Source organism: Gordionus sp. m RMFG-2023, chromosome 2 (assembly GCF_954871325.1).
Source record: "Gordionus sp. m RMFG-2023 chromosome 2, tfGorSpeb1-WG-v2, whole genome shotgun sequence".
Taxonomy (NCBI): Eukaryota; Metazoa; Nematomorpha; class Gordioida; order Chordodea; family Parachordodidae; genus Gordionus; species Gordionus sp. m RMFG-2023.
This window is the reverse complement of record NC_088776.1, coordinates 47,961,207-48,024,687: the sequence shown is the minus strand read 5'-3', so window position 1 is coordinate 48,024,687 and position 63,481 is coordinate 47,961,207. Positions and strand designations below refer to the sequence as shown.

The following is a 63,481-nucleotide window of genomic DNA, read 5'->3' as shown; positions in this document are numbered from 1 at the left end:
TGATAAAAGCGTTTTCGCCCTCTGGTTGTGGATACAACAGAGCTACGCTAGGTTTTCCTCAAAAATCCATCAAACTGGATAGTTAATTTAGGGGAGGAAAAAAAAAAATGAGGAGCCCTTCACACGTTTGTGGGCAAGCCGCACGTACTTGTACGCGCAACAGTCCGGGAACTGTCGCTTAAACGTCTATAGGCTAATCAACAAAAGAGATGGGCAAAAACAAAAGCCTATACCCATGAACTGCCTAAATAATTTAATTACTTTAAGGGTGGGTGGTGGCCAATTTTAAGTTTAACATCTAATGTAAGCCTTGGTAGTTACTAACAAATAATTGAGAATGTGTTCATATCAATTGAGATTAGAATTTATTCATGAAAATAAGGAAAAGCTAAAATGGGTTTACCACAAATTGTTTAAAAGGTGAAAAATCCAGTGAATAGGCAAAAACTAGTCAGTAATCGGTTTATGACTATCCAGCAAACGAACACCACACAACAAACGGTTATTTTTCCTTTTTCCAGAGAAACAAAATACTCTATGGAGTGATAGATAGATTATATAGCGAAAAAGGTCTTTGATAATGATAAAGATATGAGAGAAAGGAAACTATGACGCAGAAATAGGAGCCAGCTCCGTAAGTTTTAGGAAATTGAAAAGTAATTGTTGGCCAGGATTAACAAAGGCATTTTGGCTTGATTGTTATATGATAGTCTATCATTCACGGAAAACTCTACCAGCAAAACATATTTACAAACCTCGCCACCCCCCTGTCGACTGGTTTCTCCATAAATGAAGTAACAAGCGAACAAAGACTAATGAAAAAAAAACACTAAGAGAAAGCAAAAGCTCCAGGGCCAGATAATATCACAGCAGAAAAACCAAAAAATAAATAGCATCTATAACAATATCGCTACCTATTTGCCCTCATTTAATAGAAATATGGGAGAGCGGAACTACTGCAGTGGGATGAAATCAAAAATCCTACCTAAGTAACTACCCAAAAACTAAGACCACAAGAAAATTAAGACTTATTGAGCTATAGCCATCACATCCTATAGCATGGAAAAAGCATAACACCCACACCAAAAATACATAAGTATATACAGACCAAGAAAAGAAAATACTGGATCCAAAATTAATTTAGAAAAATAATCATGCAGAAAAACTAAGTACAAAACCCCTTCTGCTTTACATTTGTGAATTATAACAGAGCTATTGATAATGTTAACCATGCAGTTTTTTCAGAAAATAAGATAAATAAAAGCTGAAGTCAGTGAAGTAAGTAATTCACAGAATAGGTGAAAGACAAAAAATCAAGAGGTAAAATTTAGAGATGAAGAAATTAAATAACCTGAAAAATACAGAAAATAAATTATGGGAGGTTTAGGTAATTCGATTTAATTTTTAGTAGTTTTTTTATAGATTTTTTGTTTTTATTTAGCCTTAGGAATTGCTTCAAATTTAAGTTTAGATCCATTATGTCCTTCAAGGCTCTGTAGAACCATAATGTCTTATATTTGCAATATGTTTTCCCATTAAAGGAGTATAACCAATTAATGGCATCAATAACAAGGCTATTGTTACTATGATTTCTTAAAATATGGGCAAAGAAAGTAAGACGTTTCTTTTTTAAAGATACGTGAACCTGGGTATGGTTAGACTTCTTCCAAAGATTTTCATTTGAGATAATATTTGGATAGAAGATTCCATTTATTATTCTAAGGCATTTATTTACAAACGTTTGTAATTTCCTAGTTTCGGTCTTGGTAATCTCCCATGTATCACCGCCATAAAAGAGAATCGGGATGATGGTTGAGTTAAAAATACAGAGTCTTGTGAAAACGGATATCTCTCTAGCTTTCCACAGTTTAAAAAATTTATAAAAAGCCGCCCTAGCATTTTGTAAACGAATTTTTAGTTCTTCTTTACAACTACCTTTATTGTCAATGGTTACACCTAGATATTTAAAAGAATCTACCACCTTAACCAACTTTCCCCCCACCACCAAATTATTCAGAAGAGGCGCCTGGGACGAGGGCATTATCACTGTTTTATCAAAGTTAATGTCCAAGCCAACCTTAAGACTAAAGGAGTTTAATATAGCGATCAAATTTTGGGTTTCTTCCAAACTTTTTGTTATCAAAACTATGTCGTCAGCATAAGATATCACCCTATTTTCCAAGAAAAAAGACTGACTGGAACTTAATTCTAAGAGATTCGCAGTAGCCAGCGTATCTACTATGATTTTATTCATAAGTATATTAAACAAAAGCGGGGAAAGAACACATCCTTGTTTTACCCCTTTTTTTGTCCTAAAAGATGGAGAAACCTTATTATAAATTTTTAAGGAGGCAAAAAGACTACTATAATGTGTTTTAAGGATCCTTATAATATTAGAGTCAATGCCATATTCGGTTAAAATCTTCCAAAGCTCATCATGGTTAACATTATCAAAAGCACGTTTAAAGTCGATAAAAATAAAGTAAAAAGGTAATTTATACTTCTGACATTTCTGCATTATAATCTTTAAAGCTAATATTGGTTCGTTTATATTTCTACCTGGACGGTAAGCACAAATATACTTAGACAAAAGGTTTGGTGTAGAGGAAAGAATGCGATTTTTTAAAAGAACCATAAAAACTTTTGATGCAATAGACGTGAGAGCGATGGCTCTATAATCCTTGAATTTAGATGGATTTGGAATTTTCGGGAAGTTGCAAAAGATAGTCTTATTCCAATCCGCTGGCATCATCCCAGTCAACCATATCTTGTTAAACAAAGGAAGTAAGAACCGAGAGATCGTTAAGGGAGCTGCTTTCAGATGTTCTCCCGTAATGTTATCTGTACCCGGAGATTTATTATTCCTAAGCTTCTTAATGGCAGCCACAATTTCCGCCGATGAAAAGTTTGCATCCAATTGTCCCCCATTTTGACTAGTGGATGGGATTAAGGTAGGCCTCCTAGAATCAAAGACTCCCATATAGTGGTCAAGCCATAACGCTATCTGTTCGTCAGGGTCAGTAATTAACCTATTATTATCCAGTCTTATAGTTGGAAGTGTCTTGAACACTTTGGCTTTACAAAAATAATTTAGTTTCTTGTAGGCGTCGAAAGTTCTATTTTCCCTCATATCCCTGTCTATCTCAAAAGCCTTTTTAGCAATAAAGATCCTTCTATCTCTCCTTAGGAGTCTATGAATTGAGGTCCATAAGTGACCATCGCGCTCACCTCGTAACTTGAGTTGAGCTATCATGCGAGTGGTGTCATCGGATAGCCATTCCTGTCTCGGTGGAGAAATGTTGATGTTAGGGAGATGATTGTAGGCATCAAACAAGTTGTTTTTGAAAGACGCCCAACATTCTTCGACAGATTGAGACTCCGACGAGGATAAGAAAGTTGCCTCTCTATCATTTAAGAATAGATCAAGCTGTAGTTTGACTGCAGGGCGTTGCAGGTGAGTTGCATTTCTCTTCCAGGACAGGTATCTCGGCTGGGGTTGAAGAGAAGGACGCCGAGAGTTTCCCCATAAATTTTTCACAGTGATAGTGGCTCTGATTAATTTATGATCAGAAATATTAATATTTGGCATTACTTTTACATCGATAAACCAACTATGGATGTTCGAGATGATAAAATCGATCTGAGACTTAATATTATTTCTACTGAAGGTTAGGGTGTTTAATTCACTGTGCGAAAAGAAAGTATTTTCGACCTTGAGGTTTATACTCCTGCACATCTCCAATAACTTTCTACTGTCATCACTGTTTAATTGAGAGAGAGTTGCATTCCCAATTACCCCATCTCTAATAAAGGAGTCATCTTTTCCGATCCTAGTATTTAAATCCCCAAGAATTATCAAATTTCGACTCCTAGGAAGAGAGTTTACAATGTTTTCGAGGTCATCGAGGAATGCGAGCCGTTCGTTTCTTCTAGGCGGGGCATAGACATTAACTAAGATTGTTTGCCTGAAGCAGGTGTTCAGGTATAGTAAACAGCATCTCTCCGAAATGGGCACAAATTTATCCACGTATTTGCATAATCTTTTGCTGATAAAGAAAGCAACTCCCGACCAATTATTGGAAGTGGTGCCAGAACTATACATTTCAAAGTTATTAAAGGTAGCCATATTATTATCTTTTGAGTGGGTCTCCTGTATCGCGATCACATCCATTTTTTCGTCGACCATGAGCCTTAGAAAAATGGTTAATTTATTCATTAAACCATTTATATTAAGCGAGGACATGATAAAATTTCCTTTCAAACCACTCGGGCGCTATCAGATAAAAGGATATATGTATACAAAAATATATGTATAATATGATTTATTACAAGTGGTCATACTATAGATATTTCTTACAGTTTTTGTTTAAAAGAAAAAGGAAGAAAAATTGACAAGGATGTTTGTAGGCTTTAGACCAACCCGGAAGAGAAAGAGTAGAAACAAAGTGAGGTAATTCAAAAGCAATGCCAAAAAGGGGAAGAAAGTGAACTTGGGTTTGTCGATTTTAAAAGGATATTGTCTTAATTACCTAAAAGGAAGGGAATAGTGTAAAGGAAATTTCTAGGGAAATTCCGATAGAAGGAAAAACATATGTTAGGAAAGGAATAGTGTAAAGGAAATTTCATGAAATTCCGATGAAAGGAAAACATATGTTACCTAAAGGAGAGCCAATCGAAAAATAATAAAAATGAATAAATAAAATTATTTTCCTAGGACTAATTTAATATAAAAAGACCAAAAATGTTGGAAGATGAGGTCACCTAAAAACTTAAAGAGAAAGATAAAAACGAAAAAGATAAAGATTGTTCAATACAGAAAAACAAATAAAATTTAAAACTGTATAGAAAAAAAATTTACCTCCATATCTCTGTGCACATTTGGAAAACGAGTTGACATGGACATTTATAGAAAAGATTTAAAATTTGAAGGGAAAATAAAATATAGCCAAGCGTATAAAAATAAAAGTAAAACTTTACAAAAATTCTTTTTATTTAATAGAAGACTATGGAAAAGGAAAAGATTAATAAAAATATATAGGTAAAACAATAATAAGGGGGGGAAAAAATCAGGGCGGGATAACCTTATAACTTTACAATAACCAAAATTAAAGATTATATTAAGCTCTAAAATATATAAATACAAAAATATTAATAACAAGTTGTATAAGACATTGTCGAGAAGCAAGAAAGAGAAAAATTTAAATGTTAAGAAAAGAGAGATCGATGGCGCCCAATATTTGGAAAATTATAAGAAAGAGAAAAATTTGAATGTTAAGAAAAGAGAGATCGATGGCGCCCAATATTTGGAAAACTATTATTTTAAGAGAAACAAAGAATTAATATAACAAAGGCGCCTGGAAAGTTAAAAATATGAAATATTGAAAATAAAATTTAAACAAATTTATGAATAGGCAGAAAAAGTAAAAATAGAAACATATTTGGGAGGGAATCATAAAATATTAGCGAGTGAAAGAAAGGGAAGCAAAAATTAATAAAGTCAAGGACTACATTAAAACTAGTAAGTAAGTCGATGTCAAGGACTACAATTGAAGCATGTAATATGGCGATCAACTAGTAATATGTCCATTTTCATAAATTTGATAGCTTTTTACAAGTTATATCTTAAATTCAAATACAAATTATTTGATATTCAATGGCATAAAATACTTTATTCTAAAAATTGTAATTATAAATTGGCATAAGATACTTTATTTTAGAGATTGCATTTATAAATTACTATTACAAAAATTTAAGACCATAAGGGGCTGCTAAAATTTGATGGCACAGATTACTTTATTCTATAAATTGTATTTATAAATTCCGTTAACAAAAATTAAAAACTATTTAGGGGTTTCGGAATAAGCAAGATATAAAAGTCAAAATTAATTAATGTTTGTTAAACTAAATATCTGTGAGGTTGGAAAATTTTGAAGTAATGTTCTTATATGCTAGAGATCCAGAAATAAGTAAGGGAGCTAAGTTTAAAAATTATCATAAAAGGCTATTTACCTTTGTTCATAAGTTTAAAATTATCATAAAGGAAATTATCATAAAAGGCTATTTACCTTTGTTCATAAGTTTAAAATTATCATAAAGGCTATTTACCTTGTTCATAACAATAGCAATTCTTATTAACTAGAGATCCAGGAATTTATAAGAGAGCTAAGTTTGAAATTATCAAAATCCTAAATTAGCTAGAGATTAATTAACCTTGAAATATTATCAAAAATCTTAATTTACTAACGATTTATTAACGTAACTTGAAATATCAAAAACTTAATTAGCTAAAGATTTATTTTCCTAAAATCGCCCATAAAACAAGAAAACTTTACGAGTATTTTTTTAATCTTTTCATTAACTAAAATATTACGAATAAGATTTACAAAAATACCTTTTTATTTAGCTTATATTTATTTATTAACTTAGAATCCAACTAAAATATTACGAATAAAATTTACAAGAATACCTTTTTATTTAGCTTATACTTATTTATTAACTTAGAATTCCAAATATATCAGCTATTGATCAAAAATCTTAATTAGCTAAAGATTAATTAACCTAAAATCGCTCATAAAAACAAGAAAAACTTTCAAGTATTTATTTATTTTTTTTTTTTTTTAACTAAAATATTACAAATAAGATTTACAAAATAATTCCTTTTTTATTAACTAATACTTATTTATTTACTTAAATATCTCAAAATATATCAGCTATTGGTAAACGCACTGTAGATCAATAATTAACCAACTAAGATAAATTAAAAGTAAAATTAAAATAAGTAGAAAAAATATAAATATCTCAAAATATATCAGCTATTGATAAAGACACTGTAGATCAATAATTAACCAACTAAGATAAATTGAAAGTAAAATTAAAATAAGCAGAAAAAATATAATTGAGAGGTCAACTGTCGATTAGAAAATGTATGTGAACAATATACATGTGAAGAATATAAAAGGAAGAGGAAAATTATTTATTTTTTTTTATTTTTTTTTTATAAAGAAAATAGTAACCTCCATATTGGTGTAATTTGTTTGAAACCAAGTAAAAAGGAAAATTTTGAAAACTACAATAAGAGGAAAAAATATTTGAAACCAAGAGACTGAAATCGACGAAAAAGGAAAATTCTGAAAAATTACAACTAATGCAAATATTTTGTGAGAGAAAAAATAAAATACACTAACAAAGAAAAGAAAGGAAGCACTGGGTGGGAATTTTATTTTATTTTTTTTTTTAAAAAGAATAAAAAGAAAAAAACAATCTATAATTAAACTAATTTTGAGTCGTTTTTGAAATAAAAGCGAAAAATTAATTTCTATAATAAAAACAAAACTTTTCAATGCTATATTTAACTACAAAGTATAAAGGATATACTCAGAAGCGAAAAGGAAAAGTATAAATATATTATGAGCGATAGACAAGATAACGAAAATAAATCATATAAATTCATCAAAAGCTAAAGAAAATTTTTTTTTTTATTTTAATAAGAACACGCTTCAAAAATTTAATGGAAATTTTGAAGGAACAAAAACATACGGCAAAGTAAATCAAAACTTATAAAAAGGCAAGACATTTCTTTGGCAAAAATTAAAACAAGGCAGCTCCCCTTGCGAATAATTTATTTATAAGACAAGTCTAGGAGGAAAAATTAAAAAACGATTAACAGTGGTTAACAGTTATTGTCAAGGGGAAAGTTTAAACAAATTATATATAAGTGATAATGTTATGTTAGACAAATCTACATAAGTTTGACAAATCTGTATATAAAATACTATACTTATACATAAATAGAATTAATATGTAAGATGTAATAAAATATATATAATAAAATATATATAATAAAATATTACTATACTGGATATATAAATGCCTAATATATAAAGTAAAGACATAATCTTAAGAAATATATATGGAGTATGTAGACTAATATGAAAGATGTAATATAATATAATGATTCACATGTAAATTTATATATAATGTAATACAAATTTAAGTGTTGAAAAATCCAAAACTCACATTAAACAGAAAAACAAATAAACTATAATATGTAACCTAAAATGTAATATGTTTATACTAAAAGATTTATACTAAAAGTTTAATACACGTACATTAAGGTATAATATAATAATACTACATAACGTAAAAAATAATAAACATAAACAAGGAAATATATATAATGAAATACTTATATAGTGTTGATAAGTCAAAAAGCTCTAGATTAAATTTACCAAATATGTCAGTGTATTTAGTGTTGATAAGTCAAAGAAATATATATATAATACAGTACTTATTTATAGTGTTGATAAGTCAAAGACTCTAAAATTAAATTTACCAGATATGCTAGACCTACATAATATAGGCTGCAATATGTATACTGATAAATTGTATTTTATTTTACGAAAATGACTAGAGGAGAAACCGCTAAAAAAAAAAAAAATATACAAAAATCTCCGATACTATAAGGTGATAAGACAAAATAGGTAATAATATAAAGTTTATTAAGAAACTACTGTATCATTCTAAAAGGATGACTGAAAAACTTCTAGGATTAAAATTACCGCAAAATCTAATGTATTTTTTAATAAAAGACCAGCATAATTTAGGTTGCGAATATATTTACTGATAAAAATCACTCTCTTAAATGCAGATGTCTGAAAGAAAAACGGAAGAAACTGATGAAACATTCTTAAAGAAAGACAAGCATGATGAAACATTCTTAAAGAAAGACAAGCATAATTAATGGATACTGATAAATGAACTAACTTTTATGAAATTGACTGAAAAAAACCGCTAAAAAGAAATATACAAAAAATAATTTCAACAAAGAAACCAAATCCAAGGTAAAAAGGGATAATGTATAAATCTATAACCATTTATCACATAGATTTCAACTTATAGAAATTAATGTCAAAAAGTTTAAGGAATTAAGAGAATCATTTATTTAGAAAGGACCTAGATTTATTAAGTAATTATGTAAACTAAAACGTGTTTAAACCAAAAATTCAAATTAAGAGAAACAAAAATGATTAACTACTTCTGTATTTGTAATATCAGACAAAAATCTGAGTATTTATATAACCAGACAAAAACTGATACATCATGTAAATAAATGTGGAGAAAATTGTCCTATAAAATATCCAAATTAGCTAAATATTTAGACAAAGTACTAATAAATGTAGGACATTGGATATTAAGTTCCAAATACTAACTTTCAAACATAAGAGTTACTATTTGAGAGGGGATATCAATTAAATTAGTATCTATTTAAGAGGGGATATAATATAATCCTCAAAAATAAAGTTACTAATAACTTTATAAGAATTAACAGTGTTTAAGTTTATGGTGCTAATATGTGTAAAAGGATAAATTTAAGTTTATGGTGCTGAAATTTCCAATGTATCAAAATATACATAGGCCAAGAAAAAGGGCCACCCACAGACTAAAAACAATTAAAATATAAGAGAATCATTAATTAGGAAGGGGCCTAGATTAATCTGTAAACTAATTACGTTTAAACCAAAAATTCAAATTAAGAGAAACAAAAAAAAAAAATATTTAACTACTTCTGTATTAATAATACCAGACAAAACTGAGCCTTAACTACTTCTATAATAATAAATACCAGGCAAAATCTGAGTATTTAAGTATTCTGAGTGTTTATATTACCAGACAAATCTGATATATCATGTAATAAAGGTGAAGAAAATGGTCCTATAAATACCCAAATTTAGCTAAATATTAAGCCAAAGTATTAATAAATATTGGATATTGGATATTAAGTTAATATTGGATATTGGGTATTAAGTTCCAATACCAACTTTCAGAAACATAAGAAACAGTAAGTGTTTCTACTTAAGAGGGGATATAGATTTACACAAATAAAGTTACTGAAAACTTTAAAAAACAATATGAATTAAAAGTATTTAAGTTTATAGTGCTAATATGAATTTAAAAGATAAATTTAAGTTTATGATGCAACAATATAGATTAAAAGTATTTAAGTTTATGGTGCTAATATGAATTAAAAGGATAAATTAAAGTTTATGTTGCAACCCACAGACTAAAAATTAAAAATAAATATACCTGAAATCAAAGGAAAAAAAAATATAACTGGCCAATATCACAGAGTTGTAGTCATCCATGTCCATAATATTTTTGAATAATGGCCAATATCACAGAGTTGTAGTCATCCATGTCCATAATATTTTTGAATAACTGATCAATCGCTTTTAAAGTCTGAATGAATATCCTACTATAACAATTAAAACATAATATATCGCATTTATATTTATTTAATCAAATTTCCCAATTTCATACGATATTCTAGAATTAATTTTATCCACTGTATGTGAACAGATGATCGATTTATAAGATAAGATTTTAAAAGTCCCTGCTCCAATTTCAAAATTTAAATATATCAAATCAATATCTATATTTCTCAAAAAATAATTTCCTTGAAGCATCTGAACGAATCATTTTTCTAAAAATAATTACTTATATTAAGAATTGGTTTCAAGACAAATTATCATCGATGTACTCAATATAGTGTTAATGGCGTCTCCAGCTGATTTCAATTGATACATGCTTAAAATGCATTTTAATGAATGAATTGTCAGTCTAGGTATTATTATATGTCATTGTATAATAGAGCGATAAAAAAATAAATTAAAAATTTTTCTTATTAATTTTTAATAATAATTGCTTTTCAAAATTTTCATCTGATAGGCATGAACGCTTGGCAGTTAATACAGCGTTAGCTATACTAAAAACTCGCTCAACAGGGGCAGATGAAGGGATTGCGGTGTTATACTTGACAAACAATTTTTTAAAAGGGGGAATTTATTAAAAACATTTAATGTTTTATCCATTGTCTCAAAAAATTGAGCTATGTTATCATCCTCCAATCTGCCCTCTTCTTCCTCGTCAAAAAAAAGGATATCTCGGAATTGATTTTAAAACAGTGAAATATTTTTGATATTTGGGCCATGGTAATTCTAATTCATCTATTATTGATTTTTGATTTTCATGATGAAATATTTATATCCATACAAATGCTAATCTATTAAATTAAAATATTCAAATTAATAAACTTTAATCTTATCTTCTCTAGCAGTAGCACGTTATGGTACGTTAATTGCAATATGAAAGAGGAAAAAGTAAAAACAGCTGATTAAAAAATATAAGACTTTTTTGTTAAAAAATTGGATTAAATATTAATTTTTTAAATAAATAAAAATATAAGACTTTTTTGTTAAAAAATGCAAATTAATATTAATTTTTCAAATAAATAAAAAGTGTTTTTAAAATTGAACGAAGGTAAAATTGAACGCGTTCATCAAAGAAAAGGAACGCGTTCACGTTCAAAGTTCGTCAAAAAAAAGGAACGTCGTTCATCACTTTTTTCCAAAAAAACGAACTTCGTTCACGAATGCGTTCATTTTGAACGCGTTCGTTTACAACACTATATTTTTATAATAAAAATTATTTAACACTAATAAAGATGTATTAAATAATGATTAGAGCGAAGATAAATGATTGCAATCAAAAATATTTTCAAAATGGTTTTTTCCATTTTTTATATAAATAAAATTATTATAAATTATTTTAATATTATCGCGAATATAAAATGAGTCATATCGGGCCCATACAAAGTTATTATTATATTTTAAATATGTAAAAATAGGAGTATTAAGCATTGTGGCTATAGCCCTGATTTCTGTGTCAGAAGCCCATATACGTCATGTCATAACATTATTTACGATATACGTTTTTATATCCATTTTTTTTATTTGTGTCATAAATGTAATTCTAAATTACTTTTTCCATCTCAAATGTTTGCATAAATTGTGCCAACCATTGCCTGAGAATAATATGGGAATTTTGAGCCCCTATGATCTCCACACTAATCGTCCTAAATTTTATAAAGTAGAATAAAATGAAATTTTATATTAATATGTTCTACCTATAAAAACAATTCCCATCACCTTCAATTTGCCCCAAGATAGTTGGTTCACCAAGTTGTTTACCATAGTCTACATCGCGACAATGTTTGGGAGGCTTTAGAGCATATATTTTGGCGTGATATTTTTTCCATACTTTTGTTATAGGAAAAAAATATCTAGGGATATTTTCTAATTTATTTATTATCATAATATCATCATCCAATTCTGTATACACAATTAATTAAAAAATAAATCAAATACATATCAGAAATAACATTACGTATGATGGGGACTTTGGATCGATAAAATCTGTATCAAGTGGAAAATTTTTATCTTTAAAGCCAACATTCTGGGAACCACTGTCAACAGGAAATGTATTACATATATCTTCACACAGATGTGCTGCTTATAAAAATATTTAAAAAAAATTATCATATCATTCAAAAAATAATTTGAATATATATCAAAAATAACATTACCTATGGAAAACTTTGGATCGATAAAATCTGTATCAAGTGGGAAATTTTCATCTTCAAAGCCAACATTCTGGGAACCACTGTCAATAGGAAATGTATTACATATATCTTCACACAGATGTGCTGCTTATAAATTTTTAAAAAATTATCATATCATTCAAAAAATAATTTGAATATATATCAAAAATAACATTACCTATGGGAGACTTTGGATCGATAAAATCTCTATCAAGTGGGAAATTTACATCTTCAAGCTGAACATTTAGGGAACCAATAGAGATTTTATTTTGTATGCAATAATCCTTTGCTATATCTTGTAAATTTTTTGCTATTTTATCATATGTATGACTACCAGTCATTCTTTTACAAGCCAATACTACATTTTTTATTTCCAAACTTGTTGGATCTATATAATGTGCTGTGACTTCTTAAAACTGCTCAAATAATTTGTTTGTAATTAAATTATTATACAAATTTTAAATGTATACCGGCGATAGGCACTCCAACAATCTGCTGTTGTGCATATTAACGATGGTTCTATTAGACTTTTAATTATTTCTTTCTTTTCATTCTCCCATCTTTGGGAAATTCTAGCAACAACTGTCTGTCTGCAAATTATATTTTTTTGTGGAGCTAATGTTTTGATAATTTTTATAAATGATGGATTTTCAACAACTGGAAATGGCTGTATGCTGTCCAATAATAAAATCGGTTATTAAATCATCTAATATGGCTTGGGCTAAAATCTTAGGTCTCTTGGAAAATAAATCAATGGACGAAGAGCCTTGTCCATTATTTTCTTTAATAGATATTTTCTCCTTCCCCTTTTTTATTTGGATTAGGAGTGTTGGATGTTTTCTCTTAAAATTGTAAACATATATTTAGTATCTATACCCTTAAATGCTTTACAATGTTACAAGTTGAGCCAATGCTAACAGAAATTTGTATATTTTTTGGTAAACATTTTAATAACAGAGATTTGTTTTCTTTATTATGAGATGTTATTTTAAAATATGGTCTATAAATTAGCCATGGAATGTCGTCATTTTCGTTATCAATGTTAATCTGAAAAATTAATATAATAAAATAAAATACCAATCCCATTGCAATTAAAAATGCCAAATTCCTTGAGATGGATTGTAATATAATATCAGAATTTGCTTGTTATTGATAACTCATATTTATATATTCTTTTTTATATACAAGTTTTAATATTTTACATATATATATATATATATAATTTTTTAATATATATATTAATATTAAGTTATATGTTCATATGAAATAAAATAAATTTTACATTCAAGTATATTTATTTATAATATAAAAAAGCGTTAAATAAAAGTATATCAAAATGTATCTTAAAAAGTCAGATACCTCTAAAATAATATCTAGATACAGATACTTTTCAAAATCTATCTAGGTACAGATACTTTAACCAAAAATCTATCTAGATACAGATACCATATTTTTATATCTAGATACTTTAACAACTCTGGTTTTAACTATTTTTATATTTAGTAAGAACCCTCACTTTCAAAATAAACATAGTAATGGCTATTTTAAAGAAAAAATGTTACCCCAATGCAATTTATATTCTACAAGGTGCATCTCCTATGCCTTACGTGGAGATGGACAAAGGAAATTATAAAACCGCCAAAATGACGACTTCGGAATTAGATTATTTTAAAATATTCTCTACTAAAGATGAAGCATTCATCGATTCATCATCAGAATTTGGAGCAATAATACAATTTGACTAAACAAGACTAGAAAAAGAATGCTATTCATTATTTTAGCATCTTATTTCAGACAATTGTGGAGTTAAAATTTGGGATAGAAAATCCTGTGTTCCAGCTTGAAGTACATTGGGTTTACTTTGAATTCTAGAGCTTCTCAAATCTAAATAAAATAATTTTATCATGATAACTGTAGCCAAATAAAATCATTAAATTGATGTTTATAATTTGTGTAATGTTATTATAAATACAAAATTTTATTTCAAAAAGTGGTTTCCAATAAATTAATGTTCAGTAAAATAAAATTAAGTCACAAATAAAATTCGACCCTGACGTCGATTTACGTCACCAGCCATTCGTTTCAAAAAAAATATCATCGCTCAGGTTTTACTGATCTTCCCTTGTCTTTTATTGAGATAATAGACTAATAGAAATTTCGAATTTGTCTTAAGCCCAAAGTTATTCTTTTCTTATTAAATCAAGTTTCTTTCTTAACCAAAATATGCAAATATAATAGGGGAATTCAGGCAATGTGTTTTTATTGCAAAAATATTTGAATATGATAAAATTATAACAAAAAAAATTATGATTGTATATTATTACTATTTATTTTTTATCAAAATCAATACAATAAATTTTTTTACATATAAAATCTTTAAATAATATCATGTTTGTTAAATGAAACAAACTCCCTATTTCCCTATAAATAGATTGACCCGACAATTGTAATAACAAATATATAAAGTATTAAAATATAAATACATAAAATTTCAAATAAAATTCAATTCTTCTAAAAAAAATAATAATTAATTTTGCATTGAAAATATAATGGAATTTGTATATTTCATTTTAATATCAAACCAAAAGACGAGAGATGTTTAATTTAAATTTGACACTTTAAATTGCGAGTCTTATAGAGGAGTACGATCATATACATAATATATACAAAATTTTGTAATAATAATATTATACAAAAATAAAGATTATTCAACTTTTAATTTATTATGAGATCATAAAAAAACTCATTATTTAAAAGAAGATTAATATAATTCTAAATAAAACTCGAACAAACTCAAGCATAATTATCGAAAATTCAATGAAAAATATTGCTATGAATTAAACGAATTCGCGACCTCATGCGTATTTAATTGTGGTTGGCCAAAGGGTTACGAATAATGTTAATTATGTTGAGATTGCATAATTTAATACAAAAAGTTATACCTTGTTGAGATAGGTAAAGAGCAAATTTATTTGACCATATATCAATATTATTTTGTCCCTTGTTCAAATGCATATTTAAAAATAAATAAATAAGAGGCTGAAAATATGTTCCCAAATAACAAAAAAAGATGTCTAAATAGGGTCCTTCCTTTTTATGTATTATGTAGATTCGTCCCATTACTATTATTATCATTAATGTGTTGTGGCGGAGTGTGAAGAGAGTGACAAGACGAGGGCGTGTTTACACTTGCATCGTTAGTAGAAATGCCATCAATTTTTTCCTTCTTAATCCAATGACCTGAGGGAGTCCTCATGAGGACGTGCGACGGAATAGATGATTGTGGAACGTTAGTCTGGAATGAAGACGCGTATAAATTATCCAATATTTTTTGATTTTGTGTCATTTCAATGTTCGTTTGAACGAATGTTTCATTGTTTGTGCCACCATCGGGTAAAGAAGAAGGAAAGGTATCGGGAAGTGGCAGGGATTTCTCGATAATGTTGTCGCTTATAGGAATCCTAGTATTTAAAATTTGTAAGGGCTCGTGATTCGGATCCATGGTAGTGGGTTTGAAATTATAGTTGTTCGGGATAGGATTTGCGATATTTGACGGCGGGTTATGGTTGTTAGATTTGTGGGATTTTTTTTTATGGTTAGAAGGAAAATTATTTTGCTTATGTTGAGAGTTGCTTAAATTATGAGTGATGTTCATGATGTTTGATTTGTTGCTCAGGAGATTTGTCAAACTTTGATTGTTGCTAGCCTTGGCCGATGAATTTTTATTTATGTTGGAAGGAGATTTAAGAGCGGGTGCGAGGTTGTTGTCGGACTGTGTGTGAGTTTTCTTATGGCTAGAATGAGTATTTTTGTGAGGCGGATTTTGGATCTTGAATATATTTGATATAGGTTTGAGCCTAATTTCTACAGTCCTTTTTTAAATTTTATTATTTTTGATTTGAAAAATATGAATGTTAACGTGAATAAATATATTAATTTTTATCTCTAATTCATTCATTAAACGTGTTTGCTTTAAATTTTAAAATTATGGGGCAAATTAAAGGTGATTTAAAAGTTCACGGAAGTAGGTAATCGATCTACACATGCTAAAATGCATTGACAGAGAAAACATATTGATATGATAAAATATACATTATATTTTTTTATTTATAAAATTGTAAAATTAAATGCGATTTGATAGATATAAATAGGCTAGGGAATATTATATCGACCCTAATTTATAGGCCAATTTTTTTTAATGGCTTAGGGGTAAATAGGCTTTACTTAATCTTAGCCATAAAAAGGGGTAAATCTAGCTGTAAATTGTTCTAGCTAATTAGCCGTTTTATCGGCTAAGCGTATACCCGTTAAACTATAAAAGGCTCCAACATGGCAGATTTGTTAGCCATTTTCAAAACGGCTTCACACAGTACAAACTTCCAAATCAAAAAACTATTAAAAATATGTTTAGGCATACTATATTATGTATGACTGTCCGATTCCGTGGCCGACATTATTTATTGAATACCGACTTTTAAATATTACTTTTTATTGGAAATAATAATTTGTGGGGTAGGGGGTAGGGTAAAATCAAATTATGAACTAAGCCGAAAATATAAATGAATCGTTATCATTTCTCGAACTGTAATCATGGTATAAGAAAATTTAGAAGGTAAGTCAAATTATATGTTAAAATGTTTCTAATTTATTAAGTTTCATTTAATATTATATCCGTCTTTAATATTTTATATGTAAGGGGGAGAGAGGGGGGCTCTGTATCTTGTAAAAATCGAATTGATTTTCCCCCCTAAAATAGGAAATGTCATATAAAACCCATGCTTACATAAATAAATATTTACTTAATAATTTGATAGATTTTAATAAATTTTAGGGAGTGGAAAGTGGGGAAACTTAGCTTTCCATAGGTTTAAAAAAACTAAAACAAATATAGCATCCTATTTTTATATATTTTGATTTTATTTGCATGTAATGGACGGTAGAAAAGAAGTGAGGTTGAAAATAGTAAGAAATATAACAAATTTTATAATTAGTATTTTTTATTATTATAAAAAAAATTCCTGTCAATGTAATTAACTATTTTAATTATTTGATTCAAAAAATTCACTGGATATCTGAAAATCTGTTTTGGGTCAAGTTGTTTTTGTCTGAAATAAGAATATTGGTTTTAAGAATTCGAATTTTTAAAAAATTGATTTTAATTTATGCAGAAATCTGATGTAATAATTTAAACTGCGCATATTTTATTTTAAAAAAACTGTACATTCGAATTTTAAACTGTGCATATTTAAGTTTAAAACATATTTTTATTAAAAACTGCTCATTTTTATTCAATATAATTAGCATTTAAATAATAGCACTCTATTTAAAATATTTTTTTCCCCTTATTTAGCTTTTAAAATGGACCAAAATCCCTTTATTTAGGTTTATGGCTAAACCGTAAGCCGAGATCGCTTAGCCAATTGTCGACTATACTTATATTTACCACATTAATATTTTCTTATGTCATAACAGGAGTGTGTGTAATAACTTTTTTATTATAAGGTTTCTATATTTAAGTAAAATAATCATAGAAAAATATCCTCTCATTCTCATTATAAAAAATTTAACTTCTCATAACCTTACAGGATGGAGGGCATTATATAGAAAAAAAAAAATAGTTGTTAAACTTATCGCAGTCTCCTTGCTTCCCTGTTGTCCCAATCATATTTTGATTCTGAGATCCCATGATTTTCTCCCCACCGTTCATATTCGTGGAAATAAATCCCAATTTTGGGTAGTTAGGATTGTTCAAGTTATTACAATTAAGACTAAAGTTGTCGTAGATTCCGTCCAATTCTTCCTGTTTGTACTGTTTAAGAACCGTAAAATCTGCAATATCGGGGGACATACGCCTGGCGCATTCGAAGCAGTGAACCAGCCTGTTTTTGACGAAGAGTATATCGAAGACTTCCTTTTCACATTTGTCACAATAATGGGAACAAAGTTCGCCAGGTAAAATCCCATGAAACACAATGGGAATTTCGAGGAGAGAAAGAACGCGTATCAATGAATGGGATCGTTTCAAGCTACGATGAAGAGTAGACCTTTTTGAGGTGATTTATTTAAAAAATATGTTAAGTAAATGATACCTTTAAAAAATGTGGTGATAGTTATAATCCTTCTCGTTTAATTAAATAATATTTCGAGCTAAAGCCAATAATTTCTAGAAGTATCATCCTTTTATTTGATATACAATATAAGGGTACAAAAAATGTATTAGAGTTCTAGCTAGGCAAATTCAAATCTTTTACGAGACATTTTTCTAATTTTTTTTTGATTAGTAACAGATAAGTAAAGAGATTAACAGTTGGTTATAAAGAGTCTATTTTTATTATTTAATATTAGTGTGGTGTCATGTAAGGTTCAGAAAATATTATTCAATGAATAAAGAATGCATGATTCCCAATTTTATAATAAACAATAAAAAAATAAGTATTTAACAAATCTATTATTCAATAAATATTCGTGTTTAATGATATGTTTTTGTAAAAGGAGATTACCCCATACACAATCAAAAAAGGAGGGCCCTATTAAAAAATATCAATATGCCGGTAGGAGCACAATTTCAAGATCCATATCGAGGTACAATCATAAAGGAGAAATGCAAAATAGGGGATATGGGACTTGGGTCATTAATATTTTTAACATCATATTACTCCAGATTAATATATTTCCTACTAAAATTTTTGAACTATATTGTTTAAATGTTAAATGTACTTCAAAAGTTGAAAAAGTCGACGATCGGTGATTTTGACATTAGTGACGATATTCCAGGATAGATGAACCATGGGTACCAGCGATTTGTAATGTTGAAGTTTATTCCATTCGTAATGCACCATGGCCAATTCGTACTGGTGGGATGTGAGGGGGCCAACATTCCAGGCTATGTTGTTACACCAGCCCTTAAAAGTTTTGTTAATAATATATTGATATTTTAGTTGACATATCATGTGTGGATATTTAAATAGTATTAACATAAAAATGTATTTTAAATTTTATGTCAAATCAGTTTATGACTCAATGTGATAGAACTCTTCAGATTTTGATTAATTAAAAAAAAAATATAGAAAAAGGAGATATTTTAAGAGATGAATACTCAATTTTTTATGTTGGAATCACTATATCAGGAGCTGATGTTAAAAGCTGATTTAATATATAAAAGGCATTCATTCATATTCTTGAGAAATCAAACCTGGGTAAAGAAATACAATTTACGCAACGATTCTCTAAATTTTTTTGACTGGCGAGATTAGCCAGATGGGCATAATTGTTTGAATTGTATCCCGAGTAAGCCAAGTAATTTAATTATAAAAAAGAGACATATAATTAAATAGGTAGAAATAAAACCGAAGCTTGGACCCAGTGAACAGTTCCGGCGTTGATCCATACCACGTCACCCGGCTTTTGAGTAATGTGAGTGAAAGGGATTTTGTTCCTCTCCAATTCCCCTATATCGCCGGGCCACCAACTACCTTTCAAAAAATCCACATTCCTCGAACTGCAAAGGGATGCTAAGGCTCCCCAATAATTGCTGGCCACCGTGAACCATTCGGTATCTCCAGGCCCTATGTTGATGTTGACGGAACAAAAATTCAAATTTTCCCTGTGACCGGGCGTGCGACAGCCAGGCACTTTCATGTAGAGCTGGACACTGTTCATACCCAAGACAGTGTGGCCCAGATGGGACAACATATTTGAGCATTGTGAATCGACCTTTAAAAATAATATAGTTATCCAATTTTGTTAAAACGGACAAGCTAAGTTTAAAAAAATATAGAAAACGGCAGGCCGCTAAATCTAAGGCCCGAACCAGCTAACCATAAAAGAAATAGGCTGTAAGGTAATAAAATACATTTGCAAGTTACTGGTAAAAACTTTCTATAAAATAGTTCTTTGGAGTTAACAAACGCTTAAGTTAAAAAGGAAGTTTATTTTACAAAATAAACTTTGAGAAAGGTAGGCAATTTATTTAGCTCTTGTAGTTGGTAGGTCCATTTTTCTTCATCCGATAAATCTACGTTGGTTCCAAATAAAATTTTCCGAAAGGGTGGGCAGTCTTTAATATTTTTGGCACTTTAAAAAATATAGTTAATTAAATTTTATGATTGTATCTTTAAATTTTTTATACCGTAGCTTGATTTATTATAAGTATTTGTAACTTTATTTTTGGTAGAAATTGAGCTAGTTTAAAAATCTTATTCTAAGGACCTCCCCCCCCCCACCTCTATTTTTAAAAGTTAGTTTTATATATGTTGCTTTATCTATTAAAATATAGCTATTTATAGCCTTAATATGACTGGTATTTTATTTTATAATCGCTCATCTATTAGATGGATCGATGTAGTAGGAACCCTATAAGAAATCAAGTGCAAACACAATCAAAGTTTAGAAACATTTTTCATATTAACAGAAAAAATATATTATAATAAAATTACTCGTTTTCATTAATAGTTTCGGTATCTCCCGAGGAGCTATTTTTAGCCTTTTCTTCCTAAATTAATTGGATGCAAAAATTATATTTTAAAACCTAATTAAATAAACAATATATTTATATGACTTTATGAAATATTTTATAATAAGAACATATTTAACCCCCCCCCCCCCCCAATAAAGATTGTGAACGTGTGAAATGATGCATAACAAAAAGAAATTGCTAACAGAAGTGTGTTTAAATTTCCATTAACACAATTTCTTACTATTTGATGTCATCTTCCTTTATATTTAGTAAAACTGTAAAAAAAACTCTAAATAAATAGTAACTATATAAACCTCGAGAGCCCTTTTAAATGAGGTCCCCTGATACTTGGCATATTCGACAAGTGGCATAAAATGCCTGGTGCTGGTACATTTCCACACCTGCCTTTTACCCGTTCTGGGATCAGCGTAATTCTTAGTGAGTGGATACCGAGCCTGGGCTCGAACTTCGATCAAATGCCGCGGGTGCGCACTCGTTAGCGTTTTAGTACTGTAAAGACCCAGGTCCAGCTTGAGGGCTTGGCAGAGACCTTCATTTATGTATGGTTATAAGATAAGTAGTACCCATATGCTATTCATAAATTTAAACAAAAAATTATGAGGACTAGGCTTATCTTGATTTCGATTATTATAATAAAAATAAATATCTTTTTATATTATATTTCTGATAATAACAAAAGAAATGAAAAGTAGGGAAAGAAATAAGTTTATATATAATAAAATTAACACTTTTTATTTAGGCCGACCATAAACTAAAAGCAGTTTAGGCAACATCGCCTGTCAACGCAAATGTTCGTAACTTTTAACAATTGCAATATAACATATCGAAGATTTTATCTAAATATCGCTTGATTTGAGCTAGGCCTTAGAAGAATTTAAAAGAAATCAATTTTGCGAAAAGATCAAAATTATAATAATGATCGAAAAAAACTATCACCTTTGATAAGGGTTGCCGGATGAGAGAGACAAAATTGACGAAGTTCGGGGGAGTGTGCGACCTTTTTGCCGGTAACAGTGAAAAGGGGCACTTGAGGAATGGGAGAATTGGAAATATCAGATAGATTTAACGGATCAGGGGGATCGGGGTGGGGCGGGGGGTGAGGTGGTTGCGCTTCGAAATCAAGTCCGAGAAGTAGGGAAAGAGGATCTAAGTTCGAGGGAACTGTGTTAGTTGAAGAAGGTGACGGTGATGGTATATCCGAGTCTGAATGATTAAAGTAAAGTATCTTTTAAAAAAACATATTCATTTACACAAATTATTTTAGAGAGATATATCCCGCTAGTTACTTTATATTATATAGGTTTTAATTATAATAAAGACAGGCGGCAGATAACTTAAAATATCAAATACATGCTTATAATCTAAACTACTTTTTAGAAGCAAATTTTGATGGCCAGGAATAAATTTCCATCATTAGGTATCCGCTAATACTCAATATAATCGATTTTATCGTATAATAAATTACAAAAGTAAAATATTAAAAATTGTCATATTACTGCAAAGACGCTTGATTTCGGAAGACGATATATGAATAGGGGCTAGCAAAGATTCTGACGATCTATTATCCCTGGTTATTTGTGGAGAATTGTTCATATAATTACTCAAACCCATAATATCCCGATTGCTATTTTGTTCTTGGTGAGTGTTATAAGTAGGGTCAGGATCGTGTGCGTCGAATAGGAATGAAGGAGTAGAAAAATCGCCGAGAATAGGAACAGGATTCGGCGGTGGTTTCGAAGGGGTATGGTGAGCCTTTTGCGTAAGTAATTAATATTTATTGCATTTAGTGAACACACTTTTTAAAACGATAAAAATTTAGTGTATTTTTTTAGGAACCGAGTTTCAAAAAAAAAACTAAGACCTAGTAAATATAAACTTTTCGATTTAATAATCACATTAAAATTATGAATTCAACGGAAATAATAATGGGTGTAAAATAAAGGGAAACATAAAATTTTCGATTATGTTTAAATTAAGAAGTAAAAAACCGTATTATTGGTCCCTGTTAGATTTGCTTCAATATTCATCCGATTTAACATATCGTGATTAATGGATGTTCGATTTATAGGAGTAAAATGAGACATACTCGAGTTGGGTGTATTCAATAAATTTTCATCCGAACGTTTTGCGTCTAATAAATTGGTATTATTTTAATAAAATCATTATTCATTAAATGATTTGTAAAATTGTTGTTTTTTAAAGGAAAATTAGTTTTAGTAATATATCTCATGTTTAAAAATCTTGTCATCTTCACATATTAATTCTTAATATTTTTTTAAGTGGTGTTTTAATAAAAAGCAACGGCGTAAACAGGAGGGGGTTTAAGGTTGACCCACCCCATAAACCCCCAAATTTTTTTTAACAAAACAATTGATTATAAATTTAATAATATAATTTATATTGTTAAATATCTATTAAATAAACTGAAAAGAACAAGCAATAATAAAAATCATAAGATTCAAAAATATATTGAATCGGGAATAATTTTAATTTATTTTTGAATCGTAATTAAAAATTCGATATTTAAGACTCAAACTACTTTTAACGTGATGTCAATCTTGGCAATATTTATTTATCTTGTCCCTATTGTTTAAACTATCTACTAAAAGGTTGAAGCATAAAAAAGAAATACGTACTAATGCCTTCATATCTTTGAATGACTTTACGCTTAAGGCGTGATATAATAGTTTATATTTGATTGGTGGTTACTTTGTAGCGAAATATTAGCGCAAACTAGTTAGTTATAACTTCTATATTCTCCGTTCTGGCATGATGCTAATTTTGACTATTTCCTATTTTTTTACCAATAATTCTTTTCCCCGTCAAAATATATACCAAACAGAAAAAAACAATTAATTGTCCTATTTGGTTTGGTATGAGTTGTAGATTTTTCCAAAAACTTTTGGCTAACTCACCCTAGAAACGTAACGTCGTAGTTTTCATTCTGTTTATAACACTTTTTGTAATACTATATTTGTGGATTTAAAGTACTAATCAGGAACTAAATATCAGCGTACGACAGGCATATAGTTTTTTTAAAAATATATTTACCATTCTAGCAAAATGCCAATTTTTTTCCTACTATTTACAAAATGGATTAAATTAATTTACAATTGAGCACTTAAAGTTTCAGATAATGCCTTCAGTAGCTTTTTAATCATATGTCCCAATTTTTTTGGTTAAGTCAGACACTAATAAACATTGGATATTTAAAATTAGTACTTCCGCCAACTTATAGGGAGATAAATCCTAGCTACGCCACTGATGAAAAGTAATTGTTTCTCACCACGTAAAAGAAGTCTACATGGTGAGAAACAATTACTTTTTATTTATTTGAAAAAAAATAAACAATTAACATATGAAGAGACAAACATAAATATTATATAGTCTATCAATTAATAAGCGAGAACAAGTGTAGTCAGGCTTATTGATAGCACGGGATTATGGGTTTCATTATGCGATAAATAATATTAAAAGGTCTATGAGTATGATACGTTTCACGATGTGCCAAATTACACATTCTTATTTTTGAAATATTCGACAAAAAATGAAGCGATAAAAAATGAAGTTTGCCTAAACGTTTTAGGATAACCAGATTTATGATAAAAAATATGATTGAAAGAAGTAAACGGTAACAGCAAACATTTGTAGAACATTGATAAATTTTTTTTAAAAGACGTGAAATTTATAAAAGTACGAGGTGAGCTAAGCAACATAAAACGCGATTTAGATGCATGGCTATATTAAATATGAGACCTGGAACTAGAGGTGCCTAATTATACAGGCCCGACCAGGGAATGCAATTCTTTTACAATTCAAATAATAACTCTGTATTTTTCTTACCACTTATAACTGGCGAGGAATTATTGGTGTTCAAGCACGCGAAAAGGGTTTTGGTATCGGCCCCATCAAGGGCTAGCAAATTTTCCAGCTCCTTTTCGACGGCAGGATCTATTAATCCCTCTTCATCCTCGTCGTCTTCATCCTCGATATCATTAAAAAAGTCGTTGTCTACGTTACTGTTCGGGTTAATAAAATCTTCTTGTTTCAAATTTAGGAGATGGGTATCTTTTTCGCTTGGAGTGTTGATGTGACAATCGTTATACTTGTAATCAGAGTCCGCCGAAGATACCTGAGAATTTTTAAAAATCTAAAAAATTGATGCGATGCTGAATTTTAATATTCAATTAAGACCAAATATCTAAAAATTACGATTCTCAAAACAATTGTATTCTATTTATCATAGATGAAATACAGAATAAAAATATAAAAAAATAGCATTCTTACATTATTCATCGAAGGTGCTTCACTGGAGAAACGAGGTCTTTTGATAGCATTGTGTTCTGGTGTATTATGAATAGAGTCGTACTGACGATGGGTTAATTTATCCACCTGTTGATCCTAAGAAAGTATTTTAAGATAAGTTTTGATATTTTATCAAATCTATATTTAATGAAGTAGATTTAGGCCGCATATCCATCAAGTGTTCATCCAACCTAAAGTGTATATCCAGGAATATATTAGGGGGGAGCCCTATCAAAAGGACTCGATAGTTTTCCTCTTATAAATATATAGTTAGATGATAATAGCTATGCTGCTATTAGAATAAAAAATGTCAAAGAATGAGGACAAATATAGGAGGAGGGGAAGGAATGCCAAAAATATGGCTCAAGAAATTCAACAGGTTTGATCAATTATCATAAAAGAATACAAACATGTGCCTTTTATTGTAAATGTGCATTTTATTGAGAACTTAGGAAATAGGGAGAACATGAATAATGTAAACATGGGGTAAAGGTAAGAATATGATTTTACACATTTAATCAACTAATATTTTTAAAATAATTTCTTTCTTTCTTTAATTTTTATATTCGAAAATGAACAAATCCCTATTACAATAATGTATATTTTCAAAATAATAAAAAGATTGTTATAAAAATCATATAATGAAAGTTTAGGCGTGAATATGCCTCCTTCGTTATGTAAGCATTCCATAATTTATGTTTTTTAAACAATATTTCATATAATTGTTATAATCAATCAACCAAGGTAAGCCAGCTTCTCTCCCTCTTCTGTCAGAATACGGATTATCTCCTTCTCTGGTGGAAGAAGGCCCAAATTATATATAGTGCGACCTAATTAAGCGTTTTCGGAAAAAGAAAATCAGTTTGCGTTTTTATTAATGTTTATATATTGTGATCAATTTGCTTACCATTTCAAATGCATTGTTTGTGTTTTGCATATCGAAACGCAAACGCTCAATTATGTCACACTATAATAAAGATAAGTGATATTTAAAAATTAAAATATATTAAGGATAATATACAATCTAAATAAAGATAGGGTAAAAATGTAGACATGGAAAAAATGCACTTTACATTACAAAAAGATAATAATAAACAAACTTTGACGTTGAAAATATCGACACCATTAGTTAGACTTTTTCTGCCCATAGCCGAGAGCTTAAGGCGCATCTCCCTTTGTTGTTGAATCAAAGGATATATGTATTTGGTCATAAAAGGAGGGATCTTTGAAGTATTTATGAATGAAATATATATTTTCAAACAATTCCTCAAATATTCAAAAATAAGGGGATTGAAAAATTTTTTAAATCATAAAAAGAATGGGGTAATGGGTAGTTGCACCATTTAAAAAAAATGTTATTCTTGGTAAGCGGGACAGTTAATTTTTGTGAATCAAACAACTTGGAGATATTAATCCAATGAAAAAGGGTGATATGAGTTACGTTGAATTTGTTGTAAACGCGTTTTATTCAAGCGGTGAGGTATTTAATGTTATTAAAATTACAGCTTATTCGTCACAGCTATAATACTTTTTGCTATCCGTAAACAGATGTCAGGTTTTTATCGTTTCGCTTCATATTTATAAATTACACCCATTTATTGGTTTGATTTTGAAGATAAGGGAGCGTTAAATACCATACTGCTTGAACAAAATGCGTTTATTATAAATAAGGATTACATTTATTTCAAAATGATTTAAAGTGAGCGAAAGCATGATGTGGGCTACTCGGATTAATTAAATATTATGAGATTGGCTAGGATTAATATATATTTTTTGGAAAATTAATTTTGTTCAAAACTATCATAATTCAATGTTTTTTTTGAGCAAATATTTTTTATACAAAAATAGTTATTCCATTCTTTTTTATCCATAAGCCTATTTTTAAATAGATAAATTACTTTGGTGTCAGCATTTTGTCTAGAAGTCAATTCGGCGGGAATAGGCAAATTCCATGCTTCTTCAATGGTGGGCAACGCTGTTTTGGCCCTTGTTATGCATTAAATAGAAAATAATTTTAAAAAATATGTTGTCGTCCATTTCTTATAAGCGATTTTGAAATTCTTGAAAAAAATGGTAACAGCTAGGATTACTAATTATTTTTGAAATGTAAAAAAAATCCTACCAACAGAATTTTGGGGTACAAAATATAAATTTTACTTTTGAATGTTGAGATGTTGATAATTGCTGCTCAAAATAGTATCCTTCAATTTTTTGATACGAGGCAAAAGGGCAGGATTAGGGTCTCCAGCTTTAGTTAAATTTTATTTTTAAAATTGATAATAAATTTAAAAATAATAGAATAAAGAACTATCGCTAAATAGATTTTAATTGTTATTGTATATAGCTTTATTATGAAAATAACATAAATAAGGTTAGATAATTTTTGGTATTCTATAATAAAATATGAGCATATTTACTGTCCTTACTTATTAATTACTACTTCTTATGTCTAACTTATATTAAAAAACTTTAATGGGATAGCATATAAAATGCTTATAGGCATCACCCCAGCTGTTCTTAATTCTGAATAGAATTCTTAATAGCGTTCTATTTAAAAAAAAGGTTAGGTAAACTATTTTTGGTGGGTTGATTGATTTTTAAAAGTAAATGCTAATCAAAATTCTTATAAAATAGACCTCAACCATACAAATTTAACAATTTTTTTTGGAACATAAAAATTGGTTTATCATAAGCTTAATAAAATATTCTTTAAGTCTATGAAACCAAAAATAATTTAAAATTATGTCGAGATAAGGGATTAGCCAGAAAAAAATTTAAAACGAAGATCCAAATCCGATCAAGTCCTGTCGGATCTGTGAAGGGCATCGTCGTTTTAACGTTTGCTTTATAAATTGATATTATTAAAATTATTCATTCGTAAACTATTATATTATAAATTATCGAAATTGAGGGTGGAATTGCTTAAATTGGATTTTTTCTTCTTCTAAGCTAAATTATTGAGCATCGGTGGTGGCTGATATTTCGTTTATGTATGACTCAAAAAAGTGTAAGGCTTATCAATTTAGGCAAGTTAAGAACAAATTTTCTGTAAATAAAAGCAAAAAAACCGATCCTATTCGATAGAAGCAAAATATGAATGAATTGAGGCTTTATCTAAATATTCGCACTAATTGACTAAACCTTTGATTGCGTTGGCGTAACAAGTTAAAGCGTCTTTTGGCATATTACATGTTTCGTAAAGTAGAGCTAAATTGGTCCAGGCAGGCGTAAATTTTTTGTTCAATTGAATAGCGCAAATGTAAGCTTGAAGGGCATCCATGGGTTGGTTTTGTTGTTGGTATAAAACGCTTTTATTATTAATTTGAATGATGATAAATAAAAATATTCAATTTTGCATCAAATAAAATATGGGTTAAAAAGAAAAGTAATGCAAGCATTTCATTTAAGATTAAAATTATTAAAACTCAATCAAATATTATTCAAATAATGATATGATTTTATTATCACATGTTATTCTACAGAATTTAGAATGAGGTATCATCGCAAAACATTTAAAAAAGTATATTAAACCCGATTGAACACCAGGTGTCGGCACTGCCTTCTGATTTGTCGATAGAATGCCTATAAGATATGAAGGCGTCGTGAATTTTTCCGAGATTGGCAAAACATCTTAAAGAGATGATAAATTGTATAAATTCCAATTGCCTCCTCAATATATATCCATTAAAAATTAATAATATGAAAACTTAAAATATCAAGCACATTTTTATATCCTTCGAAATTCCAAACCAATAAATAAGTCTAAATATGAGAAAAGAATATCCATAAGATGCATCTCAATGAATTAAGCAACTTTACTATGACAAATCTGTATATTATGAATGATACAGTTTATTAAATAATTGAATCCTTAAAATAATTTAAAAATATCAAAGTAAAAAATCTTATTTATTAAGAGATATATTGTTATGTAATGATATTTATCTAAAACCTTCCCAAATAATACCAGGTCTGGCCACTAGTTGGATCCAATGAGATAGCAGATTGCAAATATCTTATAGCGGCGTTTTCGCTTTTTTCTTTGTCGATTACAGGCTCTTTAATGATTGGATTAGTACAGTTCTCTTTCTTTAATCCACTATTTTTAATGAGATTAGCTTGGTTATTCGAATAATTTTGATCTATTAATGTGTTGCTTATAAGTGGGATGTTAAAACAAATCGTTGTAATTATAGTTATTAAAACTTTAAAAATTAAAATAATAAAAAATGATTTTGAACTAAATATAAATATATTTATTCTTAAAAGACAGCTCGGAACATTTTAAGTTTGCATAATTAAAATGTTAACTGAGAAACCTTACTACCGTATTATTTATATACGCAAAAACCGAAAAAGTCTTATATTATTGATGTTTTGTAGTGTTGTTAAAATTTACTTTTAAAAAGTAACTGGTTACAGTTCCAAGTTACTTTATAAATTATTTATATAACTCATCATTTTTAATAAAAAAATTTTTATCATACAAAATAATTTTGCATTTTATAAATCTCAATTATTTAAATGAAGTAATAACTTGAAAAAATATACAATGTAATATTTTTTGCATTGACGAAATAAATCAAAATATAATATTTATTTTTCAAAAAACAGTAGTAAAGTAGAAAAAATAACGCAAATGGGGGCATAGTTCACCCTTATTTAAAAGTGTTATATCTCACTTAAACATCATTAAGATTTGATATTTTAGACATTTAACCTTATATTCATTATAATTATAAAAAATTTGAATATTCAATATAAAAATAATGAGAAATTTTGTGAAGTGTCGAAAATAAAATGGCCTTAAATATGATACATCATATTTTTAGTTTTATAAAAAATAATTCAAAACATGCAATAATTAAATTTATATTTAAATAACTTGTTTTTTCCTTTTAAAATTATATGATATAAAATAGGCGTTTTTGAATTTAAAAAAAATGCTCATATCTTAAATATTATTAATTAAAAATGGTAAATTTTCATAGTTTAGTATTAAATAAAGGACTATTTAAAAAACCAGGTTATCAATAGGTTATTTTTGTATAAAAATCTCGGAGTATTACACCCCAATATACCACTCGTGTTAATAAATTTTTATGGATTCTCAAAAAATAAGGTTTCCTCGACTAAACAAACGTTCTACGAGAACGCTGACTGGGAAGTCATTAAAAAGACAATGAATGAGATATAAATATTTAACATATTTTAAAAAGTAACTAAATCTCAAAAAATTATAACTATACAGTTACTTAGTGATGTAAATAGGCTCGATTTGAGCGGATTTAAAAATTAGCGGAATCTCGAGGAGGCTTAGGTAATATTTTTCTGACTAAAATATTGAGTTGGTGGTTTTCAAAAATTGACTCAAATCGAGCCACTTAACAGCACTACATTAAATTATTTTAAAAGTAACAAGTTAAAGTTATTTTTATTGCAAAAAAATTTCAAAAGTAACTAGTTATTTTGACTAAACTAGATTGGTAAAATTTCCATAGTTAAAAAATAAAAACAAGTTATATATATTTAATATTACGACGAAGCTGAGTTTGAGGTGGAAAATAAGCGGAAAAAATTATGATGCAACCACCCGACCTGTCTCAAGCAACTGGCTTTTATAGATGCGTCTACTTCGATATACCTATTTTCAGCGGCGTTCTTACCATTCAAAAATGGAAAATCGCTATTACTGTTTGGTAATAGTTGTGGATGCTGCTTGTTTTTGCTGTCGTCAACAGGGGAGCTCAAAATAGGGGCAGAAAGTAATTTTTCGTAAAGTTGTTTGCTAAGTTTCACATAACCTCGGCATTCTAAGAGGTGGGCCACGTGGAAGTATACTTGATAGAAAATTATAAAAGTTTAAAATTCGTATATGACTAAACCCCGCTTTCTTACTAACCCTATAAGAGTTCCATAACAATGAAAATCGATTCATCCGATTAAAAATTAGAAAATTTGTGTTCCTATAACTATAGTTAGGTAATTACTAATTACTATATTTCTAGCCGTTTAAGCCAATTTTTAGCCGGGTAAAAAATCGGCTAAACCAAGTTTTTAGTCGGAAACTTGACCTAGGAGTTTTTCTTAAAAAGATAGCTGCTCAAATTTGGAAGAAGCTATTATAAATTAAAACGTTTTAATGTTAACGAATTTTCTGACAGGCGTATAAAGATTATTACACAACTATACCTATAACAGTATAAAAGTTTACAAGGAGAATAATAGGTAGTATCATTTTTTAAAGCATTTTTTTTTATAAATTGTTTACTTTGGGCATGAGACGTAGAAAGGGCGTTAGCTTCATCGATCAAGGCGAGCTGAAAATGCTTAATTATATAAAATATAAATCATTTTGTGGAATATAATATTGAAGTTATTCAGTATAGTGTTCATAAATAATTGATTAATTTAAAATTTATATTATTCATGATTCCAAATATCATACTATATTAGAAATATTCTTACATTAAAATTAAGCAATTAAATTTTTTCTTACTAATCGCCTTTAGGTCAGTGTATATTTAAGATCTTTTGTATAATTCCATATGGCAGTGCACAGATTGGCCATATTATGATAATGTAAGATTTTGATATATCCTAACATGACCTCTTTAATTGTTTAATATACTCTGAGATTATTAAATGATCTTTACAAATAATATTTTCTAAGATTTACTCTTTTTTTCTCTAATGTTAAGAAAAGGTTATAAAGAACTACACAAATTTAAACATCGATGCTTGTTTTTTTAAACATAAAGCAAACGTTAAATTTGCAAGAACTATTAATAAAACACCATAGGGAATATTCTTAAAAGATAAGATAAGTTCTATAAATTTTATGAATAATATTATATAAAATTTAGCGCATTCTAAAATGTCTATTATTAACTGCATCACTAATTAAAGAATAATTCCAAATTAAATAGCCAAAAAAATCTAAATGGAAATATTAATTAATCCATTGAAGAAGGGAACAAACAATGACCTGACAATGAAATCCCAAATTAAAGGCAGAAATTAATGAAAATTAAGAACATATTAGTCTCTATGCATTATGGGAATCTACTATGCGCCATGATTGAAAGAATCGGAGATATAATTCGACTAGAAGAATGTGATACAAAATTTAAATTAATGAAAAACTAATAAATAAGATTCGGAAGCAATTAAAAGTAATTATTTCTGCATATTCTATTATTCATAAAGTTTTGATATTTATTGTTAATAAAATATATTCTATGGTTTAATCAACCTAAATGATCTAAGAACTCTTCAAAAAAGAACAAAACTATTCATAAGAATGGATGAAATTAAATGGGACATAAAAAAATATAAGGTAGAAAATTATAAAATTGTTTTGTTAAAAACTAACTTTAAGACTATATTTCAAATTGCCGCGTATTTTGTACAAGATTCCAAGTCGTAAGTGTATTTCATTCGCACGCGAAAAATTAGGGTCTACATAGAGAGCTTGGAAGAATGCATTACTTGCTCTAGGTATTTTATATTTATAATATAAATAAATTATTACATAGAAAAATAAACCCTTTAAATACGTATCTCTGCCTGATGAACAATTAAATAATTCATATAATATTCTTTTCGACAATGAAAGTCGATCGTTATATTTAAACAGGCGAATCGGTTTTATCAAGTTCGCTAGTGTAAGTAGCGATTCATCCTTCTACGGTTCGTAGAAGGTCATAAAAATAAAATTAACTCGTGAATGGTGGTACATCTAAGGAATATTTATTTATTTTATTAAAACTATAAAATTGTGTGAAAAGTAAACTCTAAAAATGTTTATTATAATTATAATGTAGACTTTTTTAAACATAAAAATACATTTTTATGGGCGCTAAAATGTTCAAAGAAGAAAAAAAAATGTTTTTTTTATAAAGTAAAAATAAAATAAAGTACAAAAAAAATTGGGCAAAGGTCGGATTTGATTTTAAAAGTTTTATAGGGTATTATTATTATGATATCAAAAATTATACGTTAAAAAGTAGTAAATTTGAAAATAAAATAATATGGATTACTTTAAACCCAAACCATTAAATAATAGAGAAAAAATATTATAGGAACTATTCAAGATCAATCATAATTCACAGCAGAGATATGCAAAGCCCGGCCCGTTTCGACACGTTAGGAATTTTAGCACAAGTGGTCCAGCCTGGCTTATTTATTTTTTTTAAAAAAATTTCCTTTAAGAGATCTCTAATTCATAATGCATAATTATAATTTTTAGTGGGCATTTTTTAAAAAAAATAGTCCAAAGACTTCTAAATTACCTAAATGCCTATATTAGTTAAACGAGATATTTTATAGTTGTCCCATTGACATATAATACCTTTCTGACGATGCATTCATATAGGGCATTTGAAAGCGTCGTTGAATGTAAATCAACTAAATCCGCCATTTTGGTAACCCATACAGTAATTATTCTCTTGTTAAAATTACTATTAGATTGATAACTTGCTTCCTTACTATCTCGATGATCAGGCAATTCTTTAATATAAAGTTTAGGTCAGACATAGAAATAAATTAGCCTCTCGTTTAAAATTTTTGATAATGATATGGGTAATCATGGCGTCCCCAGCTGTTTTCATTTGTGTACACTTTATGCATCGTGAGTCTAGGTATTATTATATGTCATTGCGTTGCCCAGACGTGGCCCTTATTGCAAAAAATATGAGGTTATCGAAATCCTTATCTTGCATTCTTGTAGCAAATTCGTGGCAAAAAATACAAAATATGATATTATGTGTAATAATTTTACATTAATTTTTGTATACTTCACCGTGAATTCGCTTAAATGTGAATGCAGGGTTACTCGCCGGATAGTAGCTCAACTCAAGGATTGTTCATCAGAAGGAAATATATAAATTAGATAATGAAATATATTTAAATTTAAAAAAAGCTAACCGAAGTTAAAGAAGGTAGGATTAAAGAAAAGAGAGATTGTTTAGGGTCAATATATTTTTTTAAAAAAAGTTCTTAATAAAATTTAATTATTTTAAATTATTTCCTGTCGAATCTGATAGTCTTATGAATACAAATAGTTTTAATAGAAATTTTAAAAAATCAGCTGTTGTAGTGACAAATTCCTTAAGTTGGACTTTAATCTTTAAAAATTGCAAAAATAATTTTAATGTGCTAAAATAAATATTAAATTAAAATGGCGAGACCACAAACTATTTGAATAAAAATAGTATGTAATGCTTTCTGTAGCAATCGGATTCATTTAAGCCGCTGTTAATAGAATAAAGATGCCAGCCGTAAGAATTTATATTAATATTCGTAATAATTTCAACTGAATTGACTGAAATTCCAATAGCCAATTTTTTTAAAATAAGTTATTAACGAATATATAATTAACAATTTCAATATGCTGTTATTATATCGTTCGCATTTATAACATAGTTTTTGAGAAAAGAGATGGAGGGGCAAAAAAATATGGAGGATTTGATAAAAATTGGACCAAATAAAGTAAAGCAATGCTTTAAATATGGTTAAATTACTTGTTATCGAGGTCTGTAGCGGGCCTGATTTCTCAGATACGACTGAAAAAAATTATTTGTCCAACCAAGCCCGTCTCAATATAAATTGTCAAACTTGGCCCTAATTTTTTTGTGAAGTAATTACATATTTTTCCCCCTGCTAAAATAATGAAATTGGGATTGACAAACTTCGATTTAATCTTTTAAAAAATGACTATAAACCAAAAAATATTAACAAAGCCTCGAGATTTGATCAAAAGAGGACCAAACCTTTTTGCCAACTGTAAGCGAATCTCGAGACCTTGGTAATATATTTTTTAAGAAAAATCTTCAACGTTTTCAAATGAAAATCTATATAAAGATGCTTCGACCTCTAGCTTTACCAAATATTGGATTTATTTTCTTTTGTAATTCCAAACCCCAACTAACCGCTATCCGAAAAAAGTATGCCAGGTTTGCGATGGGGTCTGCACTCGCAGACCTCAGATGCTATTATAGAAGGTAACAATAATGAATAAATTAATTGTAAACAATTAATTCATAATCAATGATGCACCTCCTTAACTTTTTTCAGCCAGTAGTATCATTCCAATACTAACATCGATACCGGAAACCAGCCCAATAATAGTTGCAAAAATTTCATTTTGAAAAAAATTTGAATATTTTGGACGTTCGCATATTACAAAAATATTGTGCTATCTTATATCAATTCCGAATAGTTTTCCATATTTTAAAAGTAATAGGTGTATAAACATATTTAAAGTCCCCTGTGTCATTTTTAACTAAATATTATATTTAACGTTTTTTATGACTACCAGGGATTTAAATAACCGCTAAACCGGTGTCAACCAAACCTGAACCATCAAAAATTTGTTACTCGTACCTGAACCCAGCCTTAAAAAATGCATATGAACCAATTTGAACCTTTTTAAATTTTAGCCCTTTTAAAGATCATCAATAATCAGTTTATCAATAATTATTTTTACATGTTTTTATAAGTGATAAAATTTTAAAAAATGTTCTTTTCTTTACTTCTAATACGCTTATATGAGAAAAGTTTGGACGTTTTAAAGGTTCAACCCGAACCGATATTATTATTTTTTAAGAACCAAATCTGAACCGAAACAGATGTTCGTTACGAATTAAAAACCTCCAAATACTTCAATTTCTTAGACGTTCTAGTATAGCCCTTAATCTTTAAGGTTAGAAATTTGAATTTAATTATCATTTTGGGGGATCGGCGACTAGTATCGGTTAAAATTAAAAGCAGTGGCCCGACATCGAAATTACACTCTAAAAAATTATTGAAAGCAAAATATAAATATATATATCTTAATTTTGATTTAATTTAACATTTTTATTATTAGAAGTTAAAAGAATCTAAGGTCTAATTTATAGTAAAGGGGTTATGTTTCAAGCGTTACAAAATTAAGCCAATAAATAGGTATAACATAATGATCATTGTTTGCGTTATTTCAAATTATATTAACATTCGCTATGAAGAATCAGCTGTGATTTCGATGGCGTTAAATAACGTAACGCGTTTACAATAAATTAGGCATAAAGACGAAAAGAATATTAATATTAAAAACAATACTTACACCTGATTTTAATGTGAAAACGGCTTTACATAAAAACAAATTTGTTTATTAGTAAATTTAGTGGGTGCATTAGTATTAAGTATTTATATCGTGATTTATGATCAAAGTAGATGCGCTTTCATTAATAAATTTATGAGAATTTGATAGATTTCAATAAAAATGGTTCAATACACTAAGGTGTAAAAACTGCCAAACACTCGGCTTTAATTACTTTTATTATCGATTCATCGTTTTGATATATAGTATATACATTGTATACCTTTTAAAAAAGGCTTTCAAAAAAATATTGTCAAAATATGGATGGTTTCTATGATGTTTTTATTTTTTAAAAAAAAAATTGAATTGAAAGAAAATTAATATAATCGTCATTTTATATTTCGAATTTAAATAAGACCTTTTGACAACATTCTATTTTTTTCCTTTAATACAATTTGTCATCATAGATGTACCAATTATTTTTTAAAAATATCATATTGGCCCAATTATTTTTTTAATCGATATCTTGAACATGATCGTCAAATTTATCAAAATTTTAATTATAACATATGATTGAATGATTCAAGGTATATGCAAAAATAATCCATAATATTTCTCACAATCAGTGTTCTGGATAGATCTAGATCCGGGACTCTTATTTCCCCGAATCCGTAACAAAACCCCTCAAAATTTTTAAAATTGTAAACCGGGATCCGAACCAATTTTTTAAGTTTAATTAATGCATGATAAGTACAAAAAATATTAGATTAGGTCCTTATATAAAATTTCTTTGTTTTTACACTTAATGAATGCATTTTATAATACAACTATCTGAACTGCGTTTCAAATTTTTTAACTAGTAAATTATTTAGATTTTTTACAAAATAAATTTTATATACCTCTTTCTATTCGATGAATAACATTGGCGATTTATTATGAATTCATACCGGACCTGAACAAAACCTGAAATGAATCCCATTTTTTTAAAAATCTTCAGAACAAGAACCCGTGCTAAAAACCGATAAAATTTTGCTCTAGAACCCATTTAACAATAGACTAGTGATGTTAAAAAGCCCGATTCAAGTTGATACTTAAAAATGGCCCGATTAAAATTTTAGCCCAAACAATATTATATAAGCCTCGAGATGTGGAAAATAAAGGTTTAAACCCTTCTGCCATCTATGAACAAAATCTTTAAGCTTACATAATTTTTTGGCTAAAATCTTAATCGGGCTGTTTTTTTAAATAAATCTTTTAACAACTCTAGAATAAATTCATGTACATGCTCATGCATCCCGGGGTATGCTTAGACTGAGGACCCTTCAAATACATTTTTTAAGCCAGAACATCGAAATATATAAATTAGACATTTAATAAAGTTTAAAATACAGTTTTAAAAAATTACCGTTGGATTTTTCCTAATTTCTAAAGAAATTCTAATTCATTGATTTAAAAAAAAAAGATAACACCATTTATTATTTTAGGCACAAGCAAACACCCCCCCCCCCACGCTGGCTACGCTTGACCTTTGAGGTTCGCCTAATTCCCGGGGTGTTCTTAACAGTATAATGTTTCAATTCTAAAATTAACAAATTTTATGCGTTTAGAAGAAATCGGCGTATAAAGTTAACATCGTTTCTTATTTTTAAAAAAGGATCTCTAGAAATACAATTCAAAACCGACAGATAAAAGTAATTCATTTCATTTATTATATATTTTTTTAACAAAAAAAAGCTAAGTAAGCATTTGAAAAACCGTTTTTTTAAAAAAATATAAGAAAAATATTGTTGGATTTGACCTTAATATATTTTTTTATCGATATTTAAAGTGCAAGCGATATATATATAATATAGTATAAAATGGAACATAATAGTGCGATTTAAATGAGCAAAAAAAAGCAAACCAGTTTGCGTTTTTATTAACATTTATAAATTGTTTTTCAATTTACACGATACCATTTGAAATGGATTATTTGTGTTTTGCATTATGAAACGCAAACGCTCAATTAGGTCGAACTATAAACATTTTTTTTTATTAAACTTTCTAAATTAATGTAACATTTTTAATTTTATACACCATTATAACAATGTGTAGGGATGAAAGAGGGGTTGTCAAAATTTTATTGATTTTTTTTTGAGGTATGGTATATTTTTTTTTATCAAAAATCATATAAAACAGTCACGTATACATTTCATAAATTTGATCAAAATCTTTTGGTAATAAAAAGATATAGCTAAGTTCATTGTTCATAACAAGGTTAACAGGGCCATATAACAAATTTTTAGTTGAAAACTTGCATATTTAAACATCTAGAGATCAACATTTCCTGACCTTAACCTAAGGTTTTTTTCGTGAAGAAAATCATAATTTGCATGGCATAAGATGCCATTCCCGGGCCAATTCTTTTCAAATAAGGTCTGGAGCTTTCGAGCGATGTCGATTTCTAGCCACTGTTGCAAAACTCGAGACTATATAATTATAATTTATCAGTTTTTGAATATGAATTACGGAATATTGCATTAAAATATACCTTAAAAACATTTCTAAATATTTCCACTGGGAGGAGGGGCAGATCATACATGGAAAACCCTCGATGGCCCTAAAGGTTAAATGAAAAAAGAAAACGAATACCATCAGAGATTCAAAAGTTAGTAAAATTTTTTACAGCGGCATTGCTAAATTCAATTTAAATATTTTGAGCAAAATATTTAATTGAACGTTATTGGGTTTTTTTTTGAAATATTAGATAGCGTCGAAAAATTAGTAATTTTCAGGTAACGTCTGTGGCTTAGTCGGTGAGTGCGTGTATAATTAATCGATATTTCTGAATACGAAAGGGGCAGATTTTCTTTTCTAAATCCAACTAGATGTTTGGTTCTTGATAAGGGATAAGATAATATAGAATATCGAAAGCGACCACGTGATTTCGTTAATATTATATTAAAATAGAAGTGGGTCTTATTGCATTCTAATAATATTTGGCCGTTATTTTGCAAATTACTATATGACAACCAAGACCATATATAATTTCCCATGCAAAGCGCAAGTTGAATGTTAATAAAGGAAACAAATATTATTTTCTTTTCTTTTAAAAAATATAAAATTCAATCAAAGTCGAAAAGGTATAACCGCGAGTGATTTATGTTTTATTCACATTTGAACTCAAAGCTTAATTAACAGGCTTTTTAAAAATTAATTATAATAATAATAAATAATTGAAATTTGAAATTCAAAATATCAAAATCAAATTTTTTAATTTATTAGAGTGTTTATTAACTATAATAATAGTCATTTTTAATGCGAGGTTTCATTTAAAGCTAATCTAGAAAGTTAATTATAAGTTATTATTCTATTGTATTTGCAATTTATTAGATAGAAGCAATCAATTCCCTAGGAATTTTATTGCAAGGCCATAGACCTGTTTTCTGAAGGTCTTTTTGTATGATTACATTTTTTTTTAAATTTAGGAATTGACATTTTTTAAAAAAAAATAATTTCTTTTCATTCTATTAGCTTGGTATATTTATTATAAATGACTTTTATTGGTTAAGATTATGAATATAAATATTTCAATTAGCACCTACTAGTAGAAATAGTATGTATTTGGTTTGAAGCTTTATATAAGAAATGCTATAATCAGTAAATATAAAATATAATAATTCTTTTTTTATCAATAAATTATGATCTAGCCAGGGTTGCAGGATGTCAAGATTAGGCCCTAATCCTCACTAGAAGTAGGCGCAGCCTGCCCAGAAACCCGCTGATAATTTAGCAAAATTTATGACATTTCCCTTCATAAAAATTATTACGTGCTGGATCGGATAACTTGTACAAATCCCTCGCGTTAAACTTAACTCTTCTGACACTGTTATTTTTTTAAAAAAAAAATTGTTCAATTTGTTAATAGTCAAATCAATCATATTCAGTTATCGACATTTAAACTATTAAATACAGAACTGAACATAAAAAAATATATTGCTAGAAGAAGGCAAATTATCAAGAAAAAATTACAAAAATATTCAGGGGAAAAATGGACGGATTTCTTTTCAAATAATAACTATCCACTTATAGACATTTCCAATTTTATACTCTCAATCACACTCAAATGTATCCATCATTCAAGAAAGTATTTGGTCTACCGCGTGGAGAAAAAGACTAAAAAAATTGCATTTAACTTGAGTTGAAGCTTACCACATAGTTTAGAAAGATAAATAATTATTCGTGCAAATTTTTAGCATATCCTATATACACTGATAGAAAATCTCTTTTGCCCCTCTTTTATCATTAATCCATAAAATATAGATTTATGCTTTGTTTTTAAGGTAAAAATAATAAAGTAATAATTGTAAATAGTAGATAAATAAAAAATTGAATCCAATTTTGTCATAAAAATCGGTATTTCAGAGACCTGCAAGCCCGGTTCGCATCTTAATTTTTTAAATATACCCGGGGATGACCTAAAAAATTTTTTTTTAAAATAGGCCGAGCCCTGCAAATGGTACCACTGCAGTATATATATATAACAAGTAAAATTATGGAGAAATAATGCTGTCAGGTGGGTAAAATAGGGAGGTATGTGGGTGGGGGGAGCAAGGCTGACCTAAAATAAAAATTTAGGCCTCGGAGGGAAAATATTTGGCAACTCTGCCTATGCAAAGAGATTATATTTGAATTTATGTATAATATATCTTAGTGTGAAATATAATGATAAAAATTTTATGCCAAAGATTATGAGTTACAAAATCTATATGCAGGTAGAGGTATTAGTTAATAGTGCTTACAAATTGAAGCGTCTTTGTTTTGCATTTATATTAACTAATGCATTTTAGGGCTGCATCCAATACCAAAAATTTTTTGACATATCATTAAATTTTACAAAACCTGTTCAAAATTTAAATATTATTAATAAAGGTAGCATACCTACACCATTCCTACCATCATCAACTTTTAAAATCCCTTATGTACATATATAGGAATTAATGCCTTTTCTTATAAAATCTTATTTAAAAATGAGTTAAATAAATAAAAATATTATTAATCAGAGTCTTAAAGTGATCCTTTGGCACAGGCGCGTACGCAGGAATTTGGTCTGGGGGGGGATAATAAATTTTTTTAAGAAATAATATTTTTAATTAAAAATACTAAGCATAAATTTATTAGGATTAATAACTTTTCTAATACACAATTTTAAACTAATGTGAATTTAAAAAAATTATATATATAAACCGGCATTTAAATGTGAATCATAAAATATAAAGTGAATATAACCCACGATATGAATCACTTAAATGACCCAAAATTGAAATTTGAATTTTTTGAGCTTTTAAAATATATAAAGTATAAAAAATTTAAATGTTGTAAATATAAATTAATACACAAAAAGTTTCTTAGGAATAATTGTATTTTGTATGTTTTGAGCTAATTTTTCAATTATCAATCCTTGCTTGGCGTTAAATGTCTATGAATATTCAAAAGATCCAAATCATTCAATCTACTTTCAGATGTTGTATTTCATAGGTATGTTTTTCACAGACTTGCAGGCCCGGCTCCCGAATTTTAATTTTTTTAAATATACCCGGGCCGGGCTCGTAATTTTTTTTAAAAAAACACCCGGGCTGGGCCTGAAAATTTTTTAAGAAAAAATATCCGAGCCGAGTTGTATATTTTAAAACCAAATATTTGAAATCGCCATTATTAGCTATAAATATCAAAAATAAATATAATTTATTTTAAAAAATTCGGGCTGGGCTAGCCGGGCCTGAAAATTTTTTTAAAAAAAACCCGGGCCGGAAAAAATTTTTAAAAAAAATCTGGGCCTGGTCCTGCAAATGGTACCTCTGCAAGGCTCTGTTATTCTTCTTAAAAAAGTGAATGTTCTCTCATTAGTTTACTAAAGAGCTGCTAATATATATATAACCATTTTAATAATTGGGAGTATTATCTAAAATGTGTTTGAAATAAAAAGCATCCATAGCATTTTTTGGGACTGTATCAACCATAGTTAATCTTTTAATCATAGTTATTCAGCTAATAAGGCATCATAAGATATTTTAACATCTTCATGATAAAAATATAACAAATATTTATATTTTTTTTCTATCACCATATGAAAAAGGTTGGGAGAGGGGACATTTGTTTTATAATACTCTTCTACTGATCCTATATTAATGTTTTGATGATGAGCTTGCTTGCTGCAAGTCGAGGGGGACAAATATTTAACACGTATAGCTCTGCTTTTGACTCAACAATAACATATAAAATATGAAATTCTTCAACAACACTAGCTCTATTTCCTTGAGTTCTAATAAAATGCTCTCCGCTATTCTCATCTTCTTAATCAAGTCAATGTTATGTTTTTGAAAAGTATTACATAAAATAGTTGTATAATTAAATAATACATTCTAATGAGAAAAAAAATTTGGAATAAGTATTGAATCCAATAATTTTCTTGCTTCTGAGGAAATATTTCTTTCAAGCCATTGTGATATTTCAGTAATAGCATTAATAATCAGCTCTTCTAACTCCAAAATAGCTGTTACTGTGGCGGAGACTCGATCTCGTTGGACAAGCTTGCAATTTTTTTCTCCCTGTTGGACAAGGAGTTTCAGAGATAATTATTATTTTATTAGAAATTTAGATAAATATTACGCCACTAAAATTTGAAAATAATAGGTAAATTACGCCAAGGAAAACTTGAAATCGAAATTGATTGATAAAATAACTTAGTAGATGAATGTGATAAATAAATGTAATTAAATATATATATATATATATATATATGAGATAAGAATAAATATTAACAAATATAAATTAATATTAACAATAATATTTTTGAAAAATATAATCCGGCATCTGCATTTTTTGGCTTTGGGGGGGGGGGGGGGGATTTGTCCCCCTGCCCCCCCCCGCTGCGTACGCGCCTGCTTTGGCATAATAAATGATAAATTTAAGCACCTTTATAAATTTTCAAAATTCAATATTCATAATTATATAAAATTTTAAAAGCTGATTGACTAATGGTAAAATATTAATATAATGTATTTTTAATATTATAATAAATAAAGTATAATATATAAATATTAATTGTTATGTAAGTGTTATATTATATTTGCTGAGTTGTATATTTTGCTTAAACGTTAAATTATTCATCAATAGTATAAGCTGATAATTTTTTTCGCCTTTTGAAGTTGACTAGTTAGATTATGTTAAAATTACTTTCAACCTATGTATCAAAGATATTTATAAGAGGGGGCACTAATATTGGGGGTATTTAGCTCCACTTATTATAGACCTTTAGCTATACAGATTTTATAAAATCATTTTGGGTTTTCACTTTTTTAAAATTAAAATGCTTTTTTTCTAATAATTTAATTATAGACGTTATTTTAAAAATTTATAAACTTAATACTAATTTTTCTTTCAAATTATTTATAGTGATATATTGTAAAAATTTATGTAAGAGAGGTGGTGGGAGGTGTGTAGAGGGGAAATTTTTATTAGATTAAAATAATATATGAAACAGGTTTGCGATGGGAGGAATTCTCCTCCTCCCCTTGGTTACGCGCCTGCTTTCAATAATTTCAGTCATTGAGTAAATATTTTCTCATATATATGCTTTTAAGAAATAATCTAATAGCTATAGCCCACGATTCAATCATGACATAACAGGTCTGTGCACCATAGTTCAAGACATATATTTTTTAGCAAATTGCATAAAAACTTTTTAGTTTGCACATTTCTAATACTAGTTTTAGATACCTATTTATTTTTCTATTTAAAAAAAAGCTTATTTATTAATTCGTATTGAAGTTTTGAAATTTATCTTTTTTAGGTTTTGGACAGAACCTTAAAATGGTATTTTGGGTTAAATAGGAAAATGCTCTGTTTCTCCCAGAGTAAAAAAGGAGGCAAAAAACCTTTGGAGTCAAATTTGAGAAATGAAACCATCGTTTTTATAAATATTCAGAACCTGAACCATTTTCATCCAGATTTAAAACTCTGGTTCTTCTCATCTCACATTTTAATTTATTATTTAAGCAACGGACGCTTAACGTTTCTCAATTTGAAAGCGCTATTATCATAGGCGCCGACTTCATTGGAGAACTCGAGGATCTCACCCCATTGAAACATTATATAAAATAGATAATATTAACATATTAATATTTAAACATCGAATTAACATTTCTTTGAAAAATTTAAAGCCTCTAATAAAAATTTTTACAAGTCTATATCGCCTCTGACTATAATAAGATAGGATATAATAATCAAATATCTACTAATTGAAATTCAAAAGTTGTTGTTATTGAAATGGTTTAAATAAAGGATTCTTCAAAATGTAAAACCTATCAAAAACTTTGGAGAGCCCTCAAATTTTTTTTTAAAATTTTTGTCATCAATGGGTATTTGATAATAAAAAGACCATAAAAATCAGAATGCTCAATAAATAAACTGATATTTATCTTAGATATATGATTTTTTTTTAAAAATAAAATTTGCCAAACCCACTTTTTAGGCCAATAAAAATAAAACGAAATGTTATGATTCGAATGACATTGAAATTGTATTATTTATAAAATATAAATAATACTTTTTGAAGGAATTATATTTTATTTATAATAAAAATGTCAATTACCATTTAACATATAATAAGATTAGGAATGTGATGTTTTCGAAATTTTTATATAAAGGTATATTTTGAAATTAGATTGTCATAGATTTTAAATGATGTAAATCGATTGGAATTTAAATTGCTTCGTCCATAAATGCATCATAAAATAACGGAAATGAGACGTTGTTTTATTTTGGATAAAAAAAAAATTTGCATAGTAAAAATTTTGTTTTGGAAAATACCAATCAAAATATTTTGCTTGTCTAAAGTCTAATATTTTATAAGATAATATTATTAAAATAATTATTTTAAAAAAAAATTTGAACAAAAAAAAATTATATTGATTTTTTTAAATAAAATGCGAGAAAAATATATATACATAAAAAAAATATATTTTAATAAATAAATTTTCATTTTTATTATCAAGGCTATTTATTTAAAATGAACGGGGAGCAGTGTGGTTTTATTTATGTAAATTTATATAACACAAAAAAAACAGAGTAAAACTAAAAATTCAGTTATAATTTTTTTGCTTACTCACTCAGAGTTTAAATAAACATAAATAAATTTATAATTTAATGTGAATTTGTTGATCGATGAATTTCTTGAATCAGTAAATAAAATATTGACAATAAAATTTAAAAAATCAATAACATTTTTTAAAAAAATAGTTTGTATACGATAAATAAGTATAGTAAAACGTAAAAATTGAACTCCCTTTTATCTTATAAATTTGATCTACTTGGACAATTTTATGGGGTACTAGTATCAATAATGTATATATAATATAGATTGATAATCATTTATTATATGCAGTTAAAAGTGTCCATACCTATCAGCTATATTTATTTCTTAATATCATTTCTCAAATTATTTTTTTAAAAAATAATTAATTCTTACCCAATACCTCTGATCGGGAATTTATTTTTTTCGGTTCATCGTCAGATTAGACAAAAAACCATAATAAATAATATTACTTTGCATTTATATAGTAAAAAATTAGATCTTTAAAAAAAATATATAATAAATAAGCATCTATTGTTCTTAATTACTCAAACGTAAAATTTTTTTTAAAGGAGACATTGTTTTTTTTTACTATGTAGTACACTTAAATTCTTCTTTGTTTTATTTTATTTTTTCCTTCTCAAATTTTTCAATTATTCTTTACATTTTTTTTGTTGTAACGTTTTTATATACGGATAATTTAAATAACGCCCAAAAGTGTTTATGGTTAATTAGTGAGACATATGGACACAATTAAAGGGTATCTATATTATAATTTTGTTATTATTATATAATAATGGGATTAAATGACTCCGAAAAAAATTAGACAACCAAACCCAAGGAGTCTTTTTTTATCGATTTTCGTTAGAATTTTATGTTATCAAAAATCTCATCCTAATAAAGTTTTTTTTTTAAAATTAAAAAAAAATGTGTCCTGAAATTAAATGAAATAAAGATTTGGGGAGGATTGGAAAAAAATGGATACAGGTGACAAAAATTAAAAGATTCTTTCATAGCAGATAAAATTTAAGGAAATGATTTTAGAGAAATTAAGTTTTAGTAATAAATTTAATTTTTCGGCATATAAAAATTAAACACCCTCTATCCTATCTCCTAACATGAACAAATGTCAATTCAAGCTTCAGGACCATAGCCAGTAAGATTTAAAAGAGGTGGAGGCAAAGTTTATTAGTTGTCTATATAGAACCAAACAATTATCAAAGGCCTGTAAAAAAGGTTCCTAAATTCATCCAATAAAATTTGTGGGGAAGGCAAAACACAACAACTTATCCATGAAAATACTAACAAAATCTATGGTATTCTGTAGCTTTAGAAATAAGTGCATCCAGGATTTTCCAGGGAGGGGAACATAATTAGGTGCGGGTTTCCCAATAAATTTTACTGAAAATCTTTGGGCCCACTTATTATAAACCTTTTCACTTTTTTAAAAAAATGATTTTTTTAAAAAAAATTTAAATTATAGTTTAAGATCTGTTTTACTTTTACTGATTTTTCTTTCAAATAATTTTTTATAGAGATATATTGTATAAATTTTTGGGAAAGAGGTAGGTGCAGGGAGTGTAGTAGAGGTCTGCAAATGGCAAATTTTCAGGCCCGGCCAGTTTGAGATTTAATTTCTGCCCGGCCCGGTAATCCAGAAATATATCCCATGGAAAAATAACCAGTAATGATCAGAATTTAGATTTTCTTATTAAAGCACTAAACACAAAATGTAAGAAAAGTAAATAGTATTTATGAATGATAATAATAGAGGGTCATTTAATCATTAAAATTATAAGCAAAATAAAAGATATTATTTAAACAAGATTAGGCTTTAATAATAATTTTTTCTTCTATTCTCTATTAGCGCTGGGCATCCCTACTTTATGCCCGCCCGGCAGGTTAATTTTTATGTCCAACTCAAATATTTTTTCAGATGTTACTAGGCCCATGGGCCGAACCAGGTACAGGGCATTGTAAATCTCTAGTGTAGAAAGAAAATATTTATATTGGCTTAAAATGATCTTTACGAGAACATGCAAATTTCCGAAGGGAGGGGGAGTTCCCGTATCCCCACCCCTTTGGCTAAGCTGAATTACATTATCAAATGGCAAAAAATATTGTGCTTTAGTTATCTAATTTGAAAGCTCAAATTTAAGAATGTTTTTATTTGTATGTTAGCATTAAATATAATGTAATCCATGAATTTTTTTACGGTAATAATTAAGAAAAAAATTATTGATTTTTTTTTCAAAAGTCATATATTTTGTATAAGCAAAAAAATGAATTTTAATTTAGTAATTAAATTAGATGAGACAAAGAGGTGGGAAATCGATATTGACTTTTTATAAATGTTAAGTTTTGAAGGTTTAAACTGTATTAAAAAATATATAGAAAACCAGATAATAATCAGAGGCGCACTGGCCATTAAGCGTAGCGGGAAATTTCATACGAGGCTGATGGAAAACGCAGTCCTTTGGATATCATGGAGGTCTGTTGGTAAGGTTAAAAAAATGGATTTCATTTTATTGTTACTTCATCCCTTTTATATTTAATTTTTTCTTATATATATACCATTATAAGCGAAAACACTTTCTTTCTATCTTCGGATTAACGTTAGGCTGTTTTCATAGTGGAGACGGACATTCGCCCCTTCACAAGTCAATCTCATATTTTTGAAAAATGATATAGTTAATAGTAGCATATGACTCGATACGATTCGCCTCTAAAAAACATCCGTTATGATATTCGAGTCAAGGTAATGAACATTTAAATCTTTCAATTGATTTTGACGGATCAAATGCCAATCTCCATTATGAAAGCTGTTTTAACGCTGGACATAAGCTTCATACCCATCGCGATTTATAACACATAATTTACAAGAAACCTTTTTACAGCAAAAACATTATCGGAGTCACAATAACTCTTAGTTTAGACAATTGTGTAAATTAAGAAAGTAATTAAATTTTGGAAATAATATAGGGTCACTTTATAACTTCCTAGGAATATATAAAAACTTTTTAAAATTTGATTTTTAACCTTGATAAATGGTTGAAGATGTCATTTTTTTGCATAGATATTGCATTTTTTACAAATAAAAGTTTTTAATGCAGATTTTCTCCTTATGAAAAACTATCCCACGATAAGTATACAACACATGAGTTGAAATTGAAAAGAATATATAATTTTAGGAAAGTCAGATGAAAGGTATAGTACTTTCCTTAACATCTATAGAATAGAGGTAATTTGTAGAATCATCCAAATAGTTAACAAGATTTTTCCAAAAATCAAAGTCATATTATCGATTAGCAATATTTGCATCCTAGACATATTGATGAGACGAAAAATAAAAGGATAATAAAAAGACGTATATAAATTAAATTTTTTGGGAAGGTTTCTCCGGGATATATAGTGAAAAACTACGAAAACTATATTTGGAGTCCAAAGTTAACATAGAAAATGAAGCATGCTGTTGGAGCTTGCTTTAGCAGATTGGAAGAATCTATCATTTATTTTAAATTACTATATAGTATGTATTAGGATTTAGTTAATATTTTATAGGATAAAAAAAATTTTATTTTTAAAAACTTAGGCATTATTATCTTGGAATAAAATATTTAATCTATCTATCATCCGAGTCATTTTATCTTTATTAAATAGCTGCAATATAAATTTTAACCCATCGTTTTAGTCAAGTTTTGACAAAAATATAAGAAATCTTTCATAAAAACTATTCATGCCGACAGCCGAGGATAATCGAGCCAAATGCACATAAATGAGAAAATGGTGGGTGAGGGGGGGGGGGGGTGAAAAATTTACTTGGAGGGCGCAGCCTCCACAGTTTGCTTCTTAATAATGTCTATTGTAAGCTGTATTATATTATATACCAACTTTCCCCATAAATGATTGCCCATCATTGAAATTTTAAACATAAAATTCTATTTAATTAAACATTTATTTTCTTATTAATGAAATATTTTATCCCCCCCCCCTCCCCGTGATTTTAATCTTATAATATAAACTAGAGTTCTGCATACTTCAATTCCAATCATTTTGGACAAGATTGGACCTGGAAAATATAAAAAATTGATTTGTTATTCCTAAATGATTTTAGTGATTATCTTCAAAAATAACCAAAAAAATTGTTTATTATTCCTTTCAAAGGGCCTATAATTTTTCGACTTTGAAAAAAATTAGGATCGGATGTATTTCTAAATTAAAATTTGGGATAGGAACGAGCCCTGATTTTTGAAAAAAAGCCTCGAATCGAGTAGAACCTGGAAAAAAAAATGTCCGATGCAAAAATAAATAACTTTTTATCAAGAATAAGAAAATATTACAAAATATTCCTTCAAAAGGGTCAATTAAATTTGAAAAGAATCACGTAACTAGTCTAGTTGAATGGTTCGATTTTTAAAAACGGCAAACCCAATATTTTAGTCAAAAATTATTACGCAAGCCTGGAGATTTTACTCAATGGCAGAAAGGTTTGGAGATCTGTCATCGAAATCTCGAGGCCTGCGCAATATTATTTTAACTAAACTCTTAATTTAAAATAGCTAGAGCCGTTCAACAACACTACGCGAAATTATAAACTGGGTTTAAATCCAAACATTAAATTAATTTGAGGTCGGTTACCTGTGAACAAAAAATTAATCAGAGCGCCGCCGTATTTCATTTTACTCGATTGTCCTAAACGATGAATAAAGCCAAGATACGAGATTGGATGCGCGATAAACAAGTTAAATTCCATATAATTTTTTTAAAGTCGTTGAGAATCTATTATCCAGTATCAAACTCAATTTAGGGAAGGAAAAAAAATCGTTAATACATTCACGCGAGAATATAAATACATTTTCATTTTAGTATATGGATATGAGATTGAAGGAATAATTTTTTTTAAAAAAAAATCAACTTCATAGGCCGTGGAGATTTTTAGTTTTACACTTCTTTAATCAAAACAAAGGTATATATAAAAGTTAATATTTGGTTTTTAAAAAAAAGGAAAATCAAACGCGTAAATAAAGATATAAATTTTATTTTTTTAAATATTTATAAATATAAAATTGATATGGATAAAAGATTAGATAAATTTTAATTTCCCATTTATTTTTTCACCTGCTTTTAAATATGGCGTTTTAATTATTTTTTAGTTTACCCATATTATATATGTAGAGGTTATTATTTTAAAAAAATAGTTAGTTGCTTATTTTAAATTTGTATTAATAGATGTAACTCAAAATAATAATAAAAAATTACAATTTAATATATTGAATGCTGGACAAAAAAATCCTTGATAAAATTTACATCAAAGATATTTCAAATCATTTAGAGTAAATCCTAAGCGACAATTAAAAATGTATTTGCTCAAGAATTTTAAATATTTTGTTGTATTTGAGCATTTTTCCAGTGTTTTTTTGTGCGAACACCATGATATAAGATTGTTTTTTAACAAGTATATGAACAATTTTTTCGTATATTACTATTCCGATTGATGTTTAAAAAATAATTATATTTGGTTGGTTACGAAACTTGTGATGTTATTAATGGAATTTGACCATGATATTGTTAGTAAAAATAGGTATCGTTTAAAATAATATTCACTTTTCAGATATTGGGAGATTTAGGATTACACAAGACTGGGTGCTAATGGTATAAATATCAGAGAAATGCTGAGGTACCATTTGCAGGGCACGACCTGTAATTTTTTTTAAAAAAAAATATTTTCGGCCCGGCAGGGTATTTAAAAATTTTTTTAAGGTCAGCCCGGATAGCCGGGCTTGCAAGTCTCTGATATATATATTATTGGCTAAAAAATACAATTTAAGATCACATACCCCTTGGGATCTATCAATTTATTGCAGTTATGTTAGAAATATTGTTTCGCAGATCCTTGATAAAAGAAAAAATTTTGGTGTGTGTAATATTATAAAATAAGTATGAAACATCTTGCTACATTTTTTTTAAAAAAGTAGAAAATAATTATATCAAGGGAGAGCTAATTGGTTAAAGTTTTTTTTAAAAATAAATAAATGTTAAGATTCAAAAGAATATTGTGCGATTCTGTTAAATGGAGTAGGGAGAAAGGAATATTAAAAAAATTAATTGAAACAAAGCTCTGGCGAGGCGTTAAATGATGATTATTACAATTTTTATTTTTTAAATGACTACCGTAAAATTGATGGAAGAGGAGTTAAAATATAACATTAGTAGAGTAATGTTATTTAGAGTTTGACTACAAAAATAAAAACTTGTTTTCATAAAAGTAAATAATTAATAATACAAAAATTGTGTTTTCTGATAGCTGGTGGTCATTAGGTTGAGTGCTAATCGAATGTAGAGTTGGTGGTACGATTCCCGGTGGGGCCCATTTTTAACTAATTCTAGGGTATTTCTGTGCTACCGAGTTAGTATCAGATATGAGTTAGGGCATAATTTGGGGTAAGGGAGCACCCTTAAAAAAAAGTTTAAAAAATTTGGTCTTTTGCTCAAACAACGACCCAAGCTCTAAATATAATAACCCATATTAATAATCAAAGTGCAATGAAAATAATTTTTTTAAAAATACTAAGGAGACTTGATATTGAAAGGGAACTCGAATATATAGAAAATATAGCGTATTTATTAAAAAAATAAATGTGTATACCACGAAATGAAAAATATATTATATTTTAATCTTGTATTTCAAAATCGGCAAATGGTATTAAATATCATAATTATAATGTGGCTCAATCAAAGAAAGCCGCTTAAATACTCTTAAGATAATTTGTCACGAGGTATTATAAAAATGATTAAATTATAATATTAAAATTTAGAATATTATAATATAAAAACGATTGCGATTGTAATTAAAAATATATATGTTTTTGGGCGAATAAAAAAATAATAAGATTTGAGAATATTCCAAAGAAAATAAATAATTTATTTTAAGCTCATAAAATCAGTGTATAATAAAATAATCATATATAAAGAGGCCCTCAAGAGATAGAGAGCATTGGGTCCAAAAAAAGCAACAAAAATACATTAGCATAAGTATATTAGAAAGCAGTTTTGATTCTTTTTTTCTGCTATGATAGGTTAGCGATATCGCAATCAAAATCATCGGCGAATTTATTCTCAACTTATGCTTCGTATAGTAAGCTTTTTGGGGATAAAAATCGGGATATGTTAAACGACTCGCTTAACATTCTTCAAGCTATTTTTTAACTCGTTTTTTTCTAAATTTGTTGCTAACTTATTTCAAGATTGTAAAGAGTGAAATCTTGGTATAACTAACATATCGCAATGCTTTTAATAAATCTCAGATACTTGTAGGCCCTAAAAAATTTGGGTCGTACTTGAAAATATATAAAATTAAAAACCCCTTACAATATTTTTTTTACAAAAATGGGAATCAATCAGATAACTCATATAAAATTTATTTGTTCTACAAATTTTTAAAGTTAGGCGGGTGGATTAAAAATATTTTTAAAACGGGCAGGTAAATTTTAAAATAGCAGAAGGGGTTTATATTTATTTTAAAAAATTGATTCCATAATATTACAAATTTATAATAAAAATATATTAAAATTTATACTTTTATCAAATATGAACTATATATTTTATATTAGAAAAAACTAAAAATTAGATTATTTTTTGCAGGCTAAAAATAAGCTAAAAAGCTCAAATAGAAAAATTATCCAGCTATAGTATAAATCTTCCCTTCCTTTTTTAAAATCTAAGGAAATATTTAAGATGCTATATGTTTATACCATTTTAATAATAATTTATCTACATTTTCTTGGTGTTAGTTTTTTTAGAGACAATTTGTAATCAAAATGTATTCACTTCCAGCTACCCCCCCCCCCCCCATTAGTTTGGGGAGCCGCTATATCGCTAACACTTAGGTAAAAGTATTAGATATCAAGGTCTAGAGCAAATATCTGGTGAAGTTGTGATCCTAAGATATCTGAAAGTTTTGAATTTAATATTTGATATATAGAGAAAAAATATTTGAAAATGCTAATTTTGTAAATGAATTATTAAAATAAATGAGAAAAAAACCTCAAGACGATCTCTATATTTGTAACCCATTTAATAATACCATCTTCAGTAATGTGAAGGTCTTAAAAAAATACCCTAATATAAGTCTCATTATTCTATTTTATGACTATTTACAAGAACATCTTGATAATAAACAAAACACGGTGATCCGCAATTGCAACACAGTTCTATAAGGCACAAGAAAATTTGAGTTATTATTTAAATTTTACCAATATCGTCTTTGAATTCTATTATATTTATAGAGAGAATAAAATTATATATTGATAGTTAAAAAAAATATCTATGTGTCAATTATGTAAAAAAAAATTTTATAAGATTTTAGGCAAACGGAAACACTTTCAATGAAAGTTTTATTTAATTATACATTATACCAAGCATCTATATTACCCGAAAGGGAGACCTATTCGTATAATGAAAATAGTTTTCAACAATATTTAAAATCTATCAAATTGCCTTAAACTCAATTCCTTATATTGTCTATCCGGGAAATTCGCTTCTGCGTTTTATTAGATAAAAAATCATCAGTAAAAAAATCAACTTTATATTAGTGTTGTTAAACGGCTCGATTTGAGCCGATGTAAAACAGCTTACTCCATATCCGGAATAATATTACGCAAGCCTGAAAATTTTGCTCATAGATGGCACAAAGGTCCAGACATCAATTGGCGGAATCTGGAGGCTTAGGCAATATTTTTCTGGCTAAAATATTGAATTCAGCCGTTTTTAAAAATAGGCTCAAAACGAGCCGTTTAACAACACTACTTTATATTATCGTTTATGTCTAAAAAAAGTGCAATACAATATATAATAATACAATTTTTTTGTGCTTTTGTGTAAATTTGTATTTATTACTAACTATTATATAATGGTATTACTAAAATTCAAATACTAAAAAACGCAAAGATACTGTGATATATTATGACAGAAATCGTTTTGGCAGAAAAAAAAATTGATTTTTCACAATTAAATTATAATTATGAGGATTTATTTTACTATTGTAAAAAAATAAAACACCATATCCACCATATTTCCCAGATTATTTAAATAAAAACTTACAAAAGTTTAAATTTAGGTGAGGTCCAAACTCAAGAGATATAAAATGTATACATATATTAACCATGCTTGCCCGAATAAGTAGATCTTGCATTAATTGTTTTTGCGCGGGTTTAAATATGTCAATAGCTACAATGTAATACCATTACATTAACAATTTGGGAAACATTAAAAAATTATATTTTATAAAAAGATAAGTGTTTTATTTAATAGTTGGTTGCTGATATATTTTTTTAAGTTTAGAATCAATAAGATTTTTCAAGCTCTTAAATCTAAAATTTGATCAGATATAGGATAAGATAATTATTATTAATGTCTCTATTAGGTATAGCATGTATTTTTTCAATAAATATTTCCTATTTTATTAAAATGAGAATAAGTAATTAAAAATTTTCTGTCATTTATTTAAATATAAATATTCAACAATTGAATAAAAAGAGTATTGTTTCAAATTTTATAAGCAGCTTAATTTGGCTTTAGTTTTGCAATTTTTGTGTAAAATAATAAAATCAGCGTAAGAGGAGTGTTTACCCAATGTGTCAAAATTTATACATAATATTGTTTACGTAAAAGATCTTAAAAGTAAATATAAAACATATATAAAAAGAAAATAAAAGGGTGAAAAGTGACTTTGAAAATGATATTAGAAATGTGCTTCAAATAAATTCGAAAGAATTTGCCTAAAAAAATATAAGGAGAATAGATTATGTTTTTATTTGTTAAATATATTAAGATTGGTTTGTTTTTATATTTACGATAAATACTAGGGTAATAGCGAAAAGTACAAGAGGGGGGGGGGGCAAGAAAAAAATGGTGGAAACAAAAATCTCAAAAGAAAAAACTTAAAAAGAAAAAACTATTGAAAAAAAATATTTAGGAATAAAAAATTGTGGGATTTTTCTTATACTATATTTTAAAAGAAAAAATAATACAAAGTGTAACAAAAAACAAATGTTTTTTTAAGTAATGGTTTCATTTACTATATAACCGAAAATTTCCAGATTTATAAAAAAAATTTAAATTATTATTTTGAATAATATACCATTAAAATTTTTTTAAAACTCTTCTTCGATGGTTCATATTAAAAATAAAGAACAGGGTAGGTATAGGTATATATTTAAATGTCCAAGAAATGCCTGTGCATAATAAAATATTACAACCGTAACAACGTAGAGTCCCTCTTTCCGCCATTCACTTGCAATGTTCAAAGTAACTAGATAATATTTTTGAAGGTTGGAATAATAGATTCTACTAGTCTTGTAAAAAGGCCCGATTTGGGTCAATTAGCAAAATCTCCAGGTTTACTTAATATTATTTTGATTAAAAACTTTATCGGGCCATAAGAAACACTAAATTCTACCATATTGTAGGTCACACGCACGTATGGAAGCTAATTTTAATAATCTACTTTAAAAATCTGGTGGAAGAATATATCCAATAAAACTATTTCAAAATTTTTATAGGCCATCGGAGAACATATGCTTGGCAATTATCTTAGTCTGGGATCTGAATCAAACCTTTCTGGTATTTTATAAGGAATCTGAACCAAACTTGAACGTTAGATTTTTTATCTAAACCTGAATATTCGAGCCTCATTTTTGTGCTTATAAAATAATGTGAAAATTACTAGTTTATTGCTAAAATTCTAATTAATATCCAAATTGTTTTAAAGATTATAATCATCAATTTTTATTAATAAGCATCAGTCACAATTTTTATAAACTTTTTTATAATGCCATTTTACATGAATGATTTTTATTTATTTTTAATTTTTATAGTTAGTGGATTTAAAATATTAATGATTGCGATACAACTATTAAAGGATACCATGGATCGAATCTTGAGGGTCATATAAAAAGAAACCACCTTCTAGAACTTGATAAAATTAACGAAATAAAAAAATTAAGATGTCAAGCCATCATCAGAGAGGCATTGAAAGAACAAACATTATCAGTAAAACTGAATAAAAATAAAATAATTGATGATTGCATCGAGTTGATCACTCTTAATGGCACTCAAAAATCAATAGCGACTTTAAATAATTCATGATCCTATTTTACAAGGCATGGATAATATTAAAATGAGTTCTGGAAATATTCAATCTACTGTTGCAGAATTAATCTTGAATATTCGGAAAAATCTAATCAAATAAATAAACTCATTATCTCTAAAAATTGACTGTTACTTGTCTAGACAAATCCATTATTTTGATTAATCTTCAATACATTCAAAAAGCAAAATTGTTCTGAGAACACTTACAATGAAAGAAATTATTGAACGGCCTACTTCAATTCTAATGATATTTCTATAATCATAAATGTACCTGATGAATTAACAATCAATCTTAATGATACAATATTATAAATGTAAGATGTACTTCCCACCCATAACCTATAACTTGTGATAGAATGCATTAAATAATTACTCAGTTTCTTATACCATTATTTATATTTGTACTGCCTGCAAGAAACTAAAGACTAAATAGATATCAGTAATTCTAAAAAAATATTAATTAATTGTCACAGATTATTAACAATTCATGACATGCTGGAGATATAATTTTGGAATTAGGATTAAACCTAATTTTACCGTTTTGGAATGGGAAGCAATTATAGAGTAAATAAATATCCTAAAACCAATTTAAATATACAATAAAATTACTACTTGAGCAGCTAGCTTGGTGACTTGTATTGAATATGCCTAAAAACTTAACTAGAATTCTAATTTACATCACCTTTGCATGGTTCATTAATAGATACAATAAAATTTAGAGAAGCACTTTAACCAAGAATGCCCTTTTAATCATGCATATTTCTAGATTTAATGTATATTTTTTAATAATTTTATTTTACCATATATATTTTTTTATCTATTCAAAAAAATTAATAAGATTTTTTTAATGATATTTTTAATTTTTATTACATATATCAAATGCTTCTAAATGAAGAAGAAATTTTTTTTAAAAAAATATTTACCTCATCATAATAATAATTTCTAATTTAAAATAAATCAACAAATAGTCATCCTAAAAAAATTTCCTACACTTTATTTAGATTATATTTTTGTTGCAATTATAATTTCTTTTTAACAATACAGATTTTTCCCCCTCAGTTTTTTATTTTTAAGTTACTTTTTCCTTCAGATTTATTTACCCATGGCTAAAAGGCATTTTTTTTAGATCACGCCGGCCTCTGTTGCAGCCCATATTTTCAAAAATGTTTATAAGAAAGATCTCAAATTTAAAATATTTATTTTATTCGCTATTTTAATGTTATGAAATAAATTTAAATATTCTCCAATAACTTTGATAATTTAATAGTGCTTATCTATTTTATTTTATTACAAAACATTATAAGAAAATGAATAGTAAATATTAACCTCCTATTTTTTAAAAAACTTAATTCTTATTTTTTAAATTTCATTTTATAAAAGTGATATTCAATTAGACAAAAAAAGAAAGAATAAGAAGAAAAAAAACATAATATTTTTTAGGTCAAGGGTCGGGTTTATATTTTATTGATGATATCACAGCAGGCCCAGCACTGCAGGACTCTAGTTAAAGTCCTCTAACATCGAGAGGGAGGGGATACAAATATATTTATCATTAAAATATCAAGGGTAGGTATATTCTTACCTTAGTCAGCATACATAGAAAAGTGCCATTTTATATTGTAATTATCAGGGGACCTCAGCGTGATTAAAATAGGAGGGATCTAGAGGGCATTGATCAGTCATAAAATAAACATTTTTGTAGCTAAGATTTATGCTTTATAACGTAGCTGTTATGTTTGAGTAACTTTAAGAAGTGATTTTTTAAATCAGGTAACAAAGCCCTGTAATATTTTTTGATAAAAATTTTTTTTAAATGAAACTAGTTACTTTTGAATAGTAACTTTAAACTATCCTACAACCAAAAGAAACAAAATTTAATTGCATGGGGAAAAAATAATTGTAAAATATTCTTTAATTTATATAAAAATATTGTCTTATATCAATAATGTATTTAAGATATAATTTGAATATTAAAATGTTTAAACTTACAAATCAAAAGCCCCAAAGTGAAAATAAACCAAGCCTATGCCATAGAGAAATATCGGGTCCTTTGTATAAAAACATAAAACAAAAACATATAGGAGAGTAACAAAATGAATAAATTTAATTCTTTATACTAAGAGCAAGACAATAATTAGATGAAATCTTGGCAATTGAAAAAAAAATAATGACAAATATTTTTTTAATTATTAGAATGAAATCTTTTGGTATAAAATATTTTGTGATTTTAATTTTATTATTGATAAGGGTCATTTCATGTCAAATAAAGCAAAAGAAATGAGATAATCGAGCGTCTTTTTGCAATTTTGATAAAGGTTTGAGGGCACGTCATATGTTCTAGTTATATTGCAAATTTTCCAACTTACTTGAATGCCATTTAATCTCATTAGCAATAATATTACTTGAGATAATGTGGATTAAAGGTACAAAAATCGGCTTTAAATAATTAGGTTTTAATTAAGAACTAAATTTGTTCGAATATTAAATCTAGTATTAATAACTGCGTAATTAATATTGATAATTATAAGGAAAACGTCGAAATTAGTTTTATGTTTAAATATGGGTCATCTTATGGTTAGTAGAAAATTTAAAATTAATATTTCGATATGAATATGAGCCACCATTTTTAATTTTTTTCGTAGCGTATCTGGGTAGTTATTTAAAAAAATATCGCTATATGTACAAAGAAAAATATAGATGACGCTATATATGAACGCTTCGTAATAATAGGTTTTAATGATTTTAAGGCATTATAATTGATTTAAAAGTAATATCATGCATATTAATAATAAATTATTTTGCCATTAAATAAATTTTATAAAGAATTTTCATTTAAATATACATATTATTTTTAAATTAATTATATTGTCTTAAAATAGTTTTAAACAATAAAGAACCTTGCGATAACACATTTTATATAGCGTCATTAATGTGTCTTTTTTATACATTACTAGGTATATTTTTTGAAAAAAATAAGCAGTCGCGCTATTTATTAAATATATGTAAACGAATAAAAAAATTGGAGCTTTTATTCATTTCGAAATATTATTTTTTAATTTTTAACTGGACATAAAATGACCCATATTTAAAAAAATGTTTAATTTATAAGTTTCCCTCATAATTATAAATTATTGACTTAGATATTCATATTAAATTTAATATTCGAACTAATTTAGTTTTTAATTAAAAAACTAATTATTTAACATCGGGAACGGATTTAAAAAAAAGTCAATTTTTATATCTTCACTCCCCAATTGTTCGGGTAATATCATTGTTAATGGGATAATTTTTCATAATTAGTATAACTAGGCTAGGACATATATGATATGCCTATAAAAAATTTTCGATATTGAAAGAGGTGGACTATGAGGTGTTTGATTTGTGACGGAATGACCCCTAATCAAAAATAGGCAAATTTTATAGAACAAAATATCAAATTAATTGTTTAAATATTCGGGCTGTACCGATATTAAATATCGGTATAGGATAGGCACCTATGACTTTAAGAAGGAATATCGAAGGCAGATATTTTTCAAAAATTTAACGATACCAATTTCATGTAAATTTTTCATTTTATATACATATTTTTTTTATCATTTTTATCTATCTTTGAACTAATTTCCCTTTCTCGTAATAAATATTCATATCTCCAATAAAAAAATATTTCAAATAAAAATGTTTAATGTTTTTTATAAGTAAAATATATTAATAAACTAATATAAAAAAATTACCCAAAATTTTTATTTGTCTATTGATTAAACCATTGTTTTTATTAAGAAAAAATTTATAATAAATAAAATCCATTGAAAAAATTTATAATATATAAAATATTGAAGATATTTATTATCATATAAACATGACATGAGTGCTGTTATCTTTAAAGAAAAATATCCAATATTATAATTTTAATTATTTTGTATTTCATTATTATAATATTTTATCAATTGATGTTTATATTTAATTTGATTTTTATTCAAATAAAGATACATAGTTTGTTATACAGAAAATTTATAATGAATATATAGTGTGCTAGCAAAATTATACTAATTTATATTAAGCTAAAATAGATAAGTGAAAATTGTGATCATCAAAAATTAATAAGGAACTATATGTATAATTAATCTAGGACTCTAAAATATGACATTGACTTTATATCTTATAAATAAAAAGCTTTCTACAAATTTAAATATTAAAACTTGATTTTTAAGAGCCAGGATAAGTGAATATTCTAATTAAAACCCTTTTTTGTTTGAAATAAATATCGTTAAATATCGATCAGATAGTGAAAAATGATCAGTGCAGCCCAAAAAAAAATAATATTATTTTTTTAAATATAAAAACTAAAAAACAAAATTATAATGTTATACTTTCCAAAACAGTTTTTCTTGTGCATAATAACGTTGATAAGCAGATAGGGCTATTATTTATTAATACAATATATAAATGTAAATAAATTTATAAGATTATAAAATAAAATTGGAAATAAAATGCTATATCATATTTAAAATTTATGATAATGCTAACAAAAATAGAATTAGGAAGCAAAATAAAATATCAAGGATTAATTAAACCCTACATATATTTGAATAACAATATAAAAAAAACTAAAATGGGTTATTACTAGATCTGATTAATAAAAAAAATAGTCATTAGATTTTTTTTAAATATGTTTTATCCACAAGAAATAATATATTTTTAATTAATAAAAAAATATATATGCAATATTAGCATTCCAGTGCCAATAAAAATTATTTGAAGAAAATAAAAGCAATAAATAAATATTCCAATTATTTTAAATTTATTAGTGTGCCTCACAATTATATTGAAATTGTAACCAACAAATTTTAATAGTAAACATATACTGTAAACTACATTGAAACTAATATAACTAAAAAATTATTCATTAGCATCTCTATATAGAGGTGATAACTAATTTAAAAAATTAAAAATACAACTAAAAATTTTGTATAAAATTGTAATAATTTAGGTTAAATAAGTATTTATAAGTATATATAAAATTTAATTTTTATAAAATTCAAATGATTGTTGTTTTTGTTGATTCATACCATTCAAGAAATATTGATTACAAATGTTAAAAATGATTAAGTCCCAGAAATATTTCTGAACATTTTTTAATTACTATAATTATATTTTAGATAATTTTTCTATCATACATATAAAAAGGTCATATTCAGGTGCACTATAAAACAATAGTATAAATATTTCCAATACTCAACTTACTTGATCATAGAGGTCACCATAAAGGGATGACCATTTTATAGTTACTGTAGATATTATAACATAACCAAAACTTCTTAAGTATTGATTACTGCAATTTATTTACTAATAAACTATTTATAAAACAATATTAATATTTATTTGTTCTTGTAAACCATAATTGTTAGTTAGTAATTAGAGAATATATATGTGAAAACAACTTACCTTGAGGATATTGCTCTATAAGCAAATTTAAATGTCCTAAATGATAAAATATTGATGTTTCTTTTGTGGCATTTAATTCACTGATTTCATAATTTGAATCAGATTTTAACAATGATGTATTTTTTTTCCAAAACAAAATCGTTTCATATTGTTCTATTCCCTTAAAAAGGTAAAGATAATAACAGTATTTATATTTAAATTTTAGTATTACTTTTGATATAAGATTAAGATGATATTCGTGTGCTTTTTCTTTAAATTTAAACATTCCATATAAACGACTATCGAAATTTTTTAAAAAAGAAAAAATTTATGTGGGATTCTACCTATCATATTGATTAATTAACTCTTTTTCTTCTTTTGAAAGCCTAGAACTTCTATTTATCATTTTGGAAATATAATGAATGTATGTTATATACACTCATCCTTATTATTGTGTGCTAAATATCACAAACATATTTCCATACTAGTAAATAGGCACATGTAGGTACCAAAGACAAAATTCCTTAGAAGATGGGGGAAAAATTAAGTAGTAAATCTCGAGAAGAAAAATTAATAAAAAATTTAATCAATAACAAAAAAAAGCGAAAGAAGAAAGATACAAGTAGAAGTAATGTAAGTAAATCCAAGTTTTTAGGGAACGTTTCCGGAATCACCGTTCCCATTCTATAATTTTCCCCAAGTTTCGTTTCCTAAAGGTGTCCAAAAGGTTTCGTTCAATATCCCTATTAATCTATAGATTGTTGTGCAATACATTTTTTTTTAAAAAAAACCTAAAAGTGTAATTTCTATATTAAAATTTATGTACTTAAAGTACTATAGTTAAAATTTATATTAATAATAATTAAGTTGACAATGCCAAGAATAATATTATAAATACTATATTTAAATTATCCTAAAAATCAGTGATATTATATTCATTTTTGAAAAAGAGATTGATATTAACCTTATTATACGAGGGGCCAAGTTATAGTATATTATAACATTGTCGGTTCAATAGCTCATGTGAGCTTTCTAAATCAGCCTTATTGGAAGAATTTTTAGGGAGTGGTAGGAAAGTTATTTCAAGGCAATGTGTCATGTAGGCAGCGTTTACATGACAGGATTTCCACTGGATGCAAACCCCCCTTCAAAAACATTTGCCTACCCCTCTACAAAATTCTCTCCATCTTTGGCGGCGGTGTCTCCTTAATATTATTTTCGCCTTTTAAATTTATTGATACTCCTTTCAGAGAATTTATAAAGGATAACTTAAATTAATCTATCTCTACTACCAACTATCGATATTTTGTGAATATAAAGAATTTATTTTTTAGATAATAAATTCAATTAAAACCTCCATTATTTACAATGAATTAATTCTTATTATGAGTTTGCTGAAATATCTAAACCTTTTAAATTACATTTAAAAAGATAGAAGAAAGTTTTATTTGGAAAACAATGTATGATTATTTGCAATATATAGATTTGGTCGATGAATTGTAT

General features: G+C 27.3%; 1 protein-coding gene across 3 annotated transcripts; it reads right to left on the bottom strand.

Annotated features, from left to right (window-relative positions):
* Positions 1–14,851: 14,851 nt before the first annotated feature.
* Positions 14,852–62,380, bottom strand: LOC135924960 (lysine-specific demethylase 6A-like). 3 transcript variants are annotated; one of them, XM_065460094.1, is made up of 26 exons: positions 62,323–62,380; positions 62,211–62,277; positions 62,000–62,159; positions 60,925–60,974; positions 58,547–58,605; positions 32,593–32,713; positions 31,489–31,546; positions 30,757–31,057; positions 29,170–29,373; positions 28,749–28,847; positions 28,359–28,525; positions 27,375–27,465; positions 27,116–27,203; positions 26,318–26,440; positions 25,200–25,313; positions 24,756–25,062; positions 22,901–23,043; positions 22,409–22,664; positions 21,849–22,115; positions 21,206–21,441; positions 20,872–20,927; positions 20,383–20,509; positions 19,784–20,149; positions 19,154–19,338; positions 18,064–18,480; positions 14,852–16,308 (listed from the first exon to the last, which is right to left on the bottom strand). In XM_065460094.1, exons 2-26 carry the CDS (start codon positions 62,262–62,264, stop codon positions 15,531–15,533), a joined length of 4,827 nt encoding a protein of 1,608 aa, XP_065316166.1. In that variant the 5' UTR covers positions 62,265–62,277; positions 62,323–62,380; the 3' UTR covers positions 14,852–15,530. The 3 variants fall into 3 exon arrangements, with proteins under 3 accessions (XP_065316166.1, XP_065316168.1, XP_065316169.1); XM_065460096.1 differs by having other exon boundaries at positions 24,756–25,044; XM_065460097.1 differs by having other exon boundaries at positions 29,170–29,316.
* Between the last annotated feature and the right edge of the window lie 1,101 nt (positions 62,381–63,481).

Coding starts and splice junctions, on each gene's coding strand:
- LOC135924960 (XM_065460094.1), bottom strand. CDS start 62,264: ATGTTTAAATTTAAAGAAAAAGCACACGAATATCATCTTAATCTTATA. Junction 22,116..22,408: donor CGAAATCAAGCGTCTTTGCA/GTAATATGACAA, acceptor TTAATCATTCAG/ACTCGGATATACCATCACCG. Junction 18,481..19,153: donor CGACTTTTTCAACTTTTGAA/GTACATTTAACA, acceptor CACCTCAAAAAG/GTCTACTCTTCATCGTAGCT.